This window comes from Glycine max, chromosome 19 (genome assembly GCF_000004515.6).
Source record: "Glycine max cultivar Williams 82 chromosome 19, Glycine_max_v4.0, whole genome shotgun sequence".
Classification (NCBI taxonomy): domain Eukaryota; kingdom Viridiplantae; phylum Streptophyta; class Magnoliopsida; order Fabales; family Fabaceae; genus Glycine; species Glycine max.
The window spans coordinates 40,363,855-40,435,943 of record NC_038255.2 but is presented as its reverse complement, the minus strand read 5'-3'; the positions used below and the strand labels follow the sequence as shown (position 1 = coordinate 40,435,943).

At 31.0% G+C, this 72,089-nt stretch overlaps 5 protein-coding genes, 1 long non-coding RNA gene and 1 pseudogene across 8 annotated transcripts; 4 read left to right on the top strand and 3 right to left on the bottom strand.

Moving 5' to 3' along the window:
* Positions 1–1,813: 1,813 nt before the first annotated feature.
* On the bottom strand, positions 1,814–5,867 carry LOC106794141 (serine/threonine-protein phosphatase 7 long form homolog). Its single transcript, XM_014771675.3, has 5 exons — positions 5,299–5,867; positions 3,218–4,067; positions 3,049–3,133; positions 2,559–2,963; positions 1,814–2,477 (listed from the first exon to the last, which is right to left on the bottom strand). The coding sequence occupies exons 2-5, from the start codon at positions 4,060–4,062 to the stop codon at positions 2,262–2,264; spliced, it is 1,551 nt and encodes a 516-aa protein (XP_014627161.2). The 5' UTR covers positions 4,063–4,067; positions 5,299–5,867; the 3' UTR covers positions 1,814–2,261.
* Positions 5,868–11,811: 5,944 nt separating this feature from the next.
* LOC102662682 (putative disease resistance RPP13-like protein 1) lies at positions 11,812–14,130 on the top strand. Its single transcript, XM_006604293.4, has one exon. The coding sequence runs from the start codon at positions 11,958–11,960 to the stop codon at positions 12,663–12,665; it is 708 nt and encodes a 235-aa protein (XP_006604356.1). The 5' UTR covers positions 11,812–11,957; the 3' UTR covers positions 12,666–14,130.
* Positions 14,131–22,475: 8,345 nt separating this feature from the next.
* Positions 22,476–23,738, bottom strand: LOC100789676 (uncharacterized). The gene has a single exon (XM_006604292.4). It carries the CDS (start codon positions 23,736–23,738, stop codon positions 22,476–22,478), a length of 1,263 nt encoding a protein of 420 aa, XP_006604355.3.
* Positions 23,739–35,357: 11,619 nt separating this feature from the next.
* LOC100789156 (pentatricopeptide repeat-containing protein At2g41720-like) lies at positions 35,358–38,732 on the top strand (annotated as a pseudogene).
* A 4,456-nt stretch (positions 38,733–43,188) lies between these two features.
* Positions 43,189–43,945, top strand: LOC121174108 (uncharacterized). Its single transcript, XR_005889888.1, has 2 exons — positions 43,189–43,387; positions 43,497–43,945. It is a non-coding gene; the product is annotated as an uncharacterized lncRNA (long non-coding RNA).
* Positions 43,946–51,874: 7,929 nt separating this feature from the next.
* Positions 51,875–56,175, top strand: LOC100786651 (AP2-like ethylene-responsive transcription factor At2g41710). Of its 2 annotated transcripts, none has more exons than XM_006604291.4 (9): positions 51,875–52,233; positions 52,552–52,634; positions 52,785–52,793; positions 53,146–53,234; positions 53,489–53,562; positions 53,633–53,683; positions 53,920–53,981; positions 54,158–54,786; positions 55,510–56,175. In XM_006604291.4, the coding sequence occupies exons 1-9, from the start codon at positions 52,034–52,036 to the stop codon at positions 55,561–55,563; spliced, it is 1,251 nt and encodes a 416-aa protein (XP_006604354.1). In that variant the 5' UTR covers positions 51,875–52,033; the 3' UTR covers positions 55,564–56,175. The 2 variants fall into 2 exon arrangements, with proteins under 2 accessions (XP_006604354.1, XP_003554171.1); XM_003554123.5 differs by having other exon boundaries at positions 51,883–52,233; positions 54,152–54,786.
* Positions 56,176–65,522: 9,347 nt separating this feature from the next.
* Positions 65,523–68,280, bottom strand: HSF-36 (heat stress transcription factor 36). Of its 2 annotated transcripts, none has more exons than NM_001353468.1 (2): positions 67,697–68,280; positions 65,523–66,309 (listed from the first exon to the last, which is right to left on the bottom strand). In NM_001353468.1, exons 1-2 carry the CDS (start codon positions 67,937–67,939, stop codon positions 65,851–65,853), a joined length of 702 nt encoding a protein of 233 aa, NP_001340397.1. In that variant the 5' UTR covers positions 67,940–68,280; the 3' UTR covers positions 65,523–65,850. The 2 variants fall into 2 exon arrangements, with proteins under 2 accessions (NP_001340397.1, NP_001340398.1); NM_001353469.1 differs by having other exon boundaries at positions 67,703–68,280.
* Between the last annotated feature and the right edge of the window lie 3,809 nt (positions 68,281–72,089).

Below are 72,089 nucleotides of genomic sequence, written 5' to 3'. Positions count from 1 at the left end.
AAGGAAAAATGGACGATGGCTTATGATAGAGAAGGACGTCGATATGGCCACATGACAACCAACCTTTCAGAATGTATCAATAAGGTTTTGAAGGATTGTCGAAACATTCCCATAACAGCATTGGTCAAATCAACGTACAGTAGGTGTCGAAAATACTTTGTTGAGCGTGGCCGCCAAGCGCAAAGACAGTTAAATGAAGGCCAAGTATATTGTTCAAAGCTTGTTAAAGAACTAAGGAAAAATCAAGAACAAGCTTGTACGCACATCGTTCGCGTGTATGATATCCACTCCACACGATTTGAAGTAGAGGAGAGCTTCAACCCTATAACGCAACGTGGCGGACAAAAGTGGGCAGTAAACTTGAATGGTCGTCATTGTCAATGCGGAAGGTATTCTGCGCTTCACTATCCATGTTCACACATTATTGCAGCTTGTGGTTACGTGAGCATGAACTACTACCAATATATAGATGTTGTTTATACAAACGAGCACATCTTAAAAGCTTACTCCGCACAATGGTGGCCTCTTGGGAATGAAGCGGCTATTCCTCCTTCTGATGACGCATGGACACTTATCCTGACCCAACTACAGTTCGTGCGAAAGGTCGGCCAAAATCAACAAGGATAAGAAATGAGATGGATTGGGTCGAACCATCTGAGCACCGAACAAAATGCAGTAGATGTGGAGCCGAAGGCCATAACAGGCGTCGCTGTCCAATGCAATCTGAGCATGGGAGTTGTTCAAATCATTGATTTATGTATGTTAGTCGAGTGACTTGTATTTGTTTACGTTATGTTCAATGTATTGAATTTTTGGGGTTCAATGAATTCGGTACTTTAAGCCACTAACCCATAACACTAACCCTAACTCATAACACTAACCCCTAACCCCTAACCCTAACTAATAAACCCTAAATTTAACCCATAACACTCACCCTAACTCATAACACTAACCCTAACTCATAACACTCACCGTAACTCATAACACTAACCCCTAACCCCTAACCCTAACTAATAAACCCTAAATTTAACCCATAACCCAAACCCTAACTCATAACACTCACCGTAACTCATAACACTAACCCTAACTCATAACACTCACCGTAACTCATAACACTCACCCTAACCCTTAACACTAACCCTAACTCATAACACTAACCCTTAAACCCCTAACCTAACCCAAAACCCTAACCCCCCCAAATCAATAACCCTACTCCAAAACAGTAACCCTTCAACCCCTAAGGCTTAGCCCCAACCCTAACCCTAATCCAAACAATAGACCAAAACCCTAACTCCATCCCTAACCCATAATCCAATCCTAAGTCTTAACCCTACCCCAAAACCCAAAACACTAACCTAAACCCTAACAACTAACCCTAACACTAACACTAACCCATAATCAAAAATTGATGTTTCTTATCCCTAAAAAAAAAATGATTCTAAATCATTCGAGGTTAAAATGAAAGTGTACTTCAATATTATTTGTTTTGTATCATGTAATCAAAATCTTAACACTCTTGTTAAAAATTAGTTTACCCTCAACCCCAAATCCAAACATTTCATAACACACCCTTTTTAGTTGAGTATATTTAAGAATAAAATGATATACAAAAATAATCTGATTGCATTTACATTTTTTTGTTTTAATTATTTACAAATCTAAGTCAATTCATATATAGTTAAATTTGAGTGCATTCAATTCTACTTTAGTTTAAGGATTGATATTTTTGTCCTAACTGATTAATTGTCAAAATGAAATGTCTTACAAACAACAAAAAATTTACACAGAGACATAAAAATCAGTCATTATGGTGTCCGCGATGTCGTGAGGATGTGCCACACGGTCGATCCCATCTTCGTGCTTGACGATCAGGATTTCTTCTGCCGCGTTGTCTCCCCGCTTCTGCTTGCTCAGCCTCAGCAGAAAACTCCTGACGCAAATCAACACCTAATAAGTCGCCCATATCAGGTATTGCTCCGGGTACATTCCATTGCGGAGCAAATGGGGCGTTAGGTGTTGCCATGGGGGCATCGTGCTGCTGCGAAGGAGTCATAGTGGGCCATGAAAATGAGCTTGTGTTTCCGCAACACCACCGAACGAATGTTCGCTCGCAGAAGTATCAGTGTGATGACCTTCAAAGGGATACTGATACATCTGTGAAGGATATTCGGAAAATGTTGCTGGCGTGTAATACATTCCATGACCACGCTCCATCATTTGTTGCGAATATTGCTCCGCTTCAACAGGCTCCCTTCGTCTGCCTAACCCCCGAGTTTCAACACTTGATTGAAGAATGTGAAACTCTGGTGCTGGGAATTCACGCTCTGATGCTGGACCATGTGACACTGGCTCAGTGACTCTCTCTTGCTCTTCTGATATAATCGCCAACTTATCCACGTAAGGCACGAGATCATCAACTGTCCATGTGTTCCTCCCTTGTGGTGACACATATACTGTAAAGTCTCCACAACTTCACCCTACAATTATTAGCGTCAACAAATTAATGCTCACGCTTAAGAAAATTATTAGAAGTTAAACATTGAAAAACAAATAAATACCAATGCAGCTGTGTTTGCATTGTTTGGGTCGACAAACATCTTTGTTTTACGCCTATACCACACCATATAGTCCGAGTTAAAACCTAGTAGGCCCTGCTGTCGAGGATAAACGTCGACCCTAAACTGCGCTGCATTGTTCCACTGACTAATGATTGGGGCCAACAGGTGGAACCAATTCTCATCTTGTTTGCCTTTGAGCGTTATGCCATGGAGATTCTGCGGTTGCGAAGGACACCCGGGAATAGGTTGTTGCAATCCATATTGTCGTAAAACCCTATCGGGTTGGTGCCACTCAACAACATGAAAACAAATCAGTGGCACCACCGCGAACCAGACTACACTTCCAACCACACAAATTTGAGGCAGCGCTGCCATCACAGTTGGTGTGTATGGCTCCCAGACAAACTGCATATAACAACAAACTTGTCAATTTTCAGTCAAACATAACATATTAAAATATAATTTAACCATTACATTACAATCTTCTTACCTCATGTCGTTTCATCAGATCCAATTTGCGACGGAAAACTCTAAGATCATCATTGCCGATATGCTGATTTCCACGTCGCAGCCACCTACAATAAAAATGAAATCATCATTATCAACATGTTCCATCATTAAATATTTTCAATTCAAATGTAATTTTTTTAACGACAAACCTGTGTCCAAGTGGTTTATTTTCTATGACGGGAGGTGTCCTCTTTGGAGCTAAAGTGGTGCATCGTTCCCATGCCCACATTTGGATTAAGATGCACATACCTCCGATTGATTTAACTTTGTAATCGGTGGCGCTGCACATCTCTCTATATAAATACGCAAGCACGGCAGGTCCCCACGCATACGTGCTGCACTGTTCAAAGTCACGTAAAAATTGTAGGTACCTTAAGGAAACTCTGCTACTACTTTTGTTAACAAAGAGGACACCTCCTATGAATCGAAGAATCCACGCACGGGTAAACCTTTGTAATTGTTCAACGTTACCCTCATCAATATTTATGTGAGAAAAATGGTGAGCCAGCCAACTTAATTTGACCACACTGCCTTCAATTTCGCCTTCCTGTGGTCTGACTCCTAATAATTCTTCACACAAATTGGCCCAATCAAGATTTGTCGAACCAATTAATGGTGCCCCGTCAGTACGCAGACCTAATAAAATTGACACATCTTGGAGAGTAATGGTAGCCTCTCCGCATCTCAGGTGAAACGTGTGGGTTTCGGGCCTCCATCTTTCAATGAACGCACTAATTAAGGCCGCATTTATCTTTAGGTATCCCATCTTCATGATCCAATAAAACCCACATTGCCGAAGTAGAGGAACAATTTCCTCTGGTATTTGTTCTTCACCTTGATATGTCGGCACTGCTCGTCTAATATGTAATTTTCTATCTGGTTCCCCATTCCAAACATGTTCTGAAACATGCTTGGGTTGCATCCACAAGACGTCACCATCAACTGGACCAGACCTAGTTTGTATGCTCGATGAGCATGACGACGAAGATGCCATTGATCCTACAAAATAAAATATAAAACAATTCATTAACAATAAAATTTATACATTAATTATACATACACAAATTAAGTATATTTACAAAAAAACTTAATTAAAATAAGGGAAATTTAAATGTATTATACAATCACGGAAATTTAAATGTATTATACAATCACGAAAATTTAAATGTATTATACAAAATAAATTAAATTACATCCAAAGACAATTTTACATAATTAATAAATTATATTTTTTTAATTTCAATAACAAAATATATTATACAAATAACCTAATTCATATATATTCTATAAATAAATTAAATTACATACAAATATAAATTTCAATATATAATATAATATTTATATTTTCGACTAAAAATTAAAATAATATATATACAAAATTAATAATTAAATTTTCGACTATTAACTAACGTAATATAAAAAACTAAAAATTAATAACTAAAACTAACGTAATATAAAAAATTAAATTCTAACCTAATTTAAAATTAATAATTTATACTACATAAAATTATTCTTAATCTATGAATAATTTACCATATACAAAATTAATGACTTTAAATAATTACGAGTAATATAATTTAATATACAAAATCAATAATTTTAAATACGTAAAACTATTATAATTTAAACATAACATATTTTGTCTAATAATTACTAAAACTAACGTAATATAAAATATTTCATTCTAACCTAATTTAAAATTAATAATTTCCCGTACATACAATTTTTCTTAATCTATGATATTAAATATTTAAATTAAATGTAATCTACCATATACAACATTTAAACTAAAGCTAATCTATAATTATTTCTAATCTATTTTAAGGAAAATTTCAACTAAACTTAATCTACCATATCAAAATTAAAAATATTCCTAATCTACCATATAAAATTAATAACTTAGAGTATGTAAAAGTATTCCTAATTTATCATATAAACCTAAATCTAATCTACCATATAACATTAACAATTCAAACTATAATCTTATACTACCTAAAACTATTTATTTATCAAAATATAATCTAGCATATATAACATTAACAATACAAAGAGCCCTATACAAAATTATTATCTTATACTACCTAAAATTATTCATTTATCAAAATATAAACATGTACATAAATAAAAGATATCAAATATATTGACTTATACTACCTAAAATTATTCATTTATCAAAATATAAACATGTACATAAATAAAACATATAAAATATATTGAATATATAACTTACAAGCTTTTATGAAATGGAAGAAGACAAACTGATCAGCACCACTCTCAACACACAAGCAACCACCAGCTACCTCTCTCTCAACAGCAACCACCAGCTACCTCTCTCTCAACAGCAACCACCTTCTTTTTCACCTTCAACACACAAATTTTACAAGCAACCGTGAACTGGAGCCTCCCTTTCAACCACCTTCTTTTAAATCCCACTGAAGCTGAAAACGCCAACATCACTGGCGCCTCCCTCTCACCCAAATCGCCACCCGAGGTGGCGCCTTCCAGCTACGACCGCAGAGCTGCAGGTGCTGCAGCTACGTTTGCAGAAGTGCAGGTGCTGAAGTCGCTGGTCAAACCAGCGCTTCCATGCACCTCTGGATGCGCCAATAGGACCTGCGATATGCAGTCCTTTGTCGCCAGTCACAGTGGCGACATGCCACGTGGCTCTTCCCTGTTGAAGGCGCCATCTCCACTGGCGCCATGCACTGCTGCTACGTAAAAAACAGCACCCCTCTGGTATTTTTTTAAAAAGAGCCCTAGTCTGGGAAATATTTTCTAAATGAACCCTAGTCTGGGAAATTTGCCCCAAGAATCGAATACCTGAACCTACTAGGATTGTTCAAAACCGAACCAATCGGTTTGTAAAACATCACACCTATAAAAAAAATCAAAAATAAGTATTAAATAATTTGTTAATTTTTCTTTGTTTTATAATCAAGATATATATTTTATTTTCATATATTAAAAATGATGTACTAATAATGTTAAAAAAAATAATGTTAAATATCAAGTGATGCACAAATTAGTATTATGTTATAAAAAGAGTTGGTAATATTATTTTGGTTAAATTTCACGATTCGTATCTTTTGGTCCATATAGTTTGAACGTGATTTTTTTAGTTTCTATAATTTATATTTTAATTTTCTTTTAGTTTTCATAGTTTAAAAGTGGTCTTTTTAGTCCTTATAGTTTGTATTTTAATTCTCTTTTAGTCCTTATAATTTGAAAATGATCTTTTTAGTCCCTATAATTTGTAGTTTAATTACCTTTTAGTCTTTACTACAAAAAAATATAAAAATAATTAGCTACAAATTAGTTATAAATTATCAACTATTTTTTTTTACAAATTATCCTTCGATAAATTAATTACGAATTACTTGCTAATATTTTTATAGTTAATTGTAATTGATTATATTACTCATACTTTGATGGTAAGGACTAAAAGGGAATTAAAATAAAAATTATAATAACTAAAAAAATTACTTTCAAACTACAGGAACTAAAAAAGAATTAAAATATAAACTATAGTGACTAAAAAAATCATTTTAAAACTATAAGGACTAAAAGGTACAAAAGATGAAACTATAGGGATCAAATGGGTAATTAAACTTATTATTTTATATTAATGCTAAATAGAAGCAAAAATAATAATTTTAAACTAAAATATGCTAAACAAAATTTATTAAAAAAATAAATTCACTTTTAAAATATTATAGCATAATAATTATGTAAGTTTAGTTGATAAATTTTAAATTATGATAATATATTAAAAAAACATTAAACCTAACTAAATCGCAAAAGATTTGTTTAATTTGGTTCAGATTTGGTATTATATTAAAATTGAACCAAATCGAATCGCATCTTTATTTTATGTTTGGTTTGGATGACTTTTTATCTAACAATCAAACCAAACTGTATCACGAACAGGCCTAAAACCTAGCTAGTTATCTACCAAATATGTTTAACCTTATTGGTTACCATGTCTCTACAATTTCATTGAGTATATGCAAAATATTAAAAACAACAATTGTTGGGAGTACTGTTTGATATGTCCTTGACAAGCATACTAAAGTATCGTACAAATAATATAAAATGCAAAGTCTGAGTATCAAATCCATAAGAACTTGTTTGTACTCGTCTATTGTGCAAATTCTACAACTAGACAAAGGATAATTTGGTTTTTATGTAAGATGATTAAAAACATAACAAATTAAAGGTGAACAAAAACACAAAAAGTTGGTGGGCAAGAGGAGCTAAATGCAAAATAAATAAAGTGTTCGGGGTTTGGTTACTAATAACTACTAATTATGAGTATATTTTGGAGTTAAATTATATAGAAATTTGTAATTTTTCTCTCCTAATTCTTCCTTTTTGAGAAAATAATTGTTAAATTAATATCATTTAAGTTTCTGTGCAAAGAATATTAAAAGTGATGAATTTATGATGCTTAGTGAGTAAAATAAAGTTCAAGAAAGCAAGGCTAATTAAGAAAAACATGACTAATTAAGGGGAAAAAAACTAATTAAGGAAAGCAGACTAATTCAGAATCTTGTTTGGCTAAGCTAATCTGCACCTATAAAAGAAGAAAAGTTAGAAAAAAAATGATACACAAAAATTCCAAGAGAATATAGTTCCTTATAGAAGGCAAAGACTAGAAGAAGGAGAAGCAAACATCAGGAGTCATTCATTCCCTTTATTTCCTTTCTTATCTTTTCCCTATTTATTTAATATTCCCCTCTTGCAATTGTAAAGCATTCATGACAATGAGAGGCTAAATCTCTTTTGTTGGGAACTTAACAGCCAACTACTCTTAATGTAATTTCTCTTTCTATCTATTTACGAATATTACATTTGCATTATCTTTTCTTGTGCTTTATATTATTATTTGTGGCTTGATCATCCATTTGCATGGTAAGTTTTAGGGATAGTGTTGGAAAACGTTATTTTCTAATAGAACTCGGAAATGGTATCTAAATAAAGTTATCACTAGTCTGTTATACATCTTTATTCTTAATGCAATTTACTATTTTAGATCTGCAAATGAATTTGGGAGAGAAAATAGATAAATTAGATTCTTTCATGTGGGGAATCAAAGTTAGAGTATACTAGTAGATGCAGGTGTAAATTAGAATAATTATAAATTGAGAACAATCATTAACATTACATCAAATAGTAGCTCTGGTAGGCTACATTCCCAATATTATCATCTTTTGAATTTCCTTTTACAATAATATTGGATTTTCTCATATTTTATCTTTAATTAATTAATTTAAATTCTTGTTTAATTTATTCTCTTGTTTGATTAAATTTTCTGCAATTTAAATTACTGTTTTTTCTCATAACCTTTTCAAATCAATTTTCTTTAACTTTTTTTACTAATCAAATATTCATCTACCTAAGTATAAACAAAGTCTCTGTGGATACGGTACTTGAACTTTCATTTTAACTTTACTACTTGGGACGAATTGGTGCACTTGTCAATCCATCAACAACTACACTAAACTAATAATCTCAATAGTCACAACTTACAAAGATTTTCTTTAGTCAATGTTCATTCTAATGTTACCTCAACCTATGATAGTGCTCTAACCATGATCCCTCATGTGAGAGAGTTTAAGTTGTTTAACACAACTCCTAATCTCTTAGCAAGTCAAGCCAAGTCACTTAGATTCAAGAACAAAAGTTAAACAAGGCTAACAAATGTTATCTCATCCCTAGACATAACACCCATTAAATGCTACTTTCAAATCTTAGTTAAAAAGCATTTTCCAATGGCATTTTAACTATGAAACATGTTCATATGGTTTATCACTAATGATACTACTAACTTATTGGCAAGTGCACTAATTTGTCACAAGTAGTAAAATACTCAGAAGTCCGAGTGTCAAATCCACGGGAACTTTGTATGTACTTAGATTGATGTAAACCCAATTTACAAGCAAAAGATAAGAAATTTAAATGAAATTTAAATAAAGTAAAAGAGAGGAAGGATAAGAAATTTAAAATCAAAGATTAAGAGAGAAGATAAAAATTAAAGAGATAAGATATTAAAATAAAAGATAAGAAATGTAGAAGATAAAATAGATAAGATAAGAAAAGTAAAAGATAAAGATAATGATAAAAAAGATGAATGCATAATTTAATAATGTTGGGACCTAGCATGCCTTATTTGCCTAAGATGTATTATTTTAGATTTTTCTCTATCAATTTGGTGAATTTTTCCTACCCACATCTATTAGAATACTTGCTCCTCATGTTTCACGATGACAAGTCTATCTTACCTATCTATCTCCCAAATGTCTTTGCAAAGACTCAATAGATAAAATGCATGAAGTTCTAATTTTATATGTTTACTTTGATGCATGGGCATAATGCAATCACTTTATGTCTAGTAATTATTTTATTAAGATACATCTTCCTTTGAGTTCTATTAGAAATTACCCTTTTTTGAGCAACTAATCCCTAAAACTGATGCATATAATACCTTCCTTGTATTTCTACTAAGGATTACCCTCATTCGAGCGTCTTAACCCCTAAATATGATGCAAGGATGAATGATACATAAAATTAAAATAAGAAAGGATAATAGGAAAGAAAACACATATTTGCATTGATAGATATGAAGCATACAATACATCTTTTGTCTTTTTAGGTCTGCTAGGCCCTAACAAAGGGGGTTTAGCCTTTCATTTTCATGAGAGACTTTACACTTTAGGGGTTGATGTAGATAGAAGAATAGGGATTGATAGAGGAAGAGAAGGGGATAATGGACATAGAAATAGGATTTTCCCTATTAGAGATACTTAGACTTAGGATATATTCATTAGAGAGCTCTAAGTCTCCGGGGTGGTCTAGGGATTGGTATCTCCGTGTATAGGTTGTGTCTTTCCCTTCTGCTTCCTACTCCTTTTATAGGCCTAAGGTAGCTTACTTTTCACGCTGACTTCGCGCTGAGCGTGGGCTTTCGCGCTAAGCACGCCTTTGGGCTTCGTCATGGGTCTTCTTCGCGCTAAGATACGCGCTGAGCCTGGATTGCGCACTAAGCGAGTTATCCAATTCTTCCAATTTTTCTTTAAGGTTTTTTCTTCCAATTTTTGAATCAATTTTTCTCCAAAGCACTTGAAATCTTCTTTTAAATTCTTCTAATCAAAATTGACTATCAAATTAACTCAAATTTCGCAGTTATCAGATACTAACAAACATTCATTCATCCCTAGATAAGGCATTCATTAGATGTTCTATTCAAAACTCAGTTTTCAAGCATTTCCCAATGACAATAAAAAAAGAATTAAAGCTAAGGTAATCAAACCATAAAGCAACCAACCAAAATGGAAATAAGCAATAACATAGGAAATAACATTGAATAAATATAAAGATTAATTAAATGAGAGTAGTTTGGCCCACCAATCCCCCAACAATGGATGAACTAGCCTTTCATTGTCATGAGAGACCTCAAAATTACAAAATGGAAGGAAGAAAATGAAGGGAAAAGGAGAAAAATGGAAGATGGGAGCTCCTCAGCCGTTGCACACAACCCTTGGTAGATGCTCCCCTTCCATCCTAATGAAAATAAGGTTTAAATAGGTCTAAAAAGATTGCATTATCGTTTCTGCAAAATGGCTTACGGGTTGAGCCCAGGGTTCATGCTAAGTTTGCATACAAAAGTAGCATTTGGTTAATTGAGTGCGCATTGAGCCCAAAGTGCACGCTTAACCCAAATCTTTAGCAGTGGGAACAATTTGCTCAGGGCACCAAGTTTCAAATTTCCCCCTAGCAGCCTCCAGATGCTTGTCACGTGATCTTCCAAGCTAACTCTGACGTGCTAAGTGTGTGCAAGCACTCTAAGCAAGCTACTTCGTTAACCCAAAAATTCTTCCTTCCTAATTGATGCACCAAAACTCTACAAAACACAACTAAAATTAATGAATTCACTATAATTAACTTCATTAAGCTAAAATTCCAAAAGAACACTAAATTCTAACTTATTGGGATCAAACTAAGCAATGAATGAGAAAAATTAAGATAATTGTTGTGAAAATTAAGTGCAAAAACTAAGCATACACAACAATTATCAAGCAAGCATACCAAGTCAAGCAAATAATATAAAAGGGAAGTCTATATATCATATCCATAGAGACTCGCATAATACTTGACAAAATAGTAACATTCACTAACTATAGCCTTCATAAACAACAATTTTAATTGGAATGTGATAATGTAAATAACAATAGCATAAATAAACAAAAAAAAAACTGTTTTGAGATTTTAACCGTTAAAATAATAAAGAATAAAATAGTTGGAATTAATTTCACTAAACCAACTCCTAATGTAAACAATGATCACTCATCTAGTTTAAGGTCCAATTATTATCATCAACTCATAAAAATACTTAAAATCAGTTTGTTGACTAGTCTAACTAAGTGAATATATTTTTTTTCTTGGAAAGTGAATATATTTTTAAAAGATATAAATCATTTTTTTAGATTTCTTTATAAAGAAACAAAGTATTTACATTACAAAATCTTGTCACTAAAGTTTTGTTTATTGTTGTGTGGCTTGAAAAATTATAAAAGCTTAACAAGTTATTTGATAATGATAAATACACATATCTCAATTCTCAATTTACATCGATTAACATGTATTTCTTATTTGATTTGATTTGATTTTTTCCCTGACGTACACGTAGATGTATTTGGAAGATGTCGGTTTATACACTGGTCATTGGCATATTGAAAAGCAGGTAAACATGATAGGGAGGAGGACCAATGACATACAGAAGCTTTTTCAACTGATGTTAGTCATTCATGTGCCGATTTATCCACTATGGTCATTGGTCACCTCTATGTTCACATTGGAAAACAAGTGTTATGAATAGGGAGGAAGAGAACAATGACCACGTTACAAAATTCAATCCGAACTACTTTCTGCTCTTTCCTGCAGAACATGGCCGAATATTTTGTCTTCGATATTGCTGAATCACTGTTAAGGAAGCTTGCTTCTTCTGTTTATGAAGAAGCTTCTCGAGCTTATGATCTGTATGAGGATGTGAAAGGCATCAAAGACACTTTGTCAATTGTGAAAGGTGTGCTGTTGGATGCTGAGGAGAAGAAGGAGCACAAGCATGGGTTGCGCGAATGGCTCGGGCAGATTCAAAATGTATGCTTAGATGCTGAAGATATCTTGGGTGGATTTGAGTGCCAAAACCTTAGAAAGCAAGTTGTCAAAGCATTAGGCAGCACAAGGATGAAGGTAGGCCACTTCTTTTCTTCGTTCAATTCTCTTGTTTTCCGTCTTAGGATTGCTCATCAAATAAAAAATGTTAGACGTAGATTGTATAAGATAGCAGCTGATGGGAACAAGTTTGGTCTTGAGAGGATTGATGTTGATCACAGACTTGTGCAAAGGACAGAAATGACTTATTCCCATGTTGATGCTTCAGGGGTGATTGGAAGGGATAATGATAAGGATGAAATTATCAAGCTTTTGATGCAACCTCACCCCAATTGTGATGGCGATGGAGATAAAAGTTTGTGTTATTCCCATAGTGGGTATTGGAGGCTTAGGGAAGACCACACTTGCAAAGTTGGTGTTCAATGATAATAGGATGGATGAACTTTTCCCATTGAAGATGTGGGTGTGTATCTCCGACGAATTTGACATTAGGCAGATTATAATTAAAATTATCAACTCCGCTTCTGCTTCAGCTCCAATTATTGCTCTTTCTCACCAAGAAAACATTAATAGCTTCAATATTGAGCAGTTACAAAGTCGTCTTAGACACAACCTTTCTGGAAAGAAGTATTTACTAGTCAATGGATTCAAGGAGCTGCAGACACTTTAGGGACATTGTTAATTTTAAATTGTCATAGTTTTTAGATTCTTCCTGAGTGGCTGACAACAATGACTCATCTTAAGATACTCCATATTGCTAACTGTCCTCAGCTGCTGTATCTCCCAAGTGGCATGCATCGCCTCAGCGCCCTAGAAGAATTAAGCATAGATGGTTGTCCTGAATTGTGTCGAAAATGTCAACCACAATGTGGTGAGTACTGGTCCTTCATCACTCACATCAAACGCCTTTCCATTGGAGAAACAAGAGAAGGGCAACTCATTTTTCGAATGTTGTCGCGTCTACAGTTAAGATTGCACGATTAGTAAAGCTAAAATGCACACCATGGAGACCGCAATTTAAATTCTGATCATGAATGAAATATTATTTTGCTTCTAAAATTTTCAATTTATTAAAAACAAAATTGGCATGGGGCAAAAGAAGTTAACGGTTCATCATTTGTATAGCCATTGTAGGCATTTGCATTTCTAGCGTTTGTCTCTTGAATACTTCAAGTATTAGTTTTAGAAAGAAAAAGCATCATTTTATATAAATTCTCATGATGACAGAGGGGCACTTCACAGAATCCTCCACCTTCAGCTTTTGTAATCTGTCCACTAGTTTGAGCTAAATCTATTTTCTTTTCATCCTTTCCTTTTTTAGTTAATGTTAAATCATGTTTCTTTTTTTTCATAGGAATCAATGTCAGGGGTTTATAATAACTCACGCTTATAATAACTCACGCACCTGTTCAAGAATTATACCCCTCGACTAAATCATATTCCTTTGAATTTGAAATCTCACCCGAAAATTTCTTCTTCTCTACTTAATTGGGTTTTCTACTATGCATGTCTGCATATAACTAGAAATCTGCTATGTGCTGCTTTGGTTCTGTTAACATCATGCTCCTTAGGTACATAGATAAAATCATGTTCTATTAATTAACTACATATTTTGTATTTAAATTCCGGATAGAACAATTGTCATTAATTTTTTCTGAATTCATCCATTTTAGGTCTGCTGGTGTCCATCATTGTGTGATGGATTAGCATTAGTTGCCTTAGTACTATCGATCCCATGGTGATGACTGATGAGTACTATACTATATATGTAAACATTGAGAATTCTAAAGCATATGTAAAGTGTGTGCCAGCCAGTAAGTATCCAACTTATTCAACTATCGTAACTGATTTAATAATGAAAAATACCAGAAATACAGAAGTTATTTTTAAATATTGAAGTTGCCTGATTGATACCATAGTGATGACTGATGAGTGCTATACTACGTAAATATTGAGAATTCTAGAGCATATGTGTACTGTGTGCCAGCCAATAACTGTCCAAATTATTTCAACTACTCGTAACTGATTTAATAATGGAAAATAACAGAAATAACAGAAGTTATTTTTACTAACATTAAACTGAGTAAAGGGAAGGGCAATTACTTCCTGCATCTAATCTGGACTTCCAGATTAGTCTTTCTGGAATGTAAAGATTTACGTTAGGGAAATTAAAAGACTAATCTAAAATGTAATTCTACAAATTAGTCTTTCTAAAAGCTTAAACAGGTTAAGAAAACAATTATGGAGGTGTTGGAAACAATTGTCTAATGGTTTGTGGACATGTTCATTGCTATTTTCAAAAGTTTATTCAAATATATTTAAAATATCATTTATCTTAGTATTATTTGAAAGACAAAATTAAATATATTTAAATAGTTACAAGATCATTTTTGAACCTTTTAATTTTAAGTAAGATGAGGTACTAAAGTAGATCTTTTAAAAAATAAATTATCATTTTAAATTTTTTAAATAAATTAAATGATAAAGTAAATTCTTTAAAACCTAAAAGTTCATTTTGAACTAATAAATAAATAAAATAAAATAACAAAATAAGTCTTATTTTAAGGGGTTTGGGACTTTGACCACATCGGGTCAGAAAAAAAAAATATGGTTCTGAACTTAAAAAAAAACAGTTTCGGAAAAGTTTTGACGTTCTGTACATATTAGGAATTAGGGATTGCCAATACCCAATAGTACCTTTGTAATTTAGCTATGGATGAATCATGAATTCGCAAATAAAGAAAACATCTTTATTTAAAAAAATCTTTTGTTACGCACTTATGCTCAATAAAGAAAATTCATAAATAAAAAGAATCAAAAAGTTTAACCTGCCAAAATTTAAATTAGAAATTAAAAATAAAAATCTGAAAAAGTTTAGGAACCAACAAATAATAAACCCAAAATAATTTTTCTAGTCATCCACTAATCAATCACGGCTGATATAATTATATTATCTTAACCTCGCTCTTCGTATGTCACGATGTTTTAATAATATAAAAGATTATAATACACATGCGTAGCCTTTGTGACAACAAAAGAACTAAAAGAGTCCCACAGTCAAAGCTTGAAGATTTGGTTCTAAGATCATTGCCCCTTAAGTTTGTTTGCTTGCTTCATTGGGTGGTAGAACTGTTAGTATCTAGTGGCTGATTAGCAATGGCCCAATAACTACAACAAAGTTGATTGCAGTGGCTTCACCTAACAATGAAAATGAAGGATTCGATTATTTGGCATTGGACCGGAGGACAAAAAACCATCATTTCATTTAAAGTGGTGCATATATTGAAAGAGCTTTGAGGGGAATATTTCATTTGGAACTTTCCCAAAGGGCATAAAGTAAGAGGAGTCCACCTCAATAATAAGTAGCTTATCCAGAGAACCGACCAATTTCATATATAAGCTGACTATTACCAACTTAATTCCTTTTTTTTATATAAGTTTCCTTTTTAATGAACTTATTACTAACTTCTTTTACAGTGTGTTTGATTTAAATAAAAAAAAGGTAAAGAAAAGAGGAAAGAGATTCTAATGGAAAAGAAGAAAAAAGAAAGAATCCATTTATTTGGTTCAAGAAAAAGAAAAAGGGAAGGAGAAATCTCCTACTTGTTTAATTCGTAAGTTCACAAAAAGAAAAATTAAGTAATATATATCATGTTTTATTACTTTTATTAATATATTAATATAAGATAAGAGATCCAATTATTTTTCATTCTCATTATTTATTAAGATTAGTTACTCATTATAATAGCTTGACGTTTCCTCTTTTATTAAAATTGAGTGAGATCGAGTAAAACTTTAGAAAATTTTGGTATCTAATTTAATTATTTCAGATTTATCCAACTCAACCCAATACTTTTAGTATAAATTGAGTTAGGAAAATGGACTGAACTCATAAATCATAATGCTACAATATATATTGAATCCGGTCAAACGGTGCTTTAAAATTAGGGTTGGCAAGACAAGCTTAGTGAGATGCTAGCTTCCACAGAATTTAATGGGAAAGGTGAGGTCTAGAGGCTAGAGCAACCACTGCTGCAAGGGTTCACAAGAGATGTATTGTTGAAGGTAGCTGAAATTTTCATCACTTGTTGCTAACCTGCCATGTTGCTATTCGAGGAAAAGAGTTTATCACATAAAGAACACTTTGTAATGCTACTTTAACAAATATGTAATTGATTAATTCAAAGTTTAAATATATTTTTTATAATATACTTTAATTTTTTGTTTTAATCATTATGTTCTTGAAAAAACACTTTTTAACTCTCATAATTTATAAACTTAGGTTTAGTTCCAATTTTTACTATATTTAGGTTTTAATCCCAAAAAATTTACTTCAATTTTTATTTTTATAGTATATACTTAATAAATATTAAGAGAATATAATAGGAAAATATAATATTACACTTCAATTTATGGTCATAAAATTACCAACAACAGTTTGTTTGGTAGGTGACAAATGGTGGAAAAATAAGAGATAAAGAAGAAATAGGTAAGAAAAAAAAATAAAAGATTGGAGTTACTTAGTTGTGCGGAAATAGTTGGGATGAGAACTAAAAAGGTGACACACCCAAACCTTTTTTTTCACTTCCTCACTCATGCATGAAACTTGCAAAATGCTTGTGTTTCCCTCACTAATGATGAATTATCATTTAGGAATAATCGATTATCAGTGTTATTGCACCTTAAGTATTTGTTTTACTATTGATAGTTAATTACGAAGAGAGAGAAAATAAATATTTTTTTGTTTTTTAATTATATTAAGTATATTTATTTCTTAATATATTATGAAAATATAATAATAGTAGTAGTACAATACTATTACTCTTCAATTTATGTTCATAAAATTACCATTAAAGGAGATTATGTTACGTACAAAATACGAAATTCTTTGCAGTTAAATTAACTAAACTTTTGCTTGGACCTATGCTCGCGCGGGTACACAAGGACACAGTTTGAAAGCCAATCTTGTATATATGTCCTGTTTTGTTTTTTATTCTTAATAATAACACTAAAAGTTTCCGTGCTTGCAACGGTGAAAGATTAAAGAAGACACATTGTAACTAAAAAGAGAACAGCTTAATTTATTAAACTAAACTAAACTTACTTAATGCAGTAGCTCACGCAACTGAAAAATGAAATATGAGTACCACTTAGCCCAAAAAAAAAGAGTATCAGAATTCATAAATTGACAATTTAATGACATTAGATAAAATACCAAGATTTCCTTCATACTTTAAATTCGAAAGTTCAGTAATCTAGGATTTTGAAATCCAGAAGCACATGAATTGATTTGTTAACTAAAATCCCCGCATCTGTTTGGGAAAACAAACCAAATGCTGATTTTATTAGTGAAATTGGCAAAGACATAATAACACAAAACTGCTTTCATTTATACAAAGATTTTGGCAGGCAGCTAGTAGTTTTCTAAGTGGGATTTTTCTTGGAAATGTGAGATGTGGATGTGGTTTACCAATTTGTTACGCCTTGTTTAGATTGAAACTTTAATTAACACGCATGCATTTTGATTAGGTTGCTCAAATTTGTAAGAGTAGGAAATATAGAAAATCAAATTTGCCATTTAATTCTTTTTTTTCTTGAAATCTAATCTGTTTTGGATATACAGATGATTGCAATGATATAAGGGTTATTAATTAATTAATTAATTTTATATATATATATATATATATATATATATATATATATATATATATATATATTAAAATCTTGATAAGCACATCGTCATATATATTATATTAAATCCCTAGTCCCTAAACTAAAGAAATACGAAAATAAGTGGTTGATCTTTTTTTCTGCTGGTCACATTAACATTAATCCCTAACAAAGAACTAATTAGACTGATAATGACATATGTAGATGTCCAAGACAAAAACTTATACGTCGACGACTCACGTTGTGTTTCTTTAGTGTAACAACTAATATGACAAGACATGTGAAAAATTAAAAACGATGACAATTTTACGCCAATATTTTCTATTGAAATTTCTCGTAAACATATAATTAATTTGATATTATTAGTAACTCACTTCATTGAATAGAACACTAAGTAGAATAGGAGAAATAATATCACTTTCTAGTTCAAAAACTAAAATTAAAAATTAATACAGTTAAAATTAAATGATAAAATTAATAAAGTTAGGACAATTATAATAATTCATAAATAAGATTAGAAATTGATATTAATTTGTTTTAAAGTGACATAGCAAACTGGAAAAAAAAATTAAAAATCACCATAAAACTTTTCACATAAATCCCTAACATGTTAAAAAAAATTAATTGTATAAAAAGTTTATTTAGGACACTACGTAAATGAGTCCTACCCATATGCACGCTTGTTCTAAGAACATTAAGACCTTATTTTCCTTGTGGTACGTATAAATGGCTTTGTCCCTAGGAAAAAGACACCCACACAAATGTGTGATGCACAAAGTAAACCATTCAAAAAAAAAAAAAAAACACACTTCACAGTGGGATCACTATGAATTATTCAATTGCTTGAATGGAGTATGAGTACGGAAAATTATTTTTGAACATAGGATAATAAAATGATGTATCTTTTAATTTTGGAGTATATTTCTAATATGCACAGACGTGTATATGAAGAAAAAACAGAGACGAAATAATTATATATAAATGTGAATTTTTTATGTTAAAATTAGGAAACTCAATGAGAAACATGTGGGGGTGTAAACTTTTCTTACAAATACATATACAGATATTTGTTTTTTTTATAATAATGTTAGTTTGTTAGAAATATTAGTTAAAAGAATTTGAATTCTTAATTTTTTTTCTTTTTTCTTATTTTTATAGTTTTTTAACTATTAAATCAATCTTATTTGTTTGTATATACTTGTCCATATCTATGTTTCTTTTGCATTACGTATGGATCGTTTACGGCTCAAGATTTAAAAATCTTCCACGTCTCCTCCCTGTCCTGTACGGTCAACCGACTAATCCTCTTCTTGAAATGGTCCAAATGGTCCAAATGGATCAATCATCTTAAACAAAAAAACATTGAAGAAAAAATCGAGAGAAAGAAAAAGAAAAAGAAAAACAACTGCAAAACAACCGTATGAGAGAAATATTTAGTGGGACAAAACTCACCTCAATCCAGCAATTGGCACGTATAAAATCTTTACACGTGAATTTTCTAATTGAGTGCCATGTTTATAAATTTTTTTATATATATATTTTGTTGTATCAACCGTAATGCAATAAGAAGCCAATTATTGGTGTCGGTGACCAAATTGGCTTTCTCAGTGGAAAGGTACAGATGATGGAGCATTTCATAAACATCCAAAGTGAAAAAACTTCAACCAATTCTTCCTCTCCTCTCACAATCCGTGTCCTTCTCTTCACATGGAGCCATGAAGTAACCCATAGGCCACAGCTAAGCTGGCAATAAAATGGGGACAAGTCAAGGTTCTACGAATGTTGTTGTAGTTGTATTTTTTTTCTCAAACAAAACAATGTAAAAATAATTGTTGGACATTTCATATCAATCAGTGAGATAATCAAAACAGTATATAGAAGTGGGGGTAAATTTCACCTCCAAATTAATTTTTTAGTTGAGTTAGATTCCAAAAATAAATTTTTAAAATAATATTAAAATTTACCCTAATAATTAGTGGGAAGGAATGCGTTTTAAGTTTCTTATCGAGTAATGATATGATTAAAATATATATATATATATAAACACAAAGAAGAATTTTAATAATTAATAAAAATTTGATTAATAATTATTTTCGTTAAAAATCATATTTAAATAATATATGAACGATTTAATCTTAATTCTAATACATTAATTATTTGTATTTAATCACTCAATTGTAACTTTAAGGTTTTAGTTAAATTTAAGCTTAAATTTTAAAAATAATCACAAAATAATATTTGACTTCTCAACATCTTTTACATAATTGAAGGTAAATATCCACTCAAACAAACACTTTTCATCTAAAATCAAGAAACAAAAAATAGTAACGAACCATTAATTTTCACTGAAAAAGTTAATTGATCATTTTTAGTGAAGTATTTTTTCTTTATCACATTTTTTTATCTACAAGATTTAAACTCAAGATCGTGTTTAGATGATCAAACTCAAGACCATTCAAACCAACAACCCTTAGTGTAAAAGGTCATTTAAGTGTGTTTTTTGTGATTGGTATTATTTATAGTTTTGAAAAGAAAAAAAAAGTCCTCAACAATCATATTGTGTTCAAATAGTATTAATTCGGAAGTTTGAAGACTACACACGACGCAAAACTCACTTTTGTTGAGCAATAGCAAACACGGAGTACACTTTTTAGTGTGTGCTGATAAGTGCATCCCTTTTCAGGGCTGCGCCATCCTCACAACCTCACATACTATATATCTAACATGGAGTACATCTCACATTCATCGACCAAAGCACACAAGCCCTAATTTAAAAAGGAAAATGCCACTAGACAGTGGTAGCCTTATTTACAAGCTACCATAAATGGTGTAAAGTCAACAACTACGACTACGATCCCTTCAATTTTGATACCCCATAACCAAAAAAGAAAGGAACCATATTGGGAGTGACAAACTCCTTCACATCCAAAGGCACACTTCACATTTTTCCCAAATCTTCCATTGCCCAATTAATTATAAATCAGATTAAGGAATACAAAAATCGACCACTCACACATCCAAATTCACACTTTATGATCTTTCCTAAATCAACCATTTCCCAATTAAATTATGAATCAAAATAGGATTGAAGAAATCAGCCACGTTCTTCATTAAACTAAACCTAAAATACTAGTACAAGTTTTGCTTTTACGCCGCACGAAGTAAAAAAGCCTCGTTTAAGTAGCAAAGCAAAAGACAGAACAGCGTATTAAGCACGTTTTTCTGCCCTTTTCTGTTTTTAGTCTTAGAAGCAGGAATTTTGAAAATATTGCTTTTATATTAATTGCCAACGCGTTCAATGCCGGAGCCAAGAAGACCACAAGCACATGCACTCATCAATGCCTTTCACGGCTCTCTGTTCACCCTCGCTTCTAAAAAAAAACTTAGTTCAATTTTTCTTTTTATACAATGCATTTTCTTCTCTTGATTTCTTTCGATGTAATTTTCGTAACTATATGCTCTGAAACACGAGACGTGTTATTAAAGGGGGAAACAAATTAATCTCAATAAGCTTCAAACTCAAAATTAAATTAATCTTCAAAATAGTTAATTAAAAGGAAAACAAAAAGGGGACGAGATGCTTAAGTAAGGTTTCCAGTGTCATGGATGAAACATTAAAAGAATGATTCAACTAAAATGGTTAACAGAAAATAATTATTAATAAAATTAATAAATATTTTATATCATAAAATAACGTGTTAAAAAAGAAATATATTATTTCGTACGAAAAAGCTTTTCTTGAAATATGCACGGGCCTTAGATTTCCGTAAAAACCTATTTTGCATTTCTTTAGTTTTTTTAATTATATTTATTTTGAAAAAACTGGTGTTAAGCCACGTACACAATTCGTGCGTAGGCTATTTGTACTGAATAACAGCTTTAAAAAAAACCCTTAAATATGCGAGTTTAATTGAAAAAAATATAATTGTGAAAAGACCCTATCAAAATGATAATTATTAATAAAATTGATAAATATTTTATATATGATTTTTTCTTTAAAAAAAACTCTTTTAAACAAAACAAATAATGTGAGACTAAACTTTCTGAAATGTTTGACAAAGTACAACATCATCTTCGGTCCAAACAACTAATAAAATATTGCAAAACTCAATGGTAAATAAACAAATACAAGGGCCCTAAATGAAGGTCCAAAATCAAATTATTTAAATGTCTATAGACAGAAAAAATTATATAACATTAACTGATTCCATTAGACCCTGATCAAAATATTATTAAACAAATATACCAAGTATTTGGCTGCATCGTCTTGCATGGTCAATCTTGTGTCAGCTCCATTCATATGAAACACAGGTCCATAACTTTTCCATTGAAGAATACAAAAAATGTAATTTCAAGATGAATGAGTGAGTATATACAAAGGTAGGAACAAAATTGGTCAGCTACAGGCAAACTTCCGTAAATAAATAAATAATAATAATAACATGAATTTCCTTATCATTATTATTATTATTTTCCCTTGGTGTTTTATTATTTTTCTTATTATTATCATCATTATTATCCTAACTATTAACTAACAATTAACAATAAAAAAATTAAAAGAAAAAACTAACAATCGCTATAGACAGAAGAATCTACCACAGACGAACAAATTTGCCTCATGATGACATAATTAAGGTCGTGATTACTCACACCACGTTGAACCATCGCGGAATCCGAAAACGACGTCGTTGAAGAAGCAGCACTTACACTTGCACTTGCACTTGCACTTGTTAACTCGGGTATTGACTCGGACGAAGCTATCAAATTAACGTTCTTGTTTTTCCACACAAACTCGCTCCCGCCGACGAGTTGACTCAGTACAGCCGACTCGGACACCGAGTTTTTCTTCTTCCTGTGCTGCGTGGCGGCGCGGACGATCTCCACCACCACCGTGCCGGAGAGCCGCCGTACGCCGCGAGCTCCGCCCATGATAACGGAGGAGACGACCGCGCGCTGAGTTCTCTTCCCGTGCTTCTCCGTTTTCGTGAAGAGAATGACCGAGTCGGGGCTCCGATTCCTCACTCGGGCGAGAGGGTCCTTTAAAATCAAGAGGCTTCTCACGTCGGCGAGCATGACGTGTTTGAAATTGCGTCTGACTCGGCCGAGGAGCATTGGGTAGCACGCCCAGCGCCGGAGAGTGAGTGGGACTTTGTCGAGGAAACTCGAGAGCGAGTTCTCCGGGTCGAGTTCGGAGGCGTCGAAACTCAGCACCGATCCGTAACTCAGTGAGTGGGACCGGTTTGAGTTGGTTCTTGTTTTGGGACCCCAAAGTGGTTGTTGTTGTTGTGTGGTTTTGGAGATGAAGCGATTGGGGTCGAAGGTGGATTTGGGGTGTTGGCGCCAGCGCGTGGAGTTGAGGTGCGCGTGGAGGTGCAGCAAAGAAGAGAATGCGGTGTTCTCTTGAAGAATAATATGGGTGAATTTGATGGATGAGGAAGGAGAAGGGAAGAGGAAAACGACGTCGGATGAGGAAGTGAGGGAAGAACGGTGGAGGAGGCGGAGGAAGATGCGGAAGTCTTGGAGGGGGGTTTCGTCAGGCACGTGGCAGATGAGGAGGTCGGACATGGATTTGGTGCCTCTGCGGTGGAGAGTGCCCATGCGCTGGAGAGCCAGGTGGTGGGGGGTGGGTTTAGGAGGGTGAGTGGGAGGGGTGTGAGGGGTGTTTGGGAGGGTGGAGAGAGTAAAAAGGAGGAGAGTTGTGAAAAAGAGAAGGAGGCAGATTGAGATAGTGGATTGTGCTTTGGAGACAAGAGACTTAGAAGGAGAAGGGAAGTTGAACTTGGCTTTGTTGTCTTGAGGGAATAACACCAGGAGCATTGCTCTTGTCATTGCTGCTTCTCTGCTATGCTTCTTCTTCTTGCATTGCTTCGGACCAAGGACTCACTCACTCACACTCCACCTCTTTCTTCCACAACTACTTCTCCTACTATCTATCTCTTTTTTTTTTAATAAACGACAATTTCAACCTCTGTATCTTAAAACGACAGGTTTTATTGATAAGATGAAATAAGAAAAAAAAATATATATATTATGATTAGATAAGAATATCATAAGCTCTTATCAAACAATAGATAATTTTTAACCACTGGAATATATCTTATTTTTTTATATTTAAGATAAATTATATAATATTTGAAATTAATATATATATATATATATATATAAACTTTTTAATATAATTGCATAATACCTTTAAAAATTAATTTATATATTTTAAATTGAAATTTATATAAAAATTATGTTTAATATTCTTTTTAAAATTTTATACCTTATGCTAGACCATAGGATTTCTCCAATTGTTAGAAATCTTACTCTTGGAATATAAAAGTGTATTTTGCTCTTGCTCTTGCTAGAGGCATGGTTTATATAGAGTTTTTGTAAGATTATTTAATCTTGGTAAATCATGATCATAAAATATATGATTATGTCTTTTTCTCCACAAAATATAGATATAAGATATAATTTGGGTAAGATATGTTTAGATATAGTTAATATATAATAACATACAATATGGTTACAATAATTTATATAAGAATTATTGACTTAAATGTGGTCAACCCAATATAGACCGGAGGGTATATAGTCCTTCAGAGTATAAAGAGTCTAAAATTTAAAAATTTTAATCTATTGGATTCGGCCAATGACTTACTCCATGAGTTTGGTCTAATAGAGATTAGAGGATATATAGCACTCAACTTAAGCTCAAACACAAAGTATGAAGAGTTTAAAGCACGAAGTTCCTAAATTATTGGGTTCGGTCACTGACTTAGTGCATTAGGTTTGATCCATAATAACAACAAAAAAAATCTCTCTCTTCATAGGATAAAAATAGCCACCTTCATTCAACAAGATAAAATAAGAATCATATTCTATCAACACAAGTATATAATTATACTTTTAAGAATTGTAAAGGACCGTGCTCTAATCAAATTCACAGTTTCTAAAAATTATTTTCACATCTAAAGGAAAGCCAAGAACATGAGATTTTTCAAGAAGGTGCTAATGTTAATAACTTTCATCATATTTTCATCCTCCCTATTTTCTTCCATGCTAATTTCATTTGATAATGTTGATGTTATCATTAGTGTTTTTTCATCTCATAAAGTTTGAAGAATATTTTTTAATGTTAATTTATGTATTTTGTTTTTACAGGTGATTAACATAATCTTATATGTAAAAAAATATTTTTCAATTATAGATGATAATATAGAAATAAATTAAATAAGAATATGATATATATATATATATATATATATATATATATATATATATATTTGATGTTTTTATTTTATTTCTAAAATTATATTATTTACTAAATGTAATAAATATGAGATTAAATGCTTATTTTTTTACAAATATATATTTATATTTTAGAAAACTTGTATATAAGAAAATCTTACCAATTATTTTAGTCTAAGACCCACAAAATGTTAAGACTGTCCTTGATCCTAATGAAGAGGAGTATACATAAAGGGATGGATCATAAGAACATCTCCAATGCAAGAAATTCATTTGGGTTTCTTAATTATCTTTTTGTGGTCTCCGCATCACTTTTTGTGGTCCCCGCAGTGTCATGTCATTCATAAGAAACTCATATAGAATTTTACTCCAATGCAAAAAATTGTAAAAAATCATAGGAAATTCAAACATTAGAGTTTCTTATATAAGAAACTATCCTTAACAACGAAGGAACCCACTTTGTTACGTCATTATGCTCCAATGCAAAAAAACTCACAAAAAATCACCATTTTTTTTCATAATTATTTAAATATAAATTTTTAATAAATAAATAATTTTACAAAAAAAACATTTACTATTAAGTTTATGTATAAAGTTAAATCAGATTTAATATTGTAGAAAATTGCCAAATTAACAACTATTTTCTTTTATATATATATATATATATATATATATATATATATATAGCATCGAGGGAAAGGGGGGACCAAATTAATTGTCATTTTACAATAATTTTAAAGACTATTTTAAAATTTTGTTAGTTTTTTAAAAGCCAATTTAACATTACCCTTCACTTTAAGGTACAAAATCGAAAAATATTCACTCTGTTTATAATAATTAACATACTTTTAAAAGTTTCCTCACCTCCTTCCAAATATGTACATCAAAGTATTAGTTTCATGTGGGTTAAAAACTTATTTCACCAGGAAAACAAAAACTCAGGTTAAAAAAAAAAGTATTTTCTTTTTTGTGTGAGATTAGAATGGATCAATTGAGAAAAAAAAAAAAAAAAGAAGTTGTATGGTCATGAATGACTCTATGGTTGAAAAACTAGAAGTACATGCCTCGGTAGTAGTATGCGTGGCATGATTAATCTGAGAAACAGAACATTGAATGCTATAAAAATAAGACTGCTAGGGACACACATAACAACACAAGCACAAATCAATACTTCTATAGAACCAAGAACAAAAGTCACACAATGCTAGTCGTATTAAATTATTGATAGTCCCGCCGCAATGCTAGGTTAACAAAATCAACGAATCAATTAACTAAAATGTCAGAAGTTAACTATTTTTTAAGTTGATAAATTAATTAATTAAATTTAAAATATAGAATAAACATAATTATTAAATTAGTGTAAAATAACATAAAATGTTATAACTAATTATTTACTCACTAGTATTTTAACTTATAAATTGTACAAGATAAATATTTTTATATAATTAAAATTCACAATAAATAAATATCTTTAAATATATGAATTATATTTTAGATTATAATACATTTAAATTATTATGAAAACTTAATTTTAATTAATATAATGATTTTTTTAAACTATTGAAATTTATTTTAAAAATGAATCTTTAACAATATATAATGGCAATAGACTTTTTTGGTCTCCACTTTTTTTAAAAAATATTTTTACTCCTCAACTACACGTAATAATTGTTTCACTCTCCCTATGTCATAATTAAAATTTATCTCTCTTTTATTTTATGTTCTATTTATGTATAAATGTCTCTATTTCTCCTAATATAAAATAAAGTAGATTGAGAGTGACAAATATAAAATAATAGTTTGTAATGATTGAGAGATAATTGTGTTTCACTATCGTGCTAGTAGTGTGTGAATCATACATTTAAATGAGAGAATATATTCTAAATTATAATATAGGAATGAATAATTTGAGTTTAAGTAATTATATATATACATATATATATATATACACGTGTATATATAAAAATAATCAATGCTTTTACCTTTTATATTTTAATTTATTTTGAATAACTTATCATCTTTAAAAAATTAGATCAATAATTTATCAATAAATTACTGATTCAAATAAATTCAGGTTCAATTTCCTTAAAAAATATTAAATTTGAGTCTTATAAATAAGAAAATGTAATTTAAAAAGAAAATCCTTCAAGAAATGACTAGTCAAATTCTAATAAAGATTAATGAGCGACATAATTTTTTTTTTCTCGATACAAATGATCAATATTATTAAGGGTATGATAAACCGCAAGTAATAATATCTTATTAAAAAGAATAACCATGTGTTTAAATTTTTATTGCAAATGACACTATTATTTTCATGTAATTACTAAATAGTTTATCAGAACACAACCAACAAATTAATAATATTGTTTACATATAAAATTTTCATAATACATTTATAAGAAAAAAGGTAAATATTTGAATTTTATTAGTATTTAGTAGTAATAAATTATGTAATGTGTACGGTGCGTGTGTCCCCGCAGTAAATAATAAATACCAATGGTATTTTGATTTTGTATAATTGGAAGAAAAGGCACCGTCTATTTTTCCTGCCGACAAAATAGGAAGCCTTGGAATTGCATACAGTATTACATAACATTATTACATTACTCCAAAAAAAAAGTATTTGTAATTTTGATTTTTTTTTATATTTTCTTTTTTTACATCCTTTTCAAAAAAAATATTTCTCATCGCATTATTTATTACAGTTTATATTTCTGTTTTCTTCACTTTTCTTTAATCGCTCATTTTTTCCGTACCCATCCCACGTTCTGTTTTACTTGTGATGATTTATCATGGTTTATCTACTATAATATTAATTATTTATAAGTTTTTTATAACAATTTTTTTTCTAAAGCTTGTCGTATTTTTTTAACTTTAAAATAAAATATTTTTTTTCTTTCTCTAAACTTTCTAACAAAAAAGTTAAGATTGCACAGCTGAGGGTAATTTTTTTTAATTATAAATAATGGTATTTTGAATTATTTTTGTGTGTGCGTGCCAAATGGAGTTAAGTTATAAAATAAGTTAATGTTCATCAATTTTCTATTGCAATTGTACTGGATTATTACTAAATTACAATTAGCTACGAGGAAAGAGTTTCAATTACTTAAATCATACAGCAATAAATACTTATAATATTCTTTATTTTTTTGTTATGATTAATAAAACATAATTTTTAAATAAAATTATGCAGATATCCTAGTTTCAATTTTAAAATATATTGCAAACCATGATTATTTATAACGAATTTCATAAATGAACTCAACGAGACTTAATTAAAATTCTGTAATAAGTTATGGTTGTTAAAACTTAAAAAATCCACAGCTATATGTACTTTGTTCATGTTATACAATAGTAATACTGTTAATTGTTTTTTTAAAGGAAAATAGTATAATAATTTTTTTGAAGGGAGTATAATACTGTTAATAAACATGTTTAGCTAAAAATAATTAATTTTCTTTCAACAGCTTGTGTTTTTATTGGTTAGATGGTTGTTTTACAATATTTATATTTAAATAATTTAACGGTATATATATAGTCTTAAAATGTGGCTCGTTAAGAATAACTTAAGATTTGATATCATCTTAAAATATGAATGCTGACGTAATTTAATTTCAAAAGTTAATTTATGGAGTGAGCATTGCACCTAATTTATATATTGTATCTTTATCTTATCTTTAGGCGGAACTTGAGTTTTTTCCCATACACTTCCTCACGCTAACACTTTTTGACTGGGCATGGAAATAACATAATAGGTGACCTATTTGGATGAATATAGGATAAATTCTAATAATATCTTAAAATATGAATTTAAAATTACCTCATCGGTTTTCAAAATTAACTCATAAGAATTATTTCCACTTATATATTTTATCTTAATTAACATTATTCATAATCAATATCACATTGGAATTTTTGTCAATATATACAATAACACTATTTATGTAAAAAACAACAAAGAAAAACTGACTGGTAGTGCAATAGTATTACGTACAATATAAGGTGGAACAATAATATAATATTTTCATGAAACACGAGGACCGATTATTGATCAGTAAATTTAATTGTAGTAAAAATATCCAGCAAGGCAGATATGGGCATGTGATTATATGTATAAATATAACGCATAAAAAAGGTAAAACTAAGGGAAGGAATTTAAAATAAAATAAAATTGCGCATCTGATGATGATGATGGAGCATGAAATAAAACCTTAGATGAAGATTTCTCAGACAAAAGATCCATGAATGAAGATATGCGTTTGTCGGTGCCAAAATCCGAAATAATTATGGTTATTTTCCCTTAGGAATGAAATGACATTTCAAAACAACGAAATAATAGTGGTAATAATTCGATGCTTAATAATTGAAAGTAATTAGAGTTTGATATATTTTTAATCCTTATAAAAGTCACTGATTTGATTTTAATTTTTTAAAAAATTTAGTGTTAAATTTTATAAATTTTGGCTTCAAAAAAACTTTTATAAATTTTAAAAATTAAGAATATTTTTTAACATTAATTTAAATACATGCTACATCGTTTCTGACTGATCATAAAGGTTATTTTAAAAATTTAATTTCTAAGAGCCAACAATTTTTTGGAAGACTAAAATTAAAGTTAACCATATTTATAAAAATTAAAAAATGTTTAAGGCATACAAAATATTATACTCTTGTGGACTTAAATATAAAAAAAAGTTAGTTTGATGGATTAAAATATAAATAAATTTTAATTAACTCAATTGTATTTAATGCTAACATCCTTAATATTGAGTACTGTATAATAAATATGATTAAGAGTAATTTAGAAAATGTATTTTTTATATGAAATTAAAAAATTATACGCGCATAACTAATATCTTTTTTATATATTGGAATACGTTTATCTTATTTCATTAATCAACAAAATATCAATACAACAAGGAGCTAGGAGCATCAAAATATTGTGGATTAGCATAGAACGTAAGCATACATTCTTGTGAAAGCAAGACCAACTTGATTTGTTTGTCTAGAATAAAACTCACTCTAGATAGTTACCAAATTAAGGTAAGAATGTTGTGTTTGCATGCAGATAAAATGGATCCAATTAGAATCAAAAGTGATATTAATTATTGTAGCCCATCTAATTTGCCTCAGGATCCTCAGCAGGTGGGAGGATATATGCCAGCTTTGATGTTGTGTTATCATCACCAACAATGGCTCATACTAAACTCAGCTAAATCTGTGAAGATGGAGGTGTGAAGGCACGATGCTGGTGTCTTAACTAATATCTTAATAAGTATTAAATTAAGTCATTTTTGTTTATACTGTATTTAAGTTTGGAGAGAAAATGTTATACTCCAATTAGAAAGAAGTGAAAAACACACCAATTATATAACGCCTAGTCGCCTACAAATTTCTACACCGATTCAAAGTTTTAATATTAAATTAAGACAACTGCTAATCATGATTAATAAACTAAAAGAAGATTTTTTTATTAGAATGCATAAATTGTGTTATCTATAATTTTATTTTGCACACCCTTATGTTTTTCTACAATAATTTTTTATTTATTTCTTAACCAGTCCTTAAAATAATAATTAGGAAGACCCTTAAGTTAAGAACACTAGGAATAAATGACAATTGCTGTTATTATCATCTAATGAATGTAATTTTGTACTTGTAGAAGAGATTGTAATCAATCATATGTCCTAATTAATGGCTATTGTGGGCATATACAAGGATGGTTGCAAAAGGATGAATTAGTAGGTATAGAGTAAGTTAATGGTGGGGAAGGTTAAGGTCATGGTAGGAAAGATGAGAGTATTGAAGGTGGAGGGCCCCAAAGCTCTAGGCATCATGGGATTTTGTTCCACTTCCACAACACAATTTAGATGCGATGCAATGGAAGGTTCCAAGAAACAAAATACACGTGGTAAGAGGTTCATGGTCATGTACACTTTTTTATACAAAAGTACTGCTAGTCTACCAAACTACTACTCATAATAATTCATATTGCCACTGTAAACATTTACTCAAGCTTCTCTCAGCTGTCCCAGTGTCGGTTCCCTTGGAAAGCGAGACATCTAGGTTATTTGGAATTTGGCTTCTGGCCTGTTTCTTTCCATGTTATTATTTTTGTGCTGAGATTTCATCAAAATAATACTTGTGGTGTTAATATTTAATAGTGACATTTAATTTTAAAAATTATAAAAATTGTATAATTTTAAAATAAATATAGGAATAGCATGAGAAGAGACAGTTAAAAAGCTAAAATCGGTTACTTGGTACTTACATGTTGCATCCCTTGGCTGCTGCTGCTAACAGCTCTATAGTATCATTATTATTTTTATACGTGAAGAATCGAAGATAATATGAAAAAAATTTATAACAATTTATTCAATTAATCAAAGTTAGACTCGTTAATTATGCTGTCATTTATTCATGTGCCTGTCAAAGATGAAAATGAAATCAATTTAATTAGTTGTACTTATAACATGTAATTGAATGTTTTTAATGTATTTTTAATTATTATTTAATAATGTATTTTTTTTTAAATTATTTAATGATAATGAAATTTATTATGTAAAAAGTTAAAATAATGCAGTTGTTCATGCAAGTCATGACCAACTAGTACAAAGTTTCCTCTCTAACTTTGCTTGAGAGATTAAATGTATATTTAGATTAAAGTTTATAAATGCAAGTAAATAAATTTTAGCATTTTGTAAATTGAGTTTGTAAATTCATTTATTTCATGCTGACTTTATTAAGATCAAATTGGGACAAAGTTTACAGTCAGATTCAACTGAAAATTAAACAAAAGACTATTTTAGTTTTTTTTAATTAATGTACTTTGGAATCTGATAACCGAAAACCAAACACACCCTCGACTTAAAGAATCTGTATAAATTTATAGAAGTTGCATATTAATTATAGATTTAAATAAAACAAAATCAAGACAAAAAAAAAGATTGATTAAGAAAGAGCAAATGAAATTTGTTTTAACTAATTGAATCAAAGAAGTTGTAAGAAATTAATCCTCCGCCTTTATCATATTGGCAAGCTATCAAGAGCGATAAAGTTTAATAGAATAATTATGTTGTAGTTTTTTTATAAGAAAACAAAACTCCCATCAAACAGAGCCAATATTTGTTGGCTTCATGTTTTGTAGGACCAACAAAATGTACAGACAATGAATTGAAACCTCAGGTGAATTTTTTAAATAAGCAATAGATTTTTGTTCATAAAAAAACACTGAAGTGGATACACAAAACCGTTGGGTAATATATATGATAATTAATAAATATGCTAACTAATAAATAAGACAGCTTTTTAAATATAAAGGAGCAAAAAAGCTTTTCCAAATAACTTCGATGAAACCTTTCTTGAATAATGACTATAGTAGGTAAACTAGGACTTAAAATACTTGAATAACTCGTCAAACATTCATATGGCAATTGAAAAATTAATCACTGGCAACTTTCGAATTAGAATGAAGTGTGAATTGCCAAGTGAAGAAAAACATAAACTAAAGGAATCCTGAAACTCTGGGGTAATTAGAATTTGTTACCTGATACCATAAAAAAAAATATTTTCTTCAACGAATTTTATTCATTGACTTGGAATATATATAATGTATAAAGCATAATCTTAGAAAATTAGAAAACTAATAACACAGGAAACTCAAAAACTAATAATACAAAGTATATATTTAGGAAACTAATTATATGCTTAACAAACTAAATATATAGTTACCTAAAATATAATAACAAAATATATTCACATATATCTTAACATTTGTGTCCATGTGCATACAATGGCTGCTTCGTTGACAACCTTCACCAACAAGTAACTCCCAACCTATTATTTCTACTGAAAGTTTCTGTAATGTGTACAGCACTTGTGCAATTTGATGACCTGTTTGCACTGTTTATGAAGCCACCAAGTCAAATTGGCCACTCATGTGAGTTTGAAGCTGACCAAATAAGCACCGAATAGTGGAAAATTATAAACCATTGCTTGAGAAGGTTGCTAGCTAGAAATTAAGGTGTTATATTATAGTATTTGAGCACGTTTGAGGGCTAAAAAATCGCGGCGATTTGTCTTCCCCCCTCTTCCAAGTGTTTCCTTTTCCAATCAGCATGTGAATGAAACTTTGCAATTTGTTTTGTACAATTATTTGGTCAAATTAAGCTACTCCTCCTAGCCAATAAAAATGGTTTCAGGGTATTACCTTTATTCGATTTTAATTATCATTCTTTTGTTGGTGGGTCCTTGAGTTTAGCATCTATTCCCGGATGCTTGATCAATGCAATGTTATCCGTTTCTCATTCTTTTGTTTGCAAAACCATGTGTGTGATAGAATAAGCAAACATAAAGAAAGACGTAGGATAGGCTTCGTGGTAGTGGAATTTGTCATTCATGAATCATATGGTCATGATCATCTCCTTATGATTGTAGCTTATTAAGGTTTTTTTATTAGAAAATAAAACGTTCCAAGTCTTACGTGTTGCTACTTTACTTTCTTGATAATATTTTTCTTTTCAATTTGGGTGAGTAGGAATCAAACTATGATTGGATTGTCTTTGAGAAGATTAAAAAAATACTCTTCTATGTACTTACTCTACTTTCTGCCATTGCTAACAACAGGCTATGAAGATTATATATTATTACTAGATTACTAGGAGGTTTCCCTCATAAATTCAACGCAAGCAGTATTCTAGCACCAAGTTTGGCAAGAAATTAAAATCCAATTCCACCATAATATTGAATTCCAGTGGTAAATTTTCAAGCAAAATGTCTAATTTACAGTTTGCGCCCTTTAGCTTTATACATTATATTGCTTAATCCTTAAACTTTAAAACAAGCAAAGAAAAATCTCAAACTACTAAAATTAGAAATGAAAACATATTAGACTAAGATATACTTTATGAGGTTGAGTCTATTAGATCTAATGTTGTCAAACTCGTAACTTAGAAGAGGAACGAAGGGGGGGGGGGGGGGGGGGGGGGGGAAAAAAAACCCCAAAAGGGGGGGGGATGGGGGACAAAATTAAAAGTGAGGAGGAGAGTTCATTAGCATAAAAGAGAAGTGTAAATAGCAATTGCGTTTCATGACCGTTCTGCAGCTTCTTTGTTTTTTGGTCCGATTAGACTCGACGGAGGCTAAAAATTGATAACTCGGTAGAGTTAGCAAGTTTACTCGCTTTTTTTGACAACATTGATTATACCTACTTAATATAGTTTTCCCTTAAAAGTCTGGTATGACCTTTTCAAAACTTTTTGCATGACTTGAAAATCTATTTAAATGCTTAATTTATATATTTAAGATATTATAAATTTTATTATTATTGTTATTAGTAGTAGTCAATGTCTCCTTTGGTTAAATTCCAAAAATGATTTGCTGATAATTTGTTTTAGGATTTATTTTCAAAAGTTTTTAACTTTAACTTTCAAGAGAGACATTAGATCAATTTTATTTAATTTTTAGGCTTTTATTTTTCTGTACAAACTTACATTATTTTGATAAATTTTTAACAAATATCTTTTAGTTGAAAAAACTTTTCATAAAAGAAGTCAAACTAACAAACCTTAAAATGAGAAAAATTCACCAAAAATAATTATTAATATTAGCACGAATAATAAGCTTAATATGTCTGTGTGCCTATTTAGGCTTGTCAGCATACTTAGGCCTATGGATTTATTGACTTGTTTATGTGCCTTTTATAAAACATTCCATGTAAATAGCCTTTTATAAAACTTGGCCTTGGTTTGTTTCCACCTCGAAACATAAATTTATCAAGTTGTGGATACTTCTCTAAAATTTAGCCTTTTTTGTTGGAAGATTTTTTATTTTGTTCTTGATTTTATTGTTTTTTCTTTGTTAGTGAATGTTTCTTCCATGACTTTTTCTGTTGGTTTTTAGTTTGTGATCTCTATTTACTAATCAAAAAAAGAGTAATGATATTCATACATTCCAAAAATGGGTGAAATGGATTGGGATATAAATAAGACAGATTGGAAGAATAGAGAAAAAAAAATGTGATAAAAGAGGGATATAAAGAAAAATATTCGGTGAAAAAGAAAGTAAAATGATTAATAAGTATTTTCCAAAGAAAATAATTACTCTATTCTCATCCACAAAGGAATTTTATTTTTGCACCAACCATTTTCTTTTATACTCAAAATATTTTTATAATTTCAACATTATGTCCTTACGTGTAACTTATATGGATTAACAATAGGTATCAATCTGTATGGTCCATATAGCAGAAGCCCAATGACAAACCCAACAGAGCCGAAAAACGAGCCCATTTCTCACAAAAATAGAAATATCTCATGTCCGAAAGCGCAGTTATCCTTAACTCACTCTTCCAACCGCGCTACTCCATCCCCGTTCTCTTCAATGGGGCCAGCACCGCATCTCACTATCTCCAACTCGCCGGCACCACCGAGTCAACTCGTCGCTGGAGAATCTCCATTTCATGCACGAAGAAGTCTAACAAGTTGGCATTCCAGGAAACGAAGGAAGGATTCGTGGACTACGACCGAGGCCAGCACGAGGTCTCCACGAAAATCTCCGGCCTCCGCAAGGACGACATTGCCGCCCGCTACCGCCTCCGCGTCTCCGGTAACCGCTTCCAGATGGACTGTACAGTATCGGAGGTCGTCGACCTCGTCCTCTCCCTTGACGTCTCCGACGACGACGTCGACGGCCTACTCAAGCGCTGGATAGGCCGCTTCGCGCGCAAGAATTTCCCCTTCCTCATCAAGGTGTTGCAAATTTCCGATTCTCGTGACACGATAGTTTTGAGCGTTTTGGTTTTAATCTATTCTGCACTGTGTTGTTTTCGTTTTTGGATTATGTAGGAGTTGACGCAGCGAGGGTCCATTGAACACTGTAACCGCGTGTTCCGGTGGATGAAGAACCAGAAGAAGTACTGCGCGCGTAATGATATGTACAATATGATGATTAGGTTGCACGCGAGGCATAACCGAACGGACCAGGCGCGTGGATTGTTCTTCGAGATGCAAGAGTGGAGGTATAGTGTGATTGTAAATGGATTTCGCTTTGTTTGGAATAAAGCTATACATGCGTATTTACAGGAGAAGACAAAATGAATTCAGATTCTCTTATAAATTAAAATGAACTTGTATATATCAGCTTTTTGGAGAAGTTGAATGAGAGAGTTTCTACACAAGTCAAGTGCATAAGTTGATTTAGCCTACGAGAGAAGCTGAATTAACTTTCCTTCTTGTTTTCTTCTCTTATAAATGCCTATGAAGAAGTTTATCCAAACAAAGCTTTAGTGCTGTGGAGGTTGAGTTTTTCCTGTGAAACCATTGAGCATGTTTTGCTGTGGTTTGTAGGTGTAAACCTGATGTTGAGACTTACAATGCTCTTATCAGTGCACATGGTCGAGCCGGATAGTGGCGTTGGGCTATGAATATCATGGATGACATGCTGCGTGCAGCTGTGTGTACTTTATATTTTTCTACCCTAGTCAATATTTAGTGAGTTCAACTTGATGTGATCGGTTTTTTTTTTCCTTCTATTAATGGTGTTACATTGTAGTTAAGTTGAGCATGTCTGGTGAAGGGAGAGGGAGAAAGAGAGAGCATATTGTATGAGTGTTTCATTTTCACTACTTTGCTATATTGTTTTATGGTCACTAGATAAGTTTTGTTTGCAGGATCCAGTTTACGATGATTCATGCCTCTTTCAATCCGTGTTCTTAATGATTTAATAATAAAGATCTGTGTGCTTGACTGTATTACATTGTATACTTTGCAATTTTATGTTTAGATACATATAAATTAAATTTGTTCCATTTGATGGTAGAAAATAGTATCTTTCTCTCTCGTAATGCTGGAAAGTGGGAACCGTATAGGTTTTGTTTTGGTTAGTGACTTAGTGTTGATATGTTCTATGCATCATATGGTTACCTGCATGCTACACTAGCTGGTCCTGAAGTCTCAGTGCATGTTAGAACTGAGTGATTAATCCTGGTGATGAGATTTTTCTGATCAATGTGATCTAGCCAGCTTTTCATTTAATTTTCTCCAGACACTATGCTGTTGTAATCTGGGAATTTAAAAAATAAGCCCTTCAATTGTGTGCGAGACTGTGAGTATAGTGTAAGGGATCAGTCTCAATTGCATCCAAGGGGTTAGTAAGGGTAGCTTACAGCTGTCACTATAACAGCTGTCATTAGTCTTACAGCTGTCACTAGGACAGCAGTGTATATAATCTCTTCTCTGTGACTTTCTCTAAGTGCCTAATAACAGAAACACTTTGTTGGTATGCTAACTATAAGTGCTGTTTGTGACACTGAAATATTTTTGCAGATTCCACCAAGTCGGTCAACTTATAACAACTTGATAAATGCTTGTGGATCTAGTGGAAATTGGAAAGAAGCACTTAATGTTTGCAAAAAAATGGCATAGAATGGTGTTGGGCCTGATCTTGTTACTCACAATATTATTCTATCTGCGATTAAAAGTGGGGCTCAGTATTCAAAAGCTTTGTCTTATTTTGAACTAATGAAGGGAACTCATATTCGTCCTGGCACAACTACACTTAATATTGTTATCCATTGTCTAGTAAAACTTAGACAATATGACAAAGCTATTGATATTTTTAATTCCATGAGGGAGAAGAAGTCGGATTGTATCCTTGATGTTGTTACATTCACTAGTATCATTCACTTGTATTCTGTGTGTGGGCGAGTTGAAAATTGTATATGATGCTTGCAGAAGGGCTGAAACCTAATATAGTCTCATATGATGCACTAATAGGTGCTTATGCTGCTCATGGTATGGACAATGAGGCACATTTGGTTTTCAATGAGATAAAATAAAATGGCTTCTGCCCTGATATTGTATCTTATACATCTCTCCTTAATGCTGATGGAAGGTCACAAAATCCCCAAAAAGCAAGAGAAATATTTGATAGGATGAAGAGAAACCAGTTGAAGCCAAATCTTGTCAGTTACAATGCACTGATTGATGCCTATGGATCTAATGGTTTGCTGGCAGATGCAATTAAAATCTTGCGAGAAATGGAACAAGAAAGAATTCAGCCAAATGTTGTCTCAATATGCACACTCTTGGCTGCCTGTGGACGATGCAGTCGGAAGGTGAAGATTGACACAGTGCTAACAGCAGCTGATATGCGAGGAATTAAATTAAACACAGTTGCATATAATGCAGCTATAGAAAGCTGTATGAATGTAGGGGAATATGACAAAGCTATAGGCTTGTATAAATATGAGGAAGAAAAAAATCAAAACTGATTCTGTTACATACACTGTGTTGATAAGTGGTTGTTGTAAGATGTCGAAATACGGTGAAGCCCTATCTTTTATGGAAGAAATGATGCATCTAAAACTTCCTTTGTCCAAAGAGGTCTACTCATCTGTGATATGTGCCTATAGCAAACACGCAAGTACATAGGTTAAGAAGCAACTCAATGGTGTAAATCCATGAAATTTGAGACTTCTATTTCTTTTTCTTCACACTTTTTTTTCTGTGATAATGTTTTAGGGCCAAATTGTAGAGGCAGAGTCTGCATTCAACTTGATGAAATCATCATGTGTTGATAGATTGACAAGTGCACCAATGTGTTTCAAGTAGTAAAGTTAAAATGAAAATTTGAGTATCCTATTCACATAGATTTTGTTTGTACTTAAGTAGATGAATAATTGATTAGGAAAAAGATTTGGAAAGGTTGTAGAAAAACAGTAATTTAAATTGACATAAAATTAAATCAAACAAGTAAAAGAATTAAACATGAATTAATTAAGGACAAAAAAGATGAGAAAATCGATATTATTGTAGAAGAAAATTCAGAAGATGAAAATGTTGAGAACTTAATCTACCGAGTTACTATTTGATATAATATTAATGATTTTTTTATTTATAATTATTTCAATTAACACATCTGTCTACTAGTATATTCTAACTTTGATCTCTCGTATGAAAGAGTTTAATTTATCTATTTTTTCTCCCAAATTTCTCTGTAAAGCTTAAATAGTAAATTGCATTAAGAATAGAAATGTATAACATGCTAAACAAATATCAACCTATCCCTAGTGATAACTTTATTTATATACCATTTTTCAGTTTTATTAGAAAATAACGTTTTCCAATGTTACTCCTAAAACTTACCATTCAAATAGGTGATCAAGCCACAAACAATAATATTAAGCACATGAAAAGATAATGCAAATGTAATATTCATAAATAGATAGGAAGAAAAATTATATCAAGAGTAGTTGGCTGTAAGGTTATCAAACTCGAGAGTTTACGCAAACTCGTGAGAGTTTCATAAACTTAACTCGTAGACTCGTAACAGTCTATTTCAAATAAAAATAATAACAACATATCTATAAATAACATAACAATTAAACATTTCAACAATATAATAAAGTAAAATAATAAATCATAAATTTCACAATACTTAAATAACCAAGTCTAGTAATGCATCATTATTAGATAATAACTTGCAGATGTTATAGTAGTGATAGATTATTCCCATCAAGGGTATGATGTTATTAGAGAACAAAAGTTTAATGTTACTAAAGATGATAATTTTTTTTATTTAGGACAACAAACTAAATGAAGGTATGTTGAATACTAAACAAACAAAAAATAAAACAAAATCACTTACACTTTGGTCTAATTTTTTTAACTTATTGACTCGTTGACTCGGTGGTAAACTTGAGATTTTACCGAGTTTACTTATAATTTATAGAATTTACTCAGGCTCTACTAAAAAGAGAGTTTACACATGAGTCAACTCCCAAAGGGTAAGTGGACTCGTAAACTCGTAAGAATTAGCGAATGAACTTAAGAGTTTGATAACTATGATTGACTGTCAAGTTCTCAAAAAAGGGGATTTAGCCTCTCATGGAGATTTTAGAATTGTAAGAGGGGAATATTTAATAAAGGGAGAAAAAGATAAGAAAAAAAGGAGGGAAGGAATAATTTCCAATACTTGCTTGTTCTTCTTCTTCTAACTTTTGCTTTTTATAAGGAATTGTATGCTCTTATTTACGTGTGTGCTTTTTATAAGGAATTGTATCCTCTTATAGTCAGATTTCCTTAATTCGTCTTTATTTCCTTAATTAGCTTTCTTCCCTTAATTAGTTCACTTTCCTTAATTAGTCTTGTTTTCCTTAATTATTATGTTTTTTTCTTAATTAGTCCTCTTTTTCTCAATTAACTTATTTTCCTTAATTAGCTTGATTTCCTTAATTATTCTTACTTTTTTGAGTTTTATTTTACTCACTAAGCTTCATAAATCCACCACTTTTAATATTCTCTGTACAAAAATTTAAGTGATATTAATTTAACAATTATTTACTCAAAAAGAAAAATTTAGAAGAGAAAAATTAATTTTTTTTATATAATTTCACCCCAAAAATATCCTGATGTGGTTACGTACACCACCATAGTTGATGCGTTCAATGCAGCTGGTAAAATAAATTTTTAACGACTGAAATATTAGGATGTTATTTTTAAATGTATACCTAAATAACAATATTTTGTATTAGAGAATTTGGCGAAAGCTTATGCACTCTTTGAAGAAATAGAAGCAAGTGGCATCAAGCTAGATACTATTGCCCGTGCAGCTCTAATGAGATCTTTTAATAAAGGCGGCCAACCAGGAAGGGTTCTTAGTCTTGCAGAAATTACGAGAGAAAAGAAATTCCTTTCAGTGATACCATATTTTTTGAAATGGTATCTGCCTGTAGCATGTAAGTTCAGATTTGATTGTATATTTTTCATTTTAAAAAAAAAGTTATGTACTAAACTTGTCTTTCCCTGTTTTACTTTTCATGGGCTTTCTTGAAACTTCTAAAAATATCCAACTTACTACCATAGTGTCTCCTCTGTTAAGTCTAACTTAAGCTAATCGAGGCTGAAATTAGCTAGTATCATCCTGATCAAGACATCATGGCACTTTTTCAATCTGATGCTAAATTTTTATGGCTAATTTTTTTCATAATTAGAGTTTATTATTTGCCACTTTGATTGGTGTATATGCTGTAGAACAGTATAAGAGATTTATTTTAACATTATTCAATCACTTTTCATAATAAATATATTTCTTCACAATAATATTAAGATTTTGTTATTTTTTAATTTATATCATTGGTGTAACTTGAAGTGGAATAGTATGGTCTTATGATGTATTAGTACATTTTATGACATTTTTTATATATTATGAAATTTTATACTTTGATACATTTTTACTCGCTAAAGCTCAGAGGATTTAATGAGAAGAGTGGGCAAGAAACAAAAGGACAGATGCCTATTACTCAAATTGCTTTGGTTTGATAACTATATTTTACAGCATGTTATTTTTTCTTCAGTTAATGTTTCTAATTGTTATATTCCTGTCAAACTGAATGTGTCTTTTGCCATTAGATTACAAGATTGGAGGACAGCTGTTGATATGATCAAGTACATAGAGCCCTCACTTCCTGTAATTTCATCCGGATGTTTGAATCAGTTCCTGCATTCTTTAGGAAAAAGTGGAAAGATTGAACTATGTTGAAGGTAAGTCAAATTTTCTCCCACAGATATTATGTTACCGAGCACAAATTATATGTTCCTTTGAGTAATGGAACCTGTTTAGGTAAGCTTATCCAGGACTTCTAGGATAAAAAAATAAGAATAAAAAATAAAGCGAGCTCCTCCATAAGCTCAAATTAACTCAAGTACAAGTTAATTTGTAGAAGTTCTTTCATCTTTCAGACAAGCTATATGAGAGAGCTTCTACAAATTAACTTATACATTAGCTAATTTTAGCTTATGGAGAAGATCATAGCATTTTTTCTCTCCTAAAAGTTATTTGGGATAAAGTTATCCAAACACGTCCTAAATATGATTTTCCACCACATTGATATCTTTTACACTACCCTGCTTTCTTATTATTTTATTTTCCATGCCCTAAATATGATTTCCCACCACATTCATATCTTTTACACTATCCATCTTTCTTATTATTTTATTTTCCATGTATGCAGGTATTCTTCAAAATGTTGGTTGGCATCAGGTGCTGATGTTAACTTAAACACTTACTCTATATTATTGAAGAACCTTTTATCATCTGGAAATTGGAGGAAGTATTTAGAGGTAAGATATTGATCTTTCTTTAAGATTTAATTTAATGGTGATACACACAAATTGTATGTTGCCAACTTGACAACAATAGTTTGTTAGGTTTGTTGCATGCAGAGAAGTTCATACCTATGTAACTTGGACAAATATTAAAAGTATATTTCACAAACATAAAGTATATATAATGAAACTAAAATTCCTGTTTATACCAAACATCTAGGTGTAGGACGATTACTACTAGCCCTAAACAGGAAAAAAAGAAATCCCAACTTGAAAAGAATCCTAATATTCAAATAAACGGTATCTCTTGTTGCCAAAGTGTCTCCAATGCCATAGTATTTCCGGGTCTATGGAGAGTTGTTATGCATCTGGCAAGTGTAGTAGTTTGTGAAAAGTAATATAGTGAATGCCAAGAATCATTCACATGAGGATTTATGTTAATTGTTTACACTTAATCAAGCATTCAAACCATAATTATAAATCTTGGATAGTGACATGTAGCAACCTATTTGAAACCATCAAATCCTAGCTAAACGGATTTAGCAATACTTGCAAAAAAGAGCAAAAAACATCAAACAAGAAAAAGGTAGAGAATTCCTTAGCCATCTTCGAGACATTGAAGTCTTCAAGAGAAATCTTCCAAGACCTTCTTCAAGCTAGTTTTGATCTAAAAAGTATTACAGTGTATTTTTTCTGCTACAATCATAGAGGATCTTTTATTTAAGTATATATGATAAGATAACAAAAGAAGAGTAAAATAACTACAAACACCCTAAAAACACTAAAACCTTTTTATTCCAGTCCAACTAGTTGCTGTGAAAGTTGGCAAACAAGTAGTAAATTTGAACAAAGCTATTACATGAATTAGAACCATGCATTTTTACAGAACTATCAAAACTTATGTTTTTTCATGACTGTACTAGATATTTGGCCATGTTTAATTTCATTTTTTTTGTGTATTTTACATTGTAATAAACCACATCTGGAAAATCATGGAAATCCTGATGCAGATATTGCAATAGATGGAGGATGCAGGAATTCATCCATCAAATGCAATGTACCATGATATATCCTCCTTTTCACAAAAATGCTGTGGGGATGAAAATGCTGCTGTCATAAAAGAAAGACTTGGTATGAATATTCATGTTGTATTGAGGATTGTGTTTTCTTATGTTCATATGCATGCGCTTTCATTCTTTTAATATGCTCTGCTATTTATCCTGGTCATATATTTGTACAGAATCCTTGAAAAGAAATTTGGGATCAAATTTCCACAAGGCAACCATGTGAATCTCCTGTTCTTAGTTGACCACTGTCATGGAGTCACATTTTTTTTTTTGCTTAGCTGTGACACACTGTTCCAAACTGTTGTGGGAGTTATGCCTATGAGATTTTGTGAAGATTGAAGTTGGAACTCAATTTATTGGATCATACGCTACTCCTGCATAAAGATTATTTTTCATGTTATGCCTGCAATTTGTAAATTATCTCATTTTCCATCCTGTGTATATCCTAGTTCGTTCGGACTGTACTGTAACATGTAAAGCCCAAATAGGATTATACTAAAGAATACGTATAAACCTGATCAATGGCTCGCAGCACAAATATTTAGCTGTTACAATAGCCACTGTTAGGAGAAATTAGTTTGTTACTAATATTAGTGGGCTGTTATTAGTTTATTAGTTCAAATAAGCTCTCTATAAATAGAGCTCATACACACTGTCAGTTGAATATTTTATTTAATCAATTACAATGCATTTTTGATATTCCTCTTGTCTATTTTGAGCTCAATGGTGTATGGTCACACTATATTGGAGGGGTAAGGTGTCACTTGTATTTTCCCTAAAACCATCTCATCTCAGATTTCTGATAGCAACTATGGTTTTTTCTTTATTTTCTTTTGGAGGGGTAAGGTGTTCCTGCAGTATCGTGCTTCTTTAGTCATTTTCCTTTGGTCAGACTCGGACCTTGTATGATGGGAAATAAGAACGAAATTGTTGTAAATGTGGGGCTTTGCTGTTTTCAACTAAGGCAAGCCTCACGTAGTTTAAACTTTACAGTGGATTTTAACGGAAACTACTTCATATTTCCTTGACACATATACCTTTTATTACCAGCGTCAACATCATATTTGGCATTGGACATAGGTTTTATTTAAAAGGAAAGTAGTTATTCGTGTCAATATTCATGAAAAAGTTTAGCTACAAATAATGATTATGTTCACAATATTTATTAACTTTTTAATGTGACAATATTTTATGAAAAAAAGATTAGGAACTAAAAAGTTTTACATAATCATTTATTTATAACTTATTTTTTAACTTATAAAATAATTATAATAAAATAATTCAAATAATAATTTATGATTAAATCTCCCAGAAATAAATATGACTCTATTTTCCCCGTACTCGAAGATGCCACTCTTTCGTGGTACCATATGACATTAAAAATAGACCGTTGAAAATTCTTAAAATACTAAACAATGTTCTGACAAAGCTTTGGACTAGTGCAATTTAAGGGCTAAGGTGTGTTCTTTGTTCAAATTTTCATACAATAATTAAGAAATGCTTTTTGATAAAATTACAAATTTGTAATTGAAAAGTAAAATGAATTTTTCTGTTAATTTATGCACATTAACATTATCAATTTTACTGCTTTATCCCTGGTGCGAAGGTTATTTAAAGGAAAGCTGTCTGTAAAAAGTAAAAAACACTTGCTCAGATGTGGGAACTTGGTGGCACCGCAAAAGGATAAAGTCAGCATGTGATGTGAGCCCTGGATTATTTTTTCTAAAACCAAGCGTTACATCAAACCGTTAACTAAAGTTTTGCATGCAATCATATAGCATCTTGAAAATTTAGGACCTATCATCCGGTTTGCCAAAACTAGTCAAAATTATTCCCCCAGATAGTAATCAAACAGAATCATTCTCTGAAATGTCTGATCAACCGGTCCTTGGTGTCTCGTGGGTTTGATTTTTCCAATGACTTCATTTATACTAGACTAACTCTAATAATTTGCCATGCTTTACCATTACATGAAACTTAAAGAATTGCAACCTCCATCTAGTTTTAATTACTTATTTAATCTTTATAAACGATTCATATCTTTTTAGTTATTATAATTTTTTTTTAATTCTTATAATTTATATTTTAATTCTTTTTTAGTTTCTATAGTTTATATTTTAATTTTTTTTAGTCCATATAATTTAAAAGTAATTTTTTTAGTCTTTATAATTTTTATTTTAATTTCCATTTAATCCCTATAGTTTGATAGTGATCTTTTTAATTTTTATATTTTATATTTTAATTTCTTTTTAGTCTTTGCCATCAAAATATGAGTAGTATTATCAATTACAATTAACTATAAAAATATTAGCAAATAATTCATAACTAATTTATCGGAAGATAATTTATAATAAAAAAATAGTTGATAATTTATAATTAATTAGTAACCAATTATTTTTATATATATTTTTTGTAGTAAGCACTAAAAGGTAATTAAAATATAAATTATATGGACTAAAAAGATAATTTTTAAACTATAGGGACTAAAAGAGAATTAAAATACAAACTATAAGACTAAAAAAATCACTTTTAAACTATAAGGACTAAAAGATAATTAAAATATAAATTATAGAAACTTAAAAACTCACTTTCAAACTATAAGAAATAAAAATGTATGAATCGTGAAACTATAAGGAACAAATAAGTAATTTAACCCTTCCAGTATAATAAGGGTGCACATTAATTTTTGAGTTTTACTATTTTGTGATGGAAGGCATTTTTAGAACATTTCTTTTAATATTAAATGAAAAATTATATTTTGAGCTAATATGGATTCTCTTTTTAATAAATGTTTAACGGAGAAGAAGCAAATTAATTAAGGAAAAAACAAAGTATTTTTTTAATAGGCTAAAATCAATTTACAAGACTTTTAAAAAGGTTAGATGATGAGCTTCTAAAAAGGTTTAGAAACACGAGTTGATTTAATTTAGAAAAGAAACTTAATTTGTTTTATTTTTTATAAATACTTTTTGAGAAGTTTATTTAAATTGTCTCTTTATATATTAGAAATAAATAAATTTATATAAAAAAATCTAACAAAATATTTATTTGGACGATTTTTTAATTTAGTTTTCATAGACGTTTTCTTATTTAATTTCTTCAAAAATTAAGTTGTATAAATCGATTTTAGCTTATGAAAATACTTAATATATTTTACCTTACTCTTTTCTTTTTCTATAAATGCTCATGGAGCTTATTATTAATTTCTTAATCGTTGCTCTTAAGGTATAGGATAGTAAAATTAATACAAAACTAATACTTTTTTTAGTTTATTATATTATATCAAGAATTTCTTTACCGAGTTTAACTTTAATGCATTGTTAATATAATTTTTATACTATCATCTAATGTTATATTAGTACACCAATAACATGTTTACACTTTTTTGGTAGTGAATATATAATATATTTATTTCATAGTTTGGCTATACATTGTTATATAATCATGTGAAAAACTTTTACTATATCAACATTAAATAATTTATTTTCTAATACATATGTGCTTTCTGATAATTATTTTAAAATACTTCAAGGGTATATTTAATTCTTTTGTACTGTATGCTGTGGGTAGACAATAATTAAACTACTACTTTTCTTATCTATAGGCATGTTCTTTTCTTTTAAAAGACTGTATACGCATTTTACAACACTTGACTATGAAAGTAGCAGCTTAACGTTTATTACAAGTTACTTTCACCCTTTCCGCTTGTTTCAAACCTACGCAGCACCAAATTCAAATCAACTAAACTCCATCTTCTTGTTGGCATTTCAAATTTGTCTAATATTCAATGGTCGTCTCTAAACTTATTCGGAGCGTATTCTATTTTGTTCTTTCTTTTTGTAATTCTCGAACAAGTTAGTTCTCAACTAGCAAAGGCTTTCTACTGGGTCTATCATTTTCAAAATAGAGGTATTAGGTAAAGATGAGGAAAGGCAGTTTCATAAGAGATTTAACATCTGAGATAAACGTAAAAGTACAACTCAATTCTTACCACTAGAGTCTGCTGGGGGCCAATATAATAATGAATTTTTGAAAAGGAAAATTCCAAAAAAAAAAAGATTTTCTTTCTTTGTATTTTATTTATTTATTTTAGTTTTACATGCTTTCTTTAAAAAAAAAGACTTATACCTTTCAATTAAAGTTTCCTCGTTTGTTTTTCTCGAACAAATTAAATTATTATTTGCGCCCCTATTGAAATCTTAAGAAGTTCAATCAAATGGATAAGTACTTGTACCTGTAGGGTACCTAATTATCTTCTCTACATGTCCTAACCCTTGTTCTTTTATGCTAAAAACAGAGCACAACCTAGACATTTTTTTTCCATTTCTTTTTCATCAAAATTTTCGATAGAGGTTCTCATTTACCCAACCAACTAAACCCAATCAAAGTTTTTTTATTGGTTAGGAAGCATTATTTATTTGTATAGAAACATAACATGTCTAATCATATTGAGTTTGACCATTAAGGTATTGATCTAATTTTTTTTATAAAGTTAGGACCTTTTGAGAGCGATTATTAGTTGTAAGTTTTAAAAATTTTAAAAATTATCACTAGTTTTTAGTTTAAAAAAATTAGTTTTAGTTATTTTTTTAATTTTTAATTTCAAAATAATCTTCAAAAGTTTCCTACATGTTATAATTAGTTTAAGAGTACTTAACAATAATAATGATAACAACGATATAATGTAATGACAATAATAATAATGATACTGATGATGATGACATGATATTGGTGACAACAACAATAGAAAGAATCAATGTTAAATTTAACAAATATTTTTTTAAAATTAAAAATTAATTTCTCAATTTTTTTCTTGATTTTGAAAATGGTTCGAAAGGTGTTTTTGAAATTCAGTCAAAAACCATTGTAACCAAATACATTTTATTTTTAAATTATATTTGATAACCAAAAATCCAAAACTCAACTATTCCAAAGGAGATATTAATAAAAGCTAACTCAATTTGAGTAAGAAGTTTCTTATATTTTAAAAAAGATAAACACATTGCATTATGTTTTGGGGCCAAAAGACTCATAAGGAAATTAATAGATCAAATTGAGACTTTGATTTTAAATTTTTGCTTTAGTCCCCATAATTCATTGATATTCTTCTTTATGCTTTTGTCACCATTGATAACACTTAGTGGGTCATTGACTATTGAGGATGGATCCATGTTTAGTAATATGGGATAGGTATTGACAGGTCTTGGTTTGATCTACCTGCACTCAAGCTACTTCACGCTCAGCCACTCATAACTTTCGGGACTATGTATGGACAGTTCCTTTGGTAGTCTTCATGCACTCAAGCTACTTTGTGCCTAACCACTCATAGGTTTCGGGACTGTGTTTTGGGTAAGTCCTTGGTTGTCCAATTAATGCTCCCAATATGCCCATTAGAAGTGGAAACCCCAACTAATCCAGAGGCGTTAAGGAATCCTATATCACTCACACACGACTAGAAAGGGAACCCTAGATCATCCTCCGCCCCACCAGACCCATGAGCAAGACAAATATGCCGAGGATTGCGCCAAGCATTCCAAGAAAATGGCTTTTGCACCATAGTACTTTTAGGACTTGAGTAGAATATGATCATCATCTTCATACACCAAAATCGTAAGGGCTTTGCTAGGATTCATAACTAGGTCAATTTCCCTTAGAAGGTTTGTAAGAATAATTGTCATTGAAATTTTGCCACCAATCATATTGATTTTGTCAGACTATTTAGTTAGCTAATATCATTTAACATATATAATTTAGTCACAGATTCAACTAACTGAGTCAATCAAATCACAACTTAAAAGTTTCCTTGACCTATTCTCGAGTCTAAGATCTAAAACAATGATTTTGAAAACTAGAGGAATATAATCAATATATCAATTTACAATTCACACTTATACCTTTCATTGGGTGACAACTATTTTAGTATATTAACATTTTAGTACAGAGCATTTGCTATAAGGGAGTTTCAACAGAATCACAATTTTTTTTGGAGATGTTGACATTATTGATTTTTAATCAATAAAATTATCATGTTATTTATCTTCTCATTAATTAAAGAATTTTTTTAATTTTAACTTAGTCCTTGATTAACTATTTAAAAAAAATTAAAATTACAACTATTTAAAAATAAAATATGATTAAACTTAAGTTTAAAATTCTAAACCCTAATCTCTTTCATCCGGTAAATCATGTTGATTCAATGATTACTATAGAGTGATTGTTACATTCAAGAGAAATAAAATTGTAATTCTATCTCTTCAAAGTTTACATTCACATCAACAAAAGGGTCTGATAGAAGAAGAAAAATGAAAACAACAAAGTATTATTATTGGACTATTGACAAGTGTATCAAATTATCATAAAGAGTAAAGTTAAAACGAAAGTCTGAGTATCAAATTCATAAAGACTTTGTTTGTACTTAGATAAGTAAATATATAATTTTTCAAGCAATAAATAAATTGGTTTAGAAGATTGTGAAAAAACAGTAAAATAAATTGGCATAAATTAAATTAAAATAAACAAGGAAAACAAATATAAAAGGGAATTAATTAATTAAAACAGAAAAGATGAAAGAAGTCAATAATATTACAGAAGTTATTTCAGAAGATGAGAATGTTATGGACTTAGCCTACCAAAACTACTCTTGATGTAATGTTAATGATTTTTCTCTATTTATGTTTATTCATATTTTCACCTGCATCTACTCATATATTCTAACCATGATCCCTTAAGTGAAAGAATAAGCTAATTTATCTATTTTCTTTCTCAAATCCTCTTGCAAATATAAAATAGTAAATAGTAAATTAAGGATAGAGATAGATAACAGGATAAACAAAATCAACTTATCCCCAGTGATGAATTATTTAAATATCCTTTTCCAATTTTATTAGAAAATAATATTTCCCAACGCTACTCTTAAAACCATGCAAATGAGTGATCAAGTCACAAACAATAAAATTAAGCACATAAAAGGATTATGAAAAAGTAATATTCATAAATAGATAGGAAGAGAAATTATATCAAGAATAGTTGGTTACTAAGCTCCCAACAAAAATGATTTAGTCTTTCATTGTCATAGGAGACTTTATAATTATAAGAGGATAATATTTAGAAAATGGGAATTTGAGAAAGAGAATGGAGAAAATGAATAATTTCTAATGATTATTTCTCTAAATTCTAGCATTTGCCTTTGATAAAGAATTGAATTCTCTTGAATTTTCTGTGTATTTTTTTCTTATTCTCTCTTCTTCTTTTATAGGTGCAATTCAGCTTGATTTTCACGTAACCTTCACGTTAAGCCTGATTGTCGTGCTTATCGAGTATGGTGGTATCCTCACGCTAAGTGTGTGAATTCGCGTTCCAGACTTTTCCATACTTTTTGACGCTAAACATGCTTTGTCTGCTAAGCGACCGTATCACGTTAGGCGCCTAAGATACACTGAGCGAACAATTTCAAATCTTCAATTTTGCTTCTTTGGACTTTACTTTGTTTCTCTGCATCAATTAGTCACCAAACACTATAGATTTACAAACTTTTAATGCTTTTTGTACAAAAACTTAAATGATATTAAAATTTTAATTATTCACACAAAAACAAGAAATATGAGAGAAGAATTAACAATTCCTATATGATTTAATCTCAAAATATACTTATACATAACAATTATCAATCATCTTACTCGTCTCCAATTTGAATCTTGGCTAGTATAGAGAAACTTGAACTTCAGTAGAGATTTGAGAGCTTCACCCTTCGTACTTTCTTTACACAAATTGATGGTTCTATTTGTAGTCAAAGTGTGCCTAATAGTAATACTAACAAAAACATCTAAAAGAGACGAAAGTTTCATCTTTCTTCAATACAATTATGCTTTTGGAAGTGAATCACAATTTTATATGAGGAATTTTATAATGCTAGTAAAAGTTAATTCTGCATACACAAGAGTAATATATTTGCAATTCTATTTCTCTTGAGTGTAGTAATCACTTTATAAGAACTGGCGTGCTATATAGGGCGAAAAAAATTAGGATCAAACTTCAAAATTTATGTTTAATTACATTTTTAATTTAAAATAGTTGTAATATTAATTTTTTAAAACAATATTTTAACTAATCAAAGACTAATTTTTTAAAAAAGTTTCTTTAATTATTGAGAAAATAATTACGTGATAATTTTATTGGTTAAAAAATCAACCGTATCAAAATCCCTAAAAATTTCGAGTATACCACAAAAACTCTCATTGTTATAATTATAATTCTCACATTTTCATTTTCTATATTTTTATATAACAACAAATAACATTATCTTTTTTTATAAAAAAAGTCCATGGTGGCAGGTTAGTAGCATGGTGAGGATGGAAAATGGAATCAGGCAGGAGCAGACAACAAGTGGCACCGAACAATCACAATTGTCATACTAATAAAAACGAAGCGACGAAATGACATCACTACCCTCAAGGTGTCCTAGCCGTTACATCGGCTCACAGTACCAAATTCCACAATCGTCATTTCAAAACAAGGAAAGGGCATTCCGGTAATTAAACCCACTCACCCTCACTCCTCCTTCCTCGTTTGTAGTTTTCCCCCTCTCACTCACTCAACTTCACTCCATTCCACTCCGAACCAAAAACAAACAACTCATCTTCCCAAATTCAAATCACACACACTTTTCTCTCTGTCTCTGAGATTAGAGTGAGGGTTTGTGTTTAGTTCGATCATGGCTTCGTCTTCCTCCGATCCAGGAAAGTCCGCGGAGACGTCGGAGGCGGCGGTGGTGGTGGCGAACGACCAGCTCTTGCTCTACAGAGGATTGAAGAAGGCCAAGAAGGAGAGAGGTTGCACGGCCAAAGAGCGCATCAGCAAAATGCCTCCGTGCGCCGCCGGCAAACGCAGTTCCATATACCGCGGCGTCACGAGGTAGTTAGCTAGTTAGTTCCTGTTTGGATAAACTTATAATAGAAGAAAATAAAATGAATTGTGCTTTTTACGAAAGTTACAATCAATTTATGAAGTGGTTGGAAGGTTGAAATGAATCTATGGCTTGTTAAACACTTCTAAGAGAGAAAAAAAATGAAAAGAGCTTCTATATAGTTTTTTTAGCGCATGTTTGGAGATTTAATTTTAGCTTACGCAGAAGCTCTTTTTTTTTTCTTCTTATTTTCTTCTTCTAAAAGTGCCTTACCCAAACAGATGTCTCGGATTGTTTCTAACGGAATTTTGTGAATTGATTATTAGGCACAGGTGGACTGGTCGTTATGAAGCGCATCTTTGGGATAAGAGTACGTGGAACCAAAATCAGAATAAGAAGGGAAAGCAAGGTTCGTTTCGGTTTTGTTCTGTTCTGTTCTTCGTTTCGGGTTTCAACATGTGTAAGGCTGAAATTGCTTACGTGTTTCGTTTTTTTTTTTTTCCTGTTGTTCGTGAATTGGTTGGTTGGTTGGACAACGGTTCGTGATTGGTGGCGCCAGTTTACTTGGGTGAGTTGGCAATGCGATGCTTAAAGCTTCACTTGTTCTTTTCTTTTGGGGCGCGTTTGGATAAACTTCTAAATAACCACTTATAGGACAAAGAAAAATGGCAAAATGAATCAAACTTCTTTCAATTTATGCATCTCAACTTTTGGATAAATTAGATGAAAGAGCTTCTGTAGAAGTTAGATGCATAGCTTGATTTTAACTTGCCGAATAAGTTTGATTTGTTTTCTTCCTTTTTATGAAGAAGTTTATCCAAACAGGGTCTTATTCTTTCTTATTATCGTTATCATTGAACTTGCTGGAGCTGCATCTTTTCTTAAGATAATGATTTTTGTTGTTGATGGATTCTGGACAGGGGCGTATGATGACGAGGAAGCAGCGGCTAGAGCATATGATCTTGCTGCTCTCAAATATTGGGGTCCTGGGACTCTCATTAACTTTCCTGTAAGTTTATGAAAATGGTGTTGGTGTCTTACTAGTTTTATATGTTAACTATTGATTGGGTGTAGAATCTAATTTTCTATTATGCCTTCTTTGCCCAAGGTATCAGTTGCATCTGATGGAAATATTTTATTGGTAACTAGGTTTTGACAGTGGAGACAATAGATCTGGTCCTTGATAGGAAAAGGGTGTTGTTAGTTATTCTCTTGTGATGAATATAGTAATTGTCTGTAGTACTTTTGATGTGTGTGCTGCAGGTGACGGATTATACAAGAGATCTTGAAGAAATGCAGAATGTGTCAAGAGAAGAGTACCTTGCATCTTTACGGCGGTGTGTGTATACTTCAAAATGTTTTCTAACATATATCTATGCTGCTGCTTATGCGTGATGCTTTCTGCAGGAAGAGCAGTGGTTTTTCAAGAGGACTAGCAAAATATCGTGGACTCTCCAGGTGTGAATCTATCATTTTTTTTGCTGAAATTGTTTGGCAGTTAAATTATTATTTGTATTCACATCTGAGTCTGTGTGGGGTATGTGTGTGTGGAGCTAGTTCTTCTGTGCTCTGCTACACAGCTTCAGTTTTTTATGATCTACTTTAGCTGTCATAAAGTACATCGATTCCAACATGGATTTGACTGCTAACTTAAACTCTTCATTTCATTTTGCATGTGTTGCTACCAAAACTAGTCGATGGGATCCATCGTATGGCCGTATGTCTGGATCTGATTACTTCAATAGCATGCATTATGGTATGTTCTAATCAAATTTTAAAGTTTAAATTAATCTTCTACTGAACAATTATATGAACCACATTCATTTGTGCACCTATGGCTATTGGAGAAATAAAAATAGTTTTCAACTATTTCCACCTGTTTTATCTGCTAGGTCACTATCATCTCATTGTTTTACAACATTAAAGGTGCAGGGGATGATTCTGCAGCAGAAAGTGAATATGTAAGTGGTTTCTGCATAGAAAGAAAGATTGATTTAACAAGTCACATCAAATGGTGGGGATCTAATAAGAGTAGACATTCTGATGCTGGGACAAGATTATCAGAAGAAAAGAAACTTGGTTCTGCTGGAGATATTTGCATTGAAATTAAGCAATTGGAGCAGAAAGTTCAACCTACAGCACCTTACCAGATGCCACAGTTAGGAAGGCCCCAAAATGAGAAAAAGCATAGAAGTTCTTCAGTTTCTGCCTTAAGTATCTTGTCACAATCTGCTGCTTACAAGAGCTTGCAAGAGAAAGCGTCGAAGACACTGGAAAATATCATAGATAATGATGAGAATGAAAACAAAAATACAATCAACAAGTTGGATCATGGCAAGGCAGTTGAGAAACCATCAAATCATGACGGAGGCAATGACCGGCTTGACATTGCAACGGGAATGAGTGGAACAATGTCTCTTCAAAGAAATGTTTACCCATTGACACCATTCTTGTCTGCACCACTTTTAACAGCCTACAATACTGTTGATCCATTGGTAGATCCTGTTCTCTGGACATCTCTTGTTCCCATGCTTCCTGCTGGCCTTTCTCATACAGCTGAGGTTGGTATAATGATTAAGTGTTTTACTTTCTTTTGGACTGTTGAAATTACACTCTAATTTATTTAAACAGCGCTAAAATAGTAGAGCAAATAATGATCTATGTTATAGATCATGTCCAACTGAGATTCAAAAGGAAGAATTCATTGAATTAGAAAGAAAAACCCAATATAAAAAAAACAAAAAATGATCTGCATGAGTTTGTGTATGTGTGTCTATCAATTTGTTCTCACTAAAACCTTATTTGAATTATTACCTATAGTTCACCAAAATCATATGTGTGTATCTATTAGGCCAACAAGGTAGTGTCAGCAAATTTAGTTTGTTATCTCTTGGACCAATATGATGAATGCAAGTTTAAGCTAAAGAATATTATGAGTTCTTATCTCTCGGTGTTGACAAAACGTGGAGAACCTATGGATGAAGTTTTGAATTACAGAGCCAGAAAATTGTAATTTTAGATACATCACTACGATGTCAAGTCTTCTGTTGCTTCTTGGTGATTTGGTTGCCAATATTTTTCTGATTATCATTTAACAATCTATAGAAGAAAATCAACCCTATGGCAGTATAACTTTATCAGACAATAATAAGGTGGCGGGGACGATAATTGTTCACAATTCAAAATCATCAGTTACACGAAACAATTGATATGGTAAGATAAGAACTACTTGTCACATTCTTGTAAATTCACCTTAGGAAGAGCATTTGGTTTGATGTGTGCAGGTTACAAAGACAGAGACCAGTTCAACGTACACGATGTTTCGGCCAGAGGAATGAATGGTTGGGCATTTGGATTTCCAATTGAAGAAGAAAGGCTCAAAGGCAAGCATCTGAAAGCTGAGCTTGTATCGAACAAAGAACAGAATATAGGTCTGAAGTGCTCAACCAGGTCTAAGAATTCTCCCATGGCTTTTTTTTGCAAGATTACATGGGTTATAGAGGTCAGAGAAAAGAAAAATATTACAATGGTTTTACATCGATGATAAATATAGAATTAGCACGAATCTTGTCCTTTTATGTTGGATATGTATCAGTTAACATCTCTATCATGTATATCAGTATATGCAGTCAGAGATAAATTTTAGTAATAAAAAATAAAGAGTTAGATAAATTTTGAATTTACGCGGAATATTCTGTACAGAATAAGAGGTGGAGTTATGCAAGGATGCTGTCATTAATTGATTAGCGTATGAGTTTTTCAGGCGCTATTTTCTTGTTTATTATTCAAATTGATTTCAGAAATTTTAACTTTGGAATGTGTAACAGATTGACTTCTGAAGGTTTAATTTTAGAATGGGTAAGAAATGGATTTCTGGAAGGTTAAATTTGAAATATATTAATAGACTTTTGGATGTTTAATTCTGGAATATAATAAAATAGACTTTTATATTTCTGAAATTAAATAGGTATAGGCATTCAAAATTAAATTCTAGAACAATGAAACCAAATTCATGTATAAAGAGTATTATAATAAAATTTGACCAAAAGATAACTTGAGGTGCAGATAACAAAATTGAAAGAACAAATAGCAATAACCGTTCCTGATTCATCTTGGATAGCATCTTTGTTGGAGTAACGAGTAAAAAATAGGAAACAGAGAATTACAAATAATCACAATTTGATAATGTTTTGTGAAGTTGATTCACCTTTTGTTTGCATGAGCATGCCAGTCTTAAGCTGCTGCATGCCTCTTCGATTTTTATCTTTATTTTTAGGAGGAAGTGTCAAAACAAAAGAGTTAAAAGTATAATAATTTATCAAATTAAAAGATTTTAATTATAAGAATCTCGTTGAGCATTTTTAACTAGTAAACGTATTCTTATTCTCGTGTACTATTTTTTGAAATTGTGTTTTTCATGGATCGCCAGATTTATAATAAGTTTGTCTTATTCTTTAAGTTTAAAAAATAATAATAAGCACATCTATCCCAAGTAAAGCACATTAAGGAGAGAAAGAAAGGTGATTCGGACTTCAAATTTAAGTGAGATTAGATGGAAGTATATGTGTCAAAAAAGAATCAAAACAGAATTGCACATTTTAATTCACGCTTTAGCTTTGGTACAACTAACACTATTTGTATCTGTGATCGGAGTGAGATGAGATAATTATTAGTATCTCTTAGACGTTCTCAATGACTCTCATTTATGTTGTATTTATTGCCAAAATGCCAATTTTCTTTTCTTCATTTTCTTGCACTGTACAGTGTCTCGGCAAGTGCCAATTTGCATTACCAAATATATGCAATTGGTAGAAAGCCAAATTTGACTCACCAAACCTCAATTGGTCGTATGCTACACGCCACAACCCCCACTCTATGAACTTATAGCCGCCCCACAAACCCACATACAACTTTCTTTTCTAAGAGAAGTCTTTATGTGATGTGGAAAGTTTGGTAGGAGCAAAACTAAATAGAGATTAAAAAAAAAAAAGACTTGGTGAAGTTTTTATATTTAAATTCAGAAAGGTGAGTATTTTTATTCACATGGTTTTACTAAATAAAAAAGATAAGAATAAGAACTGTGATTATTTGAGTATCAATTAGCTTTTATACTAATCAATAGTATTTATTTTTTATCTTCAAATATAATTTTTATATTTTTTCCTAAAATTAAAAAAAATCTCTGTTCAAAATATCAACTTAAAGTTTATATAAGTTTTTTGAAAGTTCTCTTTTTTTTTTTGCGTTACCAATTTATAGATGTAAAGTATGAAAATATTTACTTATTTTGTGGATAACCAGAGTGAAATCTCTCCTTTCAAGATTTAAACTTATTGAAAACTTAAGATTTTATTTAAAAAAATCAAAACTTAACTTATTCAAGTCTAATTTTACACATACCAATAACTAGTTGGTTTATAAAAGTTCTTTTAAATACTCCTACATTATATTTGTACTGAATAATATTGAACATGAGGTTCGTTTGACGAAATTAGGAATGTGTTTGCCTTGGATTAGTTAAGAACAAGCAATAGTCAATTTTTCTTTCCCATCTATGGTAAAGAATAAAAAAAAATATTATATTCAAATATACTATTAACTTAGAAGACTTTGTTATAATAAATAAGATATTTTGAGTTAGAATTCAAGCGGTTTTAATGGATATATAATTCATATTCTCACTGTGTTTTTTTTATTATTGACATTGATTTATCATTAACAAAAATGAAGAATGAAACCTCATCCGATTTTTTTAGACACAAATTTAAGACTCGTTTAGAGTTCAACGTTTGGAGATAGATGTTTGAAGCTTAAAAAAATGTTTGAAGATAAGGAGGGAACAGTGTACTCATAATACAAACTCGCACTAAAGATCGACAAATTGGACTATATGTCTGTTTCTTCTTATCCAATCCCCTCCAACTTTTAATCATCACGGTATTATAACTAAAACAACCGACCAAACGTGATAAATTATTAAAAAGAGACTTATTTTTATTTTATTTTGCAGTTAGGCAATTACTTCATGCATCCAACATTATTTTGTGCACCCAACAAATTATTGTAAATTCTGGAAATATCCCTACCAGATTCATAATTCGTAAGCTGACGGTCCATGAAGATTCGAACTTGTGATTTTCATGTTATTGATACGATCCAATTGAGTTAATAGACCAATTATGTTATAAAATAATTAATGTTATTATATATAACACTAAAAATTTTAATGTATATTTAATACACATATAATTTTACATAATAAATTTTTGATAATTAATATTGATCTAATAATTAATTTGTTGACATATATAAATTCTTATGAAACCTATGATTTTAAAATTTATATATATATATAAATATATTATTAAATTAAAATTAATTGTAATAAGACCAAAAACTTATTACAATTAATTTTGATTTAACAATATTTTATATATATATATATATATATATATAAATTTTAAATAAAAATCACAGGTTCACATATTCAAATCTTGGATTTTCATGGATTATGAATCGGTATGTTTACTAGCAGAGTTACCTTCAAAAAATTTACAATAATTTACTAGGTGCACAAAACAATTATATTCTTAATGCTACAAACCAATTAATGGTTCTCACTCTTGGTTGCACACCAAAGCTTGGTTATGGCTTAGGAATTTAGACAAAGACTTTGATTTACCATACCATACTTGGACCAGCAACATTAGAGCTGGACTTATGTATAGGGGGATATGGATCATTTTTTGTTGAGGGCTTACCCATCCTGTGCTAAGTTGCGAACAGCTTTGGTAATGTCAATATATATCAAGAGGACTGATATGTATTTAATTAACTGAGCAGGTTTGTGGACAGTAAGGTTGGCATGTTAATACGAAAGTACCTCTGCTACTAATTTTAATATTATATACTACATACATAGTTCTGTGGATAAAAAAAACTATTTGTTAGGTATTCAAAAAAAAAAAAAACAAACGCCATACAGATATGAAAATCCCACCTTTCTTGTATTTTCTCCCCATTTCTTTGGTAAATTTAGAAACCGCATTAACTATAATTGTATGTTGGTTACAACCCCAGTTCATCATTTATTCATAAAAAGCTCTAAAAAAATAAAATAAAAGAGCTTTATTTTGACGAAGAAAACATTAAAAAAAAAAGAGGCTTTTAGGTAAACTAATTTAAGAGTTTCTGCTTCCTTACTTTTATCCTAATTTCATCTCTATTCTTGCCCTCCTCTTCAGTATCTGTTTTCTGCCTCACTAATCTCCCTTAATCTCCTTAATCTAGCGCCTATGTACTGCTGATTTTTTTTTTTCAGAAGAAATAAATTCAGTTTTTTCCCATATGTATTGTTGAAAATTACGCTAAATCTGCTGGAATGGGAGTGAGAATACCACCAAACAGAGGGGAGAGGGTGGAGGCAGCAAGGCCTTGGTGCATGAAGAGGAAGCTGGTATCAACGGAGTTTCAGGGGTTCTCCTTTGGGCAAGGAAGCAATCCCAGATTTGATTTATATCGAGTTAAATAAATCAATTTAATTCTACTTTAGATGTCATGAACCAGCAAATTCCAAACACCAAAGTTGTTGGGTGAAAGTACATGAATATATGGTTTAGAAGTCATGTCCTTCATGCGAAGACACTTTGGACAAGAAGCATGGATAATGTGCTAGCCTACCCTTTAGCTAAAATTTAACTTTTATTTAAAAGAATGGGAGCAACAAAGATCAAATTCTTCTAGATCACATGGTCTTGGAGGCTTTAATATAAAGTTATAAATCAACTATCCCAAACACTTAAACTATTGGGTGAAAGCCCATGAATAGTATTATTCTAACCAGGGCAGTGAGGGCACCTAATGGAAGGTATGCCTTTCTGCCCCCCTGTGTGATTTGGGTCCTTCTTTTACTTGAAACCTATGTTAGAGATTCAAAGTGAAAGAACAAGTTTAAATTAAAAATAAACGAGAAAAATAGATCTATACCTTTCTCCAACATGATTACAATGTAACCTGAAAGGTATTAAAGCTTTTATCAATGCTGAAGTTTCCAATGTTGACTCAGAAACATCCAAGAATGAGTGAGGAAGAGATGTGATTGAATTACCTGGACATATACTAGTTTGATTTTCACAGTTGATTTGCAAAAGTCAATAGGTCTTATAGAATTTGTATAGAAACTGTGTGTCTTAGATCATCACACAAAACCTTTATTTATAACGAACTTATAACGAACAAATAGGATTAGTATTAATTACATAGGATCAATCTAATAATGAGAGTAATAGGGAATAAATCTCAATCGCTATGTAATACTAAATAAGAGAATATTATGTAATTTAACACTCTCCCTCAAGCTTAACATATATGTTATATAAATCGAGTTTGTTACAAATGTGGTCAACCCGATAGAAACTAAAGTTCCTTGGAGACGCGTCATGCGTCGTGCACGTGAACTTCACGTGCCAAGACCCTACTTGGGGCTGCGTGCGGTATTGTTTTTAGTTGGCTATACATGTGAACAGCGTGACAGTCTTCGATGATGACAATGGATATTGTTCACCCATGAAAAAAAACAAAAAGATCCACTGGTGATGCCTTGGGGCGGAGGGAGGGAAGATCAGTATGATGCTAGCTAGAAAGAGATGAAGCATGATGGTGCGGTCAGCCAAACAGCAGCAAAACAGAACCAAACAAAGGCTTTCTTTTGCATAGAAAAACTCGTTTTTCAGTTTTGTTGCATGGAGTTTGTTGTTGACACAAGCTAAAATAGTCTTGTACGTTATTGACACATTAGGATTAGAGGGCTCTTGCATGAATCGTGAGTATGATAGAGATGTAAAATAATTCATGATTCTTTACCTGATACCTTAACCTTTTAGGAGAGTTGGTTATTGACGGTTTTGATATCTTGAATAATGTCAAACGTATCTTGTCATTGAAGCGGACAGAACATTTGCATATGCATGTGAATGCATTGCATCCAGGCACAATTTTACAGTGCATATAGTAATTCATCTTTTGTTTACTGCAGTTACCATATAATGAAGATTTTTCCCTAGCAGATGTTTTTGGACTTATTGAACGAAACAGGTAAATACAAGGGCCCTGTTTGTTTATTTCCATGCTCTTGTTAAACAGAGTGACTAAATTCTACCTAAATATCTTTTACAGAAATAGATTAGGGATTGCAGAGTACAGCATCAGCCAATCAACTCTCGAGACAATATTTAATCATTTTGCAGCTAATCCATGAAGTGTATCAAAATGATGACATTCTTTCACTTCCCCGGCTAGAATTAAAGACGACCTTCGGCGAGATTCTAAGGCCATGTATATTGTACAATCGATAATTATAATGCCATTAATTGTAAATAGATTTACCCTTAATCAATCTAACTGCTCTAGAAACTTCAGCTTTGTTGAGGATAATCCATATTAGGATTATCTTCAATTTATTTTGTTTCTTTCCAACACCCAATGGTTGAAAATAGGGAGAGTTCGGCAGAGTCATTTTCATCTTCCCTTGCTGAGATAGTTCTCCTTGCTTGTTGCGAAGCACAATGCAGCCATCTACTGTTCCTGCCAGAGTACTGAAAAAATGTGCTCCAATCATAGATGCACTTCTTAATTCTTAGGCAGATTATTATTAAAAACATCAACTCTACATTGCTATTGCTATTGCACACCAAGAAAACATTAACAACTTAGATATTGAGCAGATACAAAGTCGTCTAAGATGTAAGCTTTCTGGTCAGAAGTTTGGATAGAGTTATAAGATTTAATACAAGTTGGAGCAATGGGAAGCAAAATCTTAGTGAAAACATGAAGTAACTCAATTGCTTCAACGATGGGCACTGTTCCCACGTAAGTTTTAGAAGGCCTTTCAATGTAGAATTGTTTATCTCTGTTTGTCAGGAAGGCGAAGAAATAAAATATCCTAATCTAGCGGATATGGGAAAAGAAATTGTGAAAAAGTGCTGAGGAGTTCCACTAGCAGTGCGAACTTTAGGATGTTCTCCGTTCTCAAATTTTGATTTAGAAAGGTGGGACCTAAAACAAAAGGAAAATGACATTTTACTTGCCCTTCAGTTAAGCTATGATCAAATGCCATCCTATTCAAGGCAATGTTTTGCATGCTTTTCCCTTTTTCCTAAAGATTATGGTTTTTCTGTTAATTGTTTTGTTTATTTTTGGGGATCACTTGGATTACTTCGGTCTCCTACTGGAAGTCAAAAGCTAGAGAATATTGCAAGACAATATATACATGAATTACATTCAAGATCATTTCTTGAAGATTTTGAGGACTTTGGCCACCTTTATTATTTCAAACTACATGATTTGGTACATGACCTTGCCCTGTATGTTTCGAAAGAGGATCATCTAGTTGTAAACTCCCATACTTGCAATATACCAGAGCAAGTAAGGCATTTATCATTTGTTGAAAATGATTCACTTTGCCATGCTTTGTTCCGCAAGTCCTGATATGTGAGAACTATATTATTTCCCATCCATGAAATGGGTGTTGATAGTGAATCTCTTTTGGACACATGGATGACAAGATACAAATACTTACGGGTTTTATATTTAAGTGACTCCTCTTTTGAGACTCTACCTAATTCAATTTCTAAATTGGAGCATCTGCGAGTTCTTAGTCTTGAAAATAACTACAAAATAAGAAGCCTTAACTTATTCTATATGCAAACTCCAAAATTTGAAATTTTTGAATTTCAGAGGACGTATGGAGCTTGAAACATTGCTTAAGGGATTGGGGATGTTAATCAGCCTTCGAAAATTGTATATAACCATAAAACAATCTATTCTGTCAGAGGATGAATTTTCAAGCCTAAGCAATCTCCAAACTTTGATTTTTGAATGTTGTGACAACTTGAAGTTTTTGTTCAGATGGACAGAACTCACTTCCCTTGAAGTTTTGCTCATTGAATCATGCGGGAGGCTGGAGTCCATACCTCTTCATATTCTCCCTAAGCTGGAGGTTTTGTATGTGATACGTTGCCAGATGCTAAATCTGTCATTGTACTGTGCAAGCACAATCCAACGATTGAGGATGAAATTTCTGCATATTGAGCATTGTGCAGGGCAAGAGACATTGCCTCAATGGATTCAAGGAGCCGCTGACACTATGCAGACATTATTAATTTTAAATTGTGATAGTCTTAAGATGCTTCCAGAGTGGCTGACAACAATGACTCATCTTAAGATGCTTCATATTGTAAACTGTCCTCAACTGTTGAATCTCTTAAGTGACAAGCATCGCCTCAGTACCCTTGAAGATTTGAGCATAGATGGTTGTATGAATTGTGTCAGAAATGTGAGCCACAATCTGTTGAGTATTGGTCCTTCATCGCTCACATCAAATGCCTTTCTATTGGAAAAACAAAAGAATTAGGACGACTACATTCTCAAATAATATCACAACTGAAGTTGAGATCGTGCAATTAGTAAAACTAAAATGTTGCACACCATTGAGACCGCAATTAAAATTCTGATCTTGTATGAATTTTTTTTTGGTTGCTAAACTGTTCAATTCATTCAGAAAATGTTTGATATGGAGCAAGAGAATTAAGGCTGCAGCGTATGTAAAGACATTCTCTTGAGACAGATTTGTGATGTACATCAGTCTATTTTGTGATGTGTGATTTTATTTTCATGTTTTATGTAGTTTTTGGTGTAGTTTCACTGTTTCAACCAGAGGTTGGATGACTGTACCTTCTGGACTTTATACTGCAAACTATCCACTACTTTGAGCTAGATCTATTTCCTTTTCATCGTTCCATTTTTTATGTTTGGTCTAAATCGTGTCCATTTGATTTGTAAATCTCACCCCACAACATCTTTTATTCTTCTTAACTGGTTTTTCTACTGTGCCTTGTAATCTCCTTTGCGCTGCTTTGGTTTGTAGTTAACATCATGTTCTGTCCAAACTACATAAATAAAAACTGAGTTCTATTTTTTTTAATTCTTTTTTATCAACAATAATAAAAAATAAGAATATATAATAACTCACACCCCTTACTCTATTAATGAATGCGTATTTACATATGCGTTTTGTAAAATTGATTTTAAATAAACATGATTTTGTTATAAACGTGACTTTTATTTAAATATTATTAGAAAATTGATTTTGTGACACATAGTTGTTTCAAAACTTGGAATCAATATTGATTTTGAATATATAATTACCAAAATGAACTTAGTGTTGGACCAGCGGCCTCAGTAACTTAAGAGGGATAGACTCAGAATGCAGAAGCAGCAATCAATTTAATAATATTTTTTAAACATGTAAGACAAAATTGATTGCAACAAAATAAATGAGATAAGGAAAGAGAGAATGTAAACACAGTTTTATACTAATTCAGCAAAGTTCGTGCCTACGTTCAATACTCAAGCAACCTACTTGAGATTTTCCACTTCCTTTGTAAAAATCCGTTTACAAAGTCTGAACCACACAGGGACAACTCAAAGAGTTTTTTTTTTAGAGAGCATTTGACAATGGAGTTATCTTGGAATATCTCTTTCATACATTTTGTGTCCCAAGTCATCTATTTATAGGCCTTTGATGACCATTCAAAAATTTCTTGAACAAATGTGACTCGCATGAGTTATTTTCTGAAGGGTTGTAACTCTTGGGAGTTATTTTCTGAATTTCTGAATTCTTGTCTTGGATCAAACTTGAGAAGTGTTTATCTTTGTCATTATCAAAATCATGTATACATACATTCATATTCTCTCCCTTTTTATGATGACAATCAAGTGATTTCTTTTCGATATCATCAAAACAATGCATGATCCACACTTAGTATCTATATATACTTTTATATTCTATTGTAATTCTTTATATATGTAGACATATATAATTTAAAATTAAATAGCTTGATTTTTCTTTAAAAATAGAAACTTGGAAAATAAATTAACGCAAAAATCAAATACTGGGTAGATAAGAAAAAAAAGATAAGATATGAGAATCTCCATAAAATAGAGGCATAAGGATTAAAATATAAAAAAAATGTTTGTATAGGACTAAATTTAGAATTTTTAGGCATATGATTTAAAACAAATAAATGATGTAAATATAGTGACAAAAGATTAATTAAACCATTTTTATTTTTATCTTTTAAAATAAAAATTATTTTCAATTTTATATATAAAATCCATAAATATTTGTAGAAGTCATTATTTATTAAATAATTTAAAAATTACATATTTGAATACAGACAAAGGAATTAGAAGAAAAAAAATCTGTAAGCCTCCCATAAGTAGTTTCTGGATCTGTCCATGCATGTGAACTACTGTTTACTTCATGTTACTTAATTTGTCACATTACAAAACAATAAACTAACTAATTAACGGCACTTGAGCCTATTTTAATTATTTTTAATTACGTGTTATCGTTCTAAACCACATTACATAACTACAGCATATGCTTGAGGGGTGTCTTAATTAGTTTCTTGATGCACCCAATATGATAGCCAAAATAACTACAACACTGGGCAAAAATACTCTTTGCAAGCCTAGCAAGCTAATTAATCAAATATTTGATTATTACTCTTCAGTATCTATACCCAATACTTTTAAAAAGCCTCTATGTATGATATCATATCTAGCTATTTGCATGACTGAGACAACATAATGCTTGTGCTTTCACTCATCTCAGCCCTATTCCTCTTCATCTCCCTCCCTCCTTGAACCTCTAATCTCACTCCAAACAACATTGGCCTTTCATCCTTTTTCTCCTCCTTTGCATGTGATGAATATGTGGCAACCAAATCAAGCAGTTCCTTGCACTTCCTTTTCATGCTTGTGAGCTCAGAGTTCAGCACCCCATTCTCCTTCTTGAGTCGCTTGTTTTCATCCACAAGAGTAGTGTAACCAAAAGATGATGAGGTTGATGAGGACCTTTGATCCTCATCAGAGTCTTGGGGTGTGCCTTGGTTTGGTGCATTAGGTTGTTGCTTGCTGCTCCAAGCTTTCCTTCGCCGAATCTCATGTAGAAGTTCTCTTTCACCTTTCTTGAACTTGTCATTGAAAAACTCCCATCTGCTTGTTGCAACTTTACGAAAGCCCTAAACATGTGTGCAAGATAGATATACATCAAATGCTTTGTCAGTTTTGGTGTCAAAATAATGTTAATATATATGGACCAAAATCCAAATCAGAGATGTGTGGAAGAAGCCCTAATAATCTGTGCACCAATGGAAGTAGCAAGGTCTAAAATCATACAGTGAATTTAATTTGCAGATACAAACTTACGGTGATGCTTTGTTCATATAATAAAAAAATAAAAGAGAAATTAAAGATAATTTTATAAATAGATTAATATGATCAAGGAAGTAGTTATAACTAATAACTCAAATGGTCATATTTGGCCTTTTCATTCTTAAGAAAAATATCTATATTTTTTAACCTATATTTTTTCTCATTAAATAGATAGATAAAGTATGCAAGATAAATATCTGTGAATAAAGTCTAAACAATTATATTGATTTTTGTATGTGTTTTTTATCAAATTTAGTTAATAGAAAAAAATGTTAAGCTAGTCATGCACGACTCCACGCCCACTAATGTTGATTTTTGTCTGCGTAATGTTAATTGGATGAGCAGGTATGAAATTCATTACCATGGATCGGCTTTGACCAAACATCTTATCAATACACATACCGCGGGAAAAGATGTAAGTGGGTAACTATAAAAACATTCATAGCAGTATTTTTATAATGTCTTAATCTAGAATTTTTTATTCAGTCTTTTCTAGGAGACTTCACAGTTCACACGCAATTACAGCCATATGTACATCGAAAAATTATATTTTTTTATTTTTTTTAAAATTTTACATTCTTTTCTTTTTTACCTTTTCTTAATTGTAAAAAAATATATCATAAAAATGTTATAGGAATGGAATTACTACCTGAAAGGTTGAAATCCTGTGTTGATTGTTGTCGACAAACATAAAATATATTTTCTATATATCTTCTGGTTCCGTCGTTTCTTAAATGAGAAACTTAACATCAAGCTCTTCCTTCATTTCTAATAATTAAAGAAGAAAACTATAAACTAATTAAAGCCTATTCTAGGTCAAACGAATATTGTTAACCTGTTCCATCAACAAGAACTCAAGAAAACTATTTTTTTTTCTCAATAAAACTTACTAGCCAAAAATGTTATTTGGAAGGTTCAATTCTCTTAAAGCAAGAAACAAATATTTAAAGTGATCAGAAATTCAATTGTATTTACCATTAATTTGACTTAAAAATTTCATAAATAAAATTCTTTTTAAATTAAAGATCGATCAAATATATATTTTCGTCATCGATCCCACTGTACACAACTTTTTGTTTAATAGAAGTTAAATCCTTAATATAAGTTCAAGTTGTTAAAACAATAACACTAGGCAGAATATCACCATGCAATCATATGCTTATAATTATAGAGTGCAATATAATTCATACTCACACGTACATAAGTATTGAGCTGGCGTACAAAGCTAGAGAAGTTGCTGTGCTTGAAGAGTGTTGGGAGGAGATCCCGAGCAAACTCCGGCGGCTGCCACACCACGAACGCCGTCCCTTTGGCATTCCACGAAATGACGTCGTCGGTGGCCGGATCCTCCACAAGCATATAAGTCTTCAACAAAAACGGCGGTGGAGTGCACTTCCTTCCACATTCCAACAACCCCTTATTGCTTGTTCCTTCCATTTTTTTATTTTTATTTTTTTGCTATGTTTTTCTTTGGTATCTTCTTTATTTGTATAAAAAGAAATTGGTTTTTGAAGAAGAAGAGGAAGAAGAGAATGATCAATAAGGTTGATGAGAGAAGAGAAGAAGGGCAGTTAAGAACTCCCAACCCCAACAATAGAAACCCAACACGACTCCACAGTTCATGAGAATTGCAAGAGCTTTAATATTTTCCTCCTTTCTCTTCCTAGCTTTCTCTCTATGAATAAATAGTTGAAACGTACGCACTAAGCCTATCCGTTTTACTTTATAGAGACATATTTGAGGCTTCATGGCATGCATATTCTTTTACCATATAGTTAAAAAAAAAATGCACAACCATATGACACTTACACCCAATAATATCCTTTTTTAAAATGTCATAAACCAACTTGACTAACTTGATTAAAATATTGAGAGAAACACCACCCCATTATAAAAGGCGTTGTTAAAATTAAAAATTTGAATGGTGGAGAAGATGAACTTTGCACGTGGGAGTGTTTGGTGGGATTGTCTATAAGTAACATTTTTTTCTACGAAAATAAAGTTAGTTTAAGCCATTTAGGTGTGCTGATACTTTCTACATTATATAAATAAATATATTTTGTTTCATTATGTATCTTTCGTGCAAATTCCTCCATCCAAGGCTTTTCACTGGCAGGTTGGGTACTTGGCTTTGATTTCTTCATCCAATGTGATCTAATGCTTTGAGGGTTTTCCATGAAAGGAAGCGACTTCGTTTGACTTTGTGTGCTATTTTAGATGCAAAATTTCTTCCATTCAAATACGACTGTTCTGTCCTTGTACAAAGCCAACCGCGTGCAGAAAAAAAAATGATATTGACTATGACATGGCACAAAATTAATTTAATTAATTAGAATTAGGTGACGTCTTTTTTGCTTTGATAGAAAAACACCAAGGCACAAGATTTACATCTTCATGCTTTCTGTCCCTCTCCCTAGATCACTTTATACCATACATAAACCTACAAAATTGCGTGCTGTGGGAACTTTAATTTTGTGACTTACTAGTCACCTACGCAAGTATTTAATTAGTTTATGAGTTTAATTTTCAGGTGATGTGAACTAAAGATTTTTATATAGCCAGTTAATTAGAAATTATTTTAGATATTACTTGAAAAATAATTATTACAAGACCTATTCATTTTATCATACATGGAAAAAAATAACTTTTTCATTATCAGTATATTTAAATTAAATTCTTATTTTATTTATAAAAATAAGGGACTAAGTGTATATTCGGTTTAGTTTTAGAAACAAGTTTCTCAGAACTAAAAAATAAGAAGGAAATATTAAATCTCAAATGAACTAATTGGTGAAATTTAAACACTGATGATCTAAATTTATTTTTATCGGTGAAATTAAAAGGGCATGTAGCAAAGTATAAAGACAAGGACTAATTGAACTAATAGTCTAATACACCCCTTTTTAACAACGATTTTTATAATTAGTTTAAATTTAGCATAACTGATTTTAATAAACAATTTTAGAAGTTAATTTATGCTTCAATATGTGAAAACAATTATTTTTAGGAATTAATTTATTTAGATAATAGAATAAAATTATCTTGATATTATGATAACAATATTTTGATAATAATGTTACACACTTATTCTTAAAAAAAATGCTTATCTCAACATCACATCCTTTTCAAGTGAAAAATCCGAAGGCCATGGTTACTATTGAATAGTCCTCCTTTTTGTCGCAATTGGTTTGGCCACGGGCCATTAAGTAGCAAACAAAACTAGAGTGAAGCTTTAACGAATAGGTTAATTGATGAAAGGAGGCAACCCCTGGGAAAAAAAAAAAAAAAACAGAAATCAAATCAAAGATCGCAATGATAAGAAATACTATTCATTTTTTACAACCACTTTTTCAGTTTTCCACCCTTCTCTCATACTTTTTTTCTTCTTTATATAATTATATATCTATATGAACTTTGTTGTTATCTTATTTAGTTAGGAAACTAAGATATATTAATACGACAGAGCATCGATCTGTTTATGAGCTAGCGAAGTCAATTTTTGTACCTCGAAAAATTAATGTCTAGTTCTTGGCCAATGATACTCTAACAACAAAAAAAGAAACTAGTTTATGAGGTAAACTAATATTTCCATTTATATATCCATGAAGGAAAGGGCGGAGGGGTTATATATATATATATATGACTAAGGTATTAAATAGTAGTTAGTACCAAACAAGAGACATAGTACCATATATGGGACAAAAAAAAATGTCGATATGAAAGAAAATATATATTACAACTCTACAATTAATGACACTTTTAACAAGATTTACTTTTAAAAAGTCAAAATCTTCGTTCGCCGGAAGAAATTAAATTCTGAAATTATTGATAATTCATCATGTAAAATGTAATTAGTCCTGGCCAGAGAAGTAAACTTTATTTGCAAGGTAAAGAATTCGAATTCTAGAACTTTTATCCTAGAGGATTTTACCTAAAACTTTTATCCTAGAAGATTATACCTAACCACTATCCTCAGTTCTTGGATTAATCTCACTTTTACCTGTGTAAGACTCTCTTATTAACGATTGTGAATTTAATTAAAATGCACGAATAGTGTAAAAAGATTATACATTCACCCAACATGATTGTTATGTATGATAAAATAAAATTAATAAATTTTATAAAAAAATTAAAAGTTAAATTTGAAATAATTTATAGTTGGTTAACAATAAAATTAAAAATATTTATACTGTCTGCATTTTAAAATTAAACTCGTAAATTGTGAATATAATATGAGTTTTTATTTGCTGGATTTTATCTATCTAATGTAAATTTAAAGAAGGTAAACCCTATAGTTTGTGTTGTTTCTTGACTGCGAACATTAATTGCCTTTTCTTCACCCTCATTAATTTTGGTTCTTGCATTAATTAAATGTCTGAATGTTCATTTGATCATTAATTATGTTTGATTTCAAGAGTCCATCTCATAAATTACTGTAATTCTCTAGGAATTTCCATACACAGTGTACGTTAAAAATCAGGTCAGGATGTTGTAAGATCTCTTTACATTATACTAAAAGTATTTTTTTTAATATAAATAAAAAAAACATAAGCAGTTTGAAATGAATTAAAAATAAGCCAAAAAAAACTTATTTCAAAATATATGCAGTAAATATTTAAGACAAAATAATTGTATGAAGTATAAAATTATAAAAAAAAATTAAAGGCGAGGTTTAAGAATTTAAAATGTTAATCTAAATGAAAATTTTTCACATAAAAAATCTTTGCATAAAAGAAAATCTTGAAATAAATAATAATTTGAGAATTTAAAATAAAATATAGAATAGGTATTAAATAATTATAAACAAATATTTTTATCTTTAAAAATCAAAATTTAAATATATAATATAAAGATTTCATGTTTTGGTATTCATTATTTTAAAATGGAGGTTAACACTTAAAAATATTAAGTTTATAAATTAATAGGATCAAATAACCGAAAGGAGTGATCATTGACTTGCATTCATTTGCAAGTCACTCTTTAATTTGAAATGAAAATGATGTCAGATGCAAATAAATGTCTTTACTTACCACTCAGCTGTCCTCATGCTAAGAAAATAGTGATGACTTTCGTTTGCATGATTCATTTCCACCTAGCACCCATGTCCTAAGCTCCTGTTCGGTAACAACTTTTATATGAGAAATGGGATAAAAAAGTAATGCATCGAAAGGTTTTCAATTAACCTATTTTTATAATAGCCAAAAGATTAATAAGTCGACTCGAGTATAAGTCAGGTCACATGTTAATGGCTTTGAATCTTCACTCGTTTCTTTAGGGTAAAAAAACATATAAGTACTTAGGTAGATATTAAGTTTAGAAGTAATTAATTTTTATCACAAGTGAAACCTAAAATACATTTTAAAATATTTTTTTTACTTTAAATGTAATCGATTTTTTTACCATCAACAAGATCTTTTTTTTACTTTATAAATATTAATAACAAATATTTTTTTGTTAATGAGTCTAAAGCATAAGTTTTAATTGCTTTATCCTACCTTGATTTTGATATATGTTTCCCAGGCTTATTAATTAAATTATTTTAACAAAATTTTATTATTTTTTTTCTAAGATCACATATATTTATTAC

What these genes read in the sequence shown, in the direction of transcription:
- LOC106794141 (XM_014771675.3), bottom strand. Translation starts at nt 4,062, where the DNA reads ATGGCATCTTCGTCGTCATGCTCATCGAGCATACAAACTAGGTCTGGT. An exon ending in ATCTGATGAAACGACATGAG is followed by an intron (nt 2,964 to 3,048) that starts GTAAGAAGATTG and finishes TGTTATATGCAG; the next exon opens with TTTGTCTGGGAGCCATACAC. An exon ending in ATGCAAACACAGCTGCATTG is followed by an intron (nt 2,478 to 2,558) that starts GTATTTATTTGT and finishes TAATAATTGTAG; the next exon opens with GGTGAAGTTGTGGAGACTTT.
- LOC102662682 (XM_006604293.4), top strand. Translation starts at nt 11,958, where the DNA reads ATGACCACGTTACAAAATTCAATCCGAACTACTTTCTGCTCTTTCCTG.
- LOC100789676 (XM_006604292.4), bottom strand. Translation starts at nt 23,738, where the DNA reads ATGACAAGAGCAATGCTCCTGGTGTTATTCCCTCAAGACAACAAAGCC.
- LOC100786651 (XM_003554123.5), top strand. Translation starts at nt 52,034, where the DNA reads ATGGCTTCGTCTTCCTCCGATCCAGGAAAGTCCGCGGAGACGTCGGAG. An exon ending in GGACTCTCATTAACTTTCCT is followed by an intron (nt 53,235 to 53,488) that starts GTAAGTTTATGA and finishes TGTGTGCTGCAG; the next exon opens with GTGACGGATTATACAAGAGA. An exon ending in TACCTTGCATCTTTACGGCG is followed by an intron (nt 53,563 to 53,632) that starts GTGTGTGTATAC and finishes TGCTTTCTGCAG; the next exon opens with GAAGAGCAGTGGTTTTTCAA.
- HSF-36 (NM_001353468.1), bottom strand. Translation starts at nt 67,939, where the DNA reads ATGGAAGGAACAAGCAATAAGGGGTTGTTGGAATGTGGAAGGAAGTGC. An exon ending in AGCTCAATACTTATGTACGT is followed by an intron (nt 66,310 to 67,696) that starts GTGAGTATGAAT and finishes ACACATGTTTAG; the next exon opens with GGCTTTCGTAAAGTTGCAAC.